Consider the following 72,089-nt stretch of genomic DNA (forward strand, 5'->3'; position numbering starts at 1 on the left):
TGGGAGTGTAAATACAGACTAATGAAATAAAATTTAGCCTTAGAAAGTGTGGTTTCTTTGAATGGATTTTTTTTAATTACCTCAGGCATCAAAAAAGCCAAGAAAATGCAAATGTTAAGACTTTCTTCTTTCTTATTAGGTCTGGAAACCTTCCAGCCTAACTCCCTGCATTCCCTGTTCCACTGGTGTCCCCTCAGTAACAGTCCATCCAGGGAACTTTAGTCCTTTCATTCCAGTTCCATTGATCAAGATACATCCAGAAAACAATAGACAGATGGCAACCCTGGAAGTGGGAGAGCCGGAAGTTGCATTGCTGTCCCTTTTGTATAGAGCGCAGCTGGTTACTGTCTCTGAAGCAAGGTGGAAGTTGGAAGGGTCATCAACGATTCATTCGTGCCTGCTGCCCTCCTCCCCACAATTTATTTTCCTCCTGCAGGGGGTGCTGTAATGTGAGTTATTTGGTGATATAACCCACTCAGTTTGGAGCTTTGTCCCCCTCTAGTGGTGGCTGGGCAACATTTAGAGAGCAGTGTCTCTCAACTTTTCCAGATGGCTGTACCCGTTTCAGGAGTCTGATCTCCCTAAGTTTCACCTCACTTAAAAACTACTTGCTTACAAAATCAGACATAAAAATACAAAAGTGTCACAGCACACTAGTACTGAAACATTGCTGACTCTCATTTTTACCCATATAATTATAAAATAAACCAACTGAAATATGAATATTGTACTTACATTTCAATGTGTAGTATACAGAGCAGTATAACCGTCATTGTCTGTATGAAATTTTAATTTGTACTGACTTCGCTAGTGCTTTTTATGTAGCCTATTATAAAATTAGGCAAATATCTAGATGAATTGATGTACCCCCTGGAAGACCTCGGCGTACCCACAGGGGTATATGCACCCTTGGTTGAGAACTGCTGATTTAGAAGTTTAGAGGCCACAGCCTCAGCTAATGGAGCTGCTCCTTTTAGATGAGGCAACAGAGATTTGTATTTTTAGAACCAGAGATCCTGAGTTCAATCCCTTTTTCCAACAACCCACCCAGAGGTGCAGTATTACGGATGCTAACTCTCTCACCACATGTATACCACCATTCTCTCTGCTTTATTCCCCTCTATTTCCTTTTTCTCTCACTCACTTGTCTCACTCACCCTTTCTCACACTCCCTCTTTCCTCAAGCCCAGAGCCGTTTACTCATTTCAGACAGCAACAGAGCCATGGACACCCTAAAGAAGAGTGCATGCATATCTATGCACTGGGTGTGTGATTTTTTTCACCCTCAACTTAAAAATTGTAATTTCTGATGGCCATTCAGTGATTAATGCTGATGAGCACTGATTCAGCATGCCACAAAGTGAATTCTGCACTCATATTATACTCTTTTGTAACTAAATCTTATGCTGTTATATTAGTATGGCCCCAGGTGGGTATAAATTGGGGGTGGGGGAAAAGGTAAGATAAAGGAATTACAATAAAGCCAAGCTAATGTAAGAACAAGGCAATGTCTTATGTGCCTCAAGGTGTAGAGTTAATCTCTGATAAGTTATTAACTTATTAATGGGCTGAGAAAGGATGAACTACTTTTCATACAAACTCCCATGTGCTCCCCTTGTCTTCAGCATACTCCTCCTGTCAACTAACTCCCCTTCAGTGCTACTTTTCCACTTCCTCATTTCCTCAGTGCATCTTGTTTTGGACATAATGAACTCAGCTTGGTAGGATTTCTGCATGCAGAGCTTGGATTGCGTCGGAAGCATGGGGCGCTGGGACTGCAGGGAGGATTCTGGGGGAGAAATCTGGATGATCAAAGTTTTTAAAAAAACCTGAACTTTAAAAAACTTTCTAATTAATTCCTCCCTCAGTTGTCAACGAATTGCTGATGCGGCAAGGCAAAGAGAGAAGCGAGTGCTAGCAGTCTGAACAAAGGACACGGAGCCAGAAACTCTCACACTCCAGCCCTCACTCACCGCAAGTTATAAAAGCCAGAATTTCCAAACTTGCCTGAAGTTAGGCTCGTAAATTCAGACCTAGGCCTGCTTTTCAGAAATGCTGAGCATCTACAGCTCCTATCCACTTCAGGCTCTCTGAAAAGCAGGGTACTTAGGGTCAGATCTTGCACCCATTGAAGTCAGTGGCAAAACTGACTGAGCTAAAAGGTGCAGGATCCAACCCTTAGGGGCAGATGGAGACTTTAGACTTGCCTTTGTGTTGGGGGGGTGTAGCTGCGTCACCCCAAGAGAAGCCCTGGAAAGGATCTGTGGCTTTAGAGAATCACAATTCTTTCACAGCTCTTCCCTGGCTTTCAGGGGGGAGAAACTTACTGCAGCCCTTACACAGTTCCAGCTTCTCTCTCCCCTCACACCAGTTCAGCTCAGCTGGCCAGTACTCGGGGATCAGACAGCTCCGCCTACACCCTGCCCATCCCCCCGCTACTCACCTACCTGCTCTCCCTCAGCACTGGGAACCAGGGCCACCCAGAGGATTCAGGGGGCCTGGGGCAAAGCGGGGGAGCGGACATAAATAAAGGCGCCGCCCGCTGCAGCGCTTGTGCTCACCGGGTGGTGCTCCGAGTCGGTGGCGGCGCCAGATCCTTCACTCGCTCCGCGTCTTCGGCAGCACTGAAGGACCTGCCACTGAAATGCCACTGAAGACCTGGAGCGACTGAAGGGCCCGCTGCGCCGGGTGAGTAGCCAGGGAAGGGATTCTCGGCCAGGGCTCAAAGGGCCCCTGCGGGGCCTGGGGCAAATTGTCCCACTCCTCCCGCCCCCCGCCCGGGTGGCCCTGCTGGGAACCACAATGAAGGGAGCAATCACATGGCCATGGGGGAGGAGGGCTTACTCCCGGTTACTTCACTGCCCGGCCATATAATGCTGTGCCACAATCCAGCTCTTACTAAGATGCCTAAATATGGACTTAGGCACCCAATTTGTGCCCCCATTTTGCATATTTATCCCTTAGCCCCCCTGCCACCGTTTCTCCATCTGCAAAAAAAACTATTGGCGGCCATCTCAGAGGGTGCCGTGAGGATGGATTTGTTAGGGTCTGTAATGCACTAGGTATTTTTCAGTGGGGTTGGATAATGGACTGGCCCAAATCCTCTGCTGTGCCCTATCCACATGAGAGTGCTCAGCACTCATCTCTTCTAAGGGCTGCGTCCCCTAACAATGGCCTTGAACCCAGGAACCACAACTGAACCAAAAGGGGCTGCCGCAAATTCATTAATTTTGTTTGTGGGGACTTGAGCTGCAGGCTTGGGGCGTCGGAGCAGGTCTTGATGGAGTAATTTCCCTGTGCCCTGCTGCTGCCTCTCCAGTCTCCTCTGTGTTGCTGGGTCCAACAGAAACCTTCTAAGGAGCATTGTAGACAGTCACAGATTTAAAGTCAGAAGGGACCAGCAGATCATCTAATCTGACCTGTTTATCACAGGCCACCACCACCACCTAGCCACCTCCTCACCACACCAGGAGTGACAGAAGGTCCCTAAACGGGCTCGACTCCCACTCTGCCCTAGGCCCCGCCCCCACTCCACCCCTTCCTCCAAGCCCCCACGATGTCCTGCCTCTTCCCCCCTCCCCCCACGCCTCCTGCATGCTGTGGAACCAGGGCCGCACAGAGGATTCAGGGTGTCTGGGGTCATCCCTGGCACTTCGGCGGCAGGTCCCAGGGAGGAAGGACCCCCCGCCGCTGAATCGCCACCGAAGATTTGGAGCGGAAGACGCTCTGGGGGCCCGGGCCCCGCGAGAGTTTTCCGGGGCCCCCGGAGCAAGTGAAGGACCCTGCTCCAGCGGCCCCGAAAAACTCTCTTGGGGGCCCCTGCGGGGCCTGGGGCAAATTGCCCCACTTGCCCCCCCCCCCCCACCAGGCGGCCCTGCGTGGAACAGCTGATTGTGACGGGAGGTGCTGGGAGGGATGGGGAAGAGCTGATTGGCAGGGCCGCCAGCAGGCGGAAGGCACTGCGGGAGAGGGGGATGCACTAACCCTCAGGGCTGCTTGGTGGGTGCTGGGCATCCATTATTTTTTTAGCACACCCACGGAGTCGGTGCCTACGGGGTCATTGGCACCCAAACTGTGGTCCCGCCTCCCAGCACCACCCCTTCTTCCTGAGGCCCCATCCTCACCCCACCGCTTCCCCAGAGGCCCTGTTCCCATGCTGCCTCTTCCCCCCTGAACTCCCCTGTTCTGACGCCCCTGCACCACGCCCAACAACTGAAATGAGATCAAAGTATCAGCCCTCAGGAGACTAAACTAGGCAGACGACAGGAGGGACTGAGGTGCGCCAGCACCCAAGGCCCCTACAATGGCAGGGAATTGATTAAGTGAGACCCTGATGAGCCCAGCAAGTGACCCACACCCCACGCTGCACAGGAGCTGAAACCCCCCCATGCTCACTGCCAATCTGAGCTGGGGGAAAAATGTTTCCTGACCCCCCTAAAAGAGGTTCTAAAAGATCTAGACTGTGACCCCCAGAGGCTAGAATCCCTTGCGGTTCCCCCTCCTCTGAGTTGTGCCGGGGACCCCACTGTGACATGACACTGTTTCTCCACCTTTGAAAGCAGAGCACAGATTTCAATTTTTCATTCCTGGCTCAGGACCCTGGGGCTGAGGTTGCCAGAAAAAGCTAAAAGAATAAAGCCCATTATAAAGTACAGAAGCTGATGAACCCGAGAAATCTTCCACATACAAACCTAGTGACCTTTTAGCAGCCAAAAGGCACGGGCTGCAGGATGTCTCAGCCCAAGGCAGGGTGGGGAGGAAAATAACCAACTGACAACTCTGGAAAAACACCCAAAGGCTCTTCCCTGAATCAGCCGAGGCATCAGCACGGACCTCCCGGTTCCCTCTTAGACAGGTTGGCATCTCTGCAGTGCTGCAGGAGGCAGAAAGCTTGCTGAAGCATGAAAGAGAGTGTGATAAAGATACACTGACTGCCATTCTCCTTCCAGAGAAACAGGCTAAGCTTCTGGATACAGATGACATCTCAGACACCAGGGTTGGGGAGGGGAATTATTTGCTGTCCCTCCTCTACTGTGTTTTTGTTTGTTTGTTTGTTTGTTTGTTTGTTTGTTTGTTTGCCATAAAGACAGCTTTTCACACATACAAGTGGGGGCAGCAAAGCCCAGTTTCCTCAGTACTTCTGCTCCATGATCTCTGCTCACTAATGCACTCACCTCACTATTGCAAAATAGAGAAGGGGTTGAATTGTTCTTGGTATGTACATTTTGTTGCCGATTTCTCTGCTTCCCCGCCTTAGGAGTTATTCTTACACCAACCCTGCTTTCTAGCAAAGTCCGCTACTCAGAAGAATTTTCAGCAGACTCTGCACAAATCATTTTCAGCCAGGTATTCCGGCCAGCCATTCACCGTTTGGTCTTGGTAGGCTGTATTTGGTCACCTAGGACACAGGAGGCCAGATCTTCGGTTAAGACCAACGTGCCCTCGGCACAGCCGTGGGTGAAGCCAAGGAGCTTTTTGTGCTCCCCCAATCATGGGGCTACTCTACTGGTGGCCAGTCTCCAGGCAGGCTGCACCAGCTGCCAGTGGCCCCAAAATGCTGTTTTGGGGATTGCCAGAGCACCCTGGCCATGCCCCTGTCCCAGCAGTTGGGCAGGCAAGTGATGGAGGAGCCACAAAGGTGTTTCTGTACCACCTGCGGAGTGCCCTGTGCAGGGGACATCCTCCAGGAGCTGGATCTTCCAGACATAGGAACAAAGAGGAGGGATGGCTAAGGAGTTAGGGTACTAGTCAAGTCCTTGCTCTGCAACAGACTTCCTGAGTGACCTTGGGCAAAGCACTTAACTTCTCCGTGCCTCGATTCCCCATCTGTAAAGTAGGAATAATAGCACTTCCCTACCTCATAGACATGCTGTGAAGATAAATGCATTAAAGAGTGTGAGAAACTCAGATTATACAGTAATAGGGGCTATATAAGTACCTCAGCTAGACAGACTTTGTACCAGGGCAGCCGCACAAAGCAACCAGAGCTTGGCCCAAGATTGGAGGCATGATATTGTTTCTGCTGGGTGCCTGAGAATAACGAACGCCACATGACAAATAAAATACCCGGTCGGCACCAAGTAGCCAGTTGTGTAAATATTTATGAAGCCTTGGGATTAGTGAACGTTTTTCCAAAGACCAAGTGTTTCAACAAACACTCATGAATCAAGAAGTAATTGTCATAACCTACTGGCCAGACATAAATAAAACAAAGCAACCTTGGCTACAGCCGATAGCTCATTGTCAGGCAAGTGTTGGCAATCTAACAAACTCCCAAGTTGCAAACGCAAGTAATACATGGCAGACGGACACTCTCATGGGCAGGGGAATCCATGAATTTTGTATGTTTTTTACATGAAACCATAAATCACCCAGGGTCACGCCAAAGGCTAGTGAGTGAGACTGAAACTCAGTGAACCTGAGCAGATCTCTGGAGTTCTGCGTGTGTAATGATACCCAAAGCCAGGCCGGTTTTGCATAGTTCTCCGAGTTGCTCATGTCTCTAGCACAAGGCATGAAACTGGAGGCCTTTGCTGTATTCTTCCGCAACTGAAATGAAGGATGTACACGCTCAAGTCAAGGGGCCAAATGAATCTCACTTGTAACTCTGCTGACGTCAGTAGAGTTACCCCAGGGATGACTCTGGCCAGAGGAGGAATTAGAGCAAAGAACTAAGCTTTAGGAGGTCTGGGGCCTGTTCCCAGCTCTGCCAGTCACTCACTGTCTGACCCTTGGAAAGGCATCTCACTTCTCGGTGCTCTCCTTTCATCATGTGGCAAATAGGGATGACAACTCGTTCCCAGCTCACGTGTGGGATGTGATGCTTCATTCATGAATTGTTGCCAATCTTTATGCAAGCTACTAGTGGCAGTCACTAGAGCCTATGGAAGTTAGGTGCCTGAACACCATTTGAGGATCTGGGCCTCTGTTCATAGGCTTGTCTTGTTTTCCCATGTCCCACAGACTGCACTCGCAGAGCCTCTACTGTGCCCAAAACTGCTGCCCCCAATGCAGCATCATCCTAGGACAGTGGTCCCCAAACTGTTTTGCTCATGCCTCCCCCTTACCTGGTTCGTGCCCTTCCCCTGAACTGCAGTCGAGAGCAGGGGCTGGGGGCGGGACCAGATCCATGGTGGGGAGCCGGGGTCGGGAGCTGGGCCGCGGCTGGGAACCGGGAGCCAGGAACCATGGCCAGCATCTGGGAACCACGGCCAGGACCAGAAGCCAGGAACCATGGATGGGAGCGGGGCCAGCGCTGCAGCTGGGCCCACAGTTGGGGCCAGGAGACGGGGCCCCCAGTCAGGGCCAGGAGCTGGGGGCCGGAGCCGGGAGCGGGTCCGTGACTCTAAGCAGGGCCATGGTCAGGGCCGGGGCCAGGAGTGGACCTGGGGGCAGAGCGGGGCTGGGCAGTGATCCCTCCCCCCAGATAGGGACTGGCCCCAGCCCCACTGCACCCCCCAAATGTTCCTCCACACACCCCCTAGGAAGGCACACCCCACACTTTGGGGTCCACTCTCCTAGGATGTGTTGTCATATTCATGATGATTATAAACCCCTGGGAATAAGGTCTCCTAGCAGAAATGCTGTGAGAGACTCTTCATTAGATTGATGCCAACAGATACTGCCTCTGTGCTAAATGGGCATGTTCCTATGAATAAGTATGGGTGTGTATTTTACATGTGTTGTGTATCTATAGTGACATACTATAGATCTGTGCAGGCACGGACATTTAATATGCAATTCCACCATGGAGAAGGAGGAGCCATAGTAACAACTATAATTCTGTTGGTGCTGATACCAACCACAAGGCTGCATGGGGATCCCAGAGAACCAGCTATACGGGATGTTAGCAGTGGTTCCTTCTGTCTGTTGGCATTGGGAAAGACACCCTATTATAGTATTATGCATGGGAGCCTGATCTCCCTCTCTAGCTGGGGCATGAACCAGCTGGAATTCAATAAGAACCCTGCCTCTTTCTGAACATTTGTCTGAAGCCTCAACCAAGCCCTGAAAGTTTGTTGGGGTTTGGAAAAGTTTGGTGAACTTTTTGGTCTAATCCGTATTTATCACTTTCTCTGCTCTCTCATCACTGGCTGCTTACGGACACAAATGGCAGCCGGGGGAATCTCACGAAGAAGACTCTCCGCTGTTCCCAGCATGACCAGGAGCAGAAATTCACAAGAGAGCTTGTTTTCACGAGATTTCCCTGGAGGCTCCACAGACCCGTGGGGTTTTGAGAGCTTGGAGCCGCATCTGAATGGCTGGGTGCTTACGCATACAGCATTCAAAGCTCTTGTGATTCACTCATCACAAAAAGTAGGGGGAAAGGATCAAAGTGGGGTTCCCCCGGTCTGTGCAGTAGCTCTCATTGTCGTGTAAAGATGTGGCTGTAGAGACCAGAGGACATCCTCTAGTCTGGAAGGTTGAGCCCTGAACTGCCGGGGGCCACAGGCCGGAGCACACACCAGGCTCCGGCTGCAGTTGTGCTAGAGTTAGGTAAATCCAAGTGTTAAACACAAGCTCTCAGTGCCCTGAGAGGAAGCACGCCCCAAGCCTCTGCCTTCTGCAGCCTCTGGATTGCAGTAGTTTGTGCTCCTGCTGCATCATCCCACACAAAAGGAATAATGGGTGATCCACCAGCCCCGATATTCCCCCTCCATGTTGGCACAGAAGAAGCCCCTATAGGAGGGCATATTCTTGGCATTCTGCCCCTTTCTCAGGAGAACCATGCCGAAGCCACTGCAGGAAGAAGCCCCCAGAGGCATGGCGGCGGCTTAGTACCTAACTGAACTGCACTTGTTTCTATTCCCTGGAAGTAAAAGGAAGCCAGATGCATTCTGAGTTCCTCCTGACCCAGCCTGAATAGCGCCTTGTTAGGTTTTGTGATCAGTTAGAAGTTGCCGTTGAATACCATAATGGCGAGGTGATGGTTACCAAGGCAACGGGCCAGCAGAAGGTCAGCGTTTGCTGGTTATTCTTTATGCTTTTTCTTGTTTGGCACTTTTTCCAGACCAACACATTTTGGTTTCTTCACCCCAAAAGAACAAAACTGCCGTACGCTTGGGAGAAGATTGACAGGAAGGCAAGAGAGAAGTCCCTCTCTTCAAACTCTCCACAGCCGTGCCCTGCACCAGGACAGCTGAGGCGTTAACCTCGCTACTGCTCTTGATATAACTATCAGAAACAACTACAGTGCCACTATCTGCTGCGTTTTCAATCCTGGGATCTAACTGGGCAGTCACTGGGTCCATAATACCCAGGCATTTCACCTGTGGCGTGGCAGGTACAAATTTAGTTAAGCTCACAAGTATGCTGGGAGAAGAACAGAAATGCATACAAATGCCACAGCACAACAGTAGAGTAATTATGGTCCAGATCCTGAGCTGGTGTCAACCAGCACAGCACCATTGACTTCCATGGAGTTATGCCAATTGACACCATCTGAGTTTCTGACTCGCTGGTAATGATAATACCAAGCACTAGATACTTAGTTGGGTAATGAGACTATCTACAGTTACATTCCAGAGGATTTAAAGAAAAAGTTACAAGGGATATAAACTCTCATGCTTCCAGGGATCAACCATGTGTTAATTGGCAGGAGTTAGGAAGAAGATTCCCATCCAGGGAGGTTATTCTACAGCTGATCGTGATAAGTCATGGCCTCTCCCTCTCAGCATTTGGTGCTGGCTGCTGTTGGAAATCAGGATATTAGCCAAGATGATGCATGGGTCTGATCTAGTGCGGCTTCCTGTATTCCTAATAACAGCTTATGTTTTCATAGTCCCTTTCATTCTAAAGGGTTGCACACAGTATATGATATACAGGAACATAGGAATTGCCATTTTCTGTTAAAAGTGTGTGCTGAGAGGTGGAGCCAGCCCAGCTACATAGTCCTTATCTAGGGTGGCCAGATAGCGAGTGTGAAAAACCAGGATGGGGCGGGGTAAGACAAAGTCCCGAATATCGGGACAGTGCCTATAAGATCGGGACATCTGGTCACCCTGTCCTTAGCCAGCAGTTTGCACCACTCTGTGTTTTCAAAGCTCTTCACAACGAAAAGGGCTAGAGCCCGGCCTGTACTGCCCCCAGCAGCCCCCTGCAGCCAGCCGAGAAGCTGCCCGCCCCATCCCCCCCTGCCCCCCACCCTCGAAGCTGCCGTGCTCTGGCTGCTTGTTCCCCTAGCCAAGCTCTGTCTGCCCTGAATATTAAAAGGACTCACACCTGCCTGCAGTGGGAGGCGGGAGCTTCAGCAGCCGCACACACTGGGAACCAGCTGATAGGCAGCGACTTCGCGCCAAACAGCTAATTGGCCACAGCCAGCCAAAGAGCTGATGGGGGCTGTTGCGCATGTCCAATAGCTGATTGGCAGTTGCCAACAGCTGATCTCCCCGGTGGGTGCTAAGCACCCACTAATTTTTTTCTGTGGGTGCTCCAGCCCCAGAGCACCCACGGAGTCGGCGCTTATGGAAGAGACTTTTTTTTTTATATAAAGCTGAGATTTTCCTTCCCAGGTCTCAAAGGCCCATTCTGTTTCCAAGGGGCTTGTGAGAGAGCCCCCTTTAGCTTAGGAGGGCTCCAGACCCCTAAACGAGTGAACTTCCAATATCAGCTAGTGAGAGAAACAAACCGTCCAGCCTGCCTGGACCGAGCAGGCTGTGCTCGACATTTTAATGCTAAGGCAGGTCAGCCAGGCTATAATCAGCTCTAATTGGCACTTCCACGTAACATGCTTTACCTGCGGCCAAGTGGCCCTCTGAAAGGTGTCACGTTCCTTCCCAGCTTTGACAACAACAAAGAAAATCAAAGAAATTATTTCCAGTTTGATCCTCCCAAGCGACTGCCCCGCTGATCCGTCTGAGCAAGGGGCAAACCCATCAGCACCATTAGGGAATGGCTTTTGGAAGACAAGTTTTGATGCACAGATCTTAATAGGCATGTTCGATTGTACACCGCTGCTTTGTGTGAAAGCAAATGCTTCAATGCTTTTTTTCTTTCTTGAAAACAAAACAAAAAACCAGGAGGCTGGCGCTCATGAGCAACCCTATCATAACATAACCAATTTGCACAGCCCAGCACTCAGGAGCAACTCAGGTGCAGTAGATAATGAAGGTGCTCAGGTCAGTACTTACAGTAACCCTGGAAAGCAATGTGCTGTGCATACTAGATGGCAGGAAAAGCGCTCAGTTAGGCAAACTGTTTTGTCTTCAAGCTTCTTGTGGGATCTCGGTAAACAAAAAGAGGAAGCAAATTATTTTTTTAAAGCATGGAAAATATATTGACATTGTCCCTTTAAGATGCAAGTTGGGGGCCATATTTTAAAAAGTGAACTGCTATACCTGATCTGTGCATGCCCAATCCCCGAAGGGGGTAGGTGTGTGCGTGCGGGCAAAGGGAGGGATTTGCAGATGCACACAGCTATGAGCACCCAAGCCTGACTGGCATGTATTGCACATGTATACTTTGGGCTGATTTATTTATATTAAATATTTAAAGACAAGCTGATTATTCAGCAGCTGTTTGTTTACACTCAGCAACCACAGAGCTGATCTATATCCCTCAGGCAACACAGCTCCCTTCCTCATTCCACCTCAAGTCCAAACTCCTCTTCTTCACTTTCCAGGCTCTACATGGTGCCACACCCACTTATAGCTCAGCTGCTACCCGCTTTTGTATTCCGCCCACCCCTACACTATGCTCTGCTAACTCCAGACAGGAGTTACTCAGAACACTTTCTCCCACCCAGGACTCTGCATCTGTGGTCAGGCCTGGAACAGCTCCCCTCTTCCTGTGTCCCCTGCAGCCTCACTCTCCTCCTGTTGGCTCCTTCCATCATGACCCATTCATTTAAATCAGTCACTGAAACCCACCATGCCAAGCGTAACTGCACAGTCCTTTCTCTGGGATAGATAATGGCATTTAGCCACAGCCCTGTGCTAGGGACGGCAGGGTCTGCACTACCTCAGCGGGTGTGCTGGGAGGCCTTCTGCTGAAAAGAGACAGAACCTTGGAGAGGCTCCTCAATTGCACTGGGCAAAAGTAATTTGTGACGCCCCTTCAAAGGATGCAGCAGAGCCCCACTCCTTCGCAGGGCCAGCCAGCTCCTCTACCAGACATGCTGAGTAAGTGTAGACATGGCTTTACCTACCCCCAGGCATTTATTGCCCAGCTTTGCTCCCCAGAGCTCAGATTCTGTGATTCTGTGCCCCCATTTATATGAGTCTGGGACCCAGAGCCCCACTGGTGGTTCACTGCTCTGTGTCAGCAACTCTAGTCAGGCCTGACATGCTCATTACACCTAACGCACTGTTGTCATGATATTTACCCAAAGGTGGCATGTAATATACCACTGCAACACTAATAACTCACTGATGATCAATGTCCGTGCATGATATATGTACAGTAAACCTGCAAAGGAATTTATAGATAGGAGCTAGAAATTAGGTCCTAAAATCTTTTTGGCAAGCAGTGCCTAAGTGCCTGTTCCAGCCAAAGTCCACCTGATTGAATGGGTCTCTGATGTAAATTAGGCAAGGAGTGACCAAAGACATAGAAAAGGACATTTATATGCAAGGTAAACAAAGCCATCAGGAGAGCAAGTGAGGAAAGATGACCCCTTAACAATCTTAACATGGGATGGAGACTGCACCCCCCAGGGAGCCTTCCTGCCCCTTGAAGCAGGGTCAATGAATTTTGGTAAGATACAAGAAGAGAAAAAAAGCCGTTTTGGCATCCTTCAGCAGAGGAGACAAAGGAACCGAGCACTTTGAGCTCTGGGAAGGGTCCTGCCCAATGAGTCTGGTCAGTTATGCTGGAAAAAAGACTTGTCAAGAAATACTTCTTTGAACAAGAGGCTCTAATTTGTTAAATCAGATTTTAGTCTCAGTATTTTCCCCATGGTTTGCTTGGAACCCTTTCTATCTTTATTCCTTAAACTTGGTATCACTTAAACCTATGTCTTATTGTTTAATAAACTTGTTTTTATTAGCAGCAAAGAGTCTTGTGGCACCTTATAGACTAACAGACGTTTTGGAGCATGAGCTTTCATGGGTGAACGACATGCATCCGACGAAGTGGGTATTCACCAGGGACCTTCCTTAGATACCTAGCAAGCAACATGCCCCCGATTGGTGCGATTGCAATAATAAATCATCATCATGGTGTGTTTGGAACAATATGGAACTTATTGAAGGGGACCGTGTCAACTTGAAATCACATACATTTCAATGCATATGATTCCAGGAGCACCTTTGATCATGAAAAAGGAAAGAATTTTAAAAATGCCATTTGCTTATCAGTCTTTCTGCCTTGTGTTTGTGTTTTCCACTTCTCTCTGCTCGGACGATGAAAATCAATGCTTCCCTTGCGTTTATCGTCCCTTTGGCTCTCGGGTTGTCACTGCCACAGCCTGGGTTGCAGACACGGCAGGCGAATGTTTGTTTCGTTAAAAGCAACTGGTTCCACTGGAAGGTTTTGTCTGAAAAGAACAGAAACATTTTTGTTGGCGTCAGGCTTTGCAATAGCTCATTCATATCAATCCCAAATTTGGGATTGATTTGAGTTGGCAGTGTCTGTTTAACGTACAATACCTGTCTTCTTACACCTCCATCTAATGCATATTTGGGAGCCGTCCCTGAAAGCTCTGTATAAAGGAGTATTACGACGTCAGGAACCCTAAAAGTACCTGAACTGCAGATGTGATAAATTCAGCAGGGCAATACGTGCCTTGAATTCTTGCTCACCTTTCCATTGGCAAACAGCCGCCTGGGCTGTATCCCCCGGGATAGCAGAAGAGTACAGCCAGTTTGATGAGCTTAACCAGCCATTGGATGTCACTTTGGCTCCACACTAATTCATGGGAAACAGCATTTATCTGGCAGCCAGGCAGCCAGCTCTCCAGCAGCTGAGAGTTTAATTATCGAAGGTTCAGGCAGATTCTGCTCTCTTTATCTTCGACCGGCTGCTGGGTAAAAAAGACCTTCCTGCCCTGCCCAGAACTTTGTGCAGCTCTTGCAAGTTCTCTTGCTCACTTAAAATGAGTCCAATCCAGTTTGCCCTTTTCCTGCAGCAGCTACCAGCTTGTTGCAAACAGAAAGGGAGAAGATGAAACGACAGCAAAGAAGAAGCCAGCCTAGAAAAGGAGAGGCAGCCCCAGGGGAAGGGACTTTCTCAGAGAAAGCATCAGCCAGGAATGTCACTATTGGGCAGATCTTAGCTGATGCTTCAGTACTACAGTGATGCACATATTAGAAATGCAGTGTGTGTGTGTGTATGTGTGTGCGTGCATGCGTGTGTGTGTGTGTGAGAGAGAGAGAGAGAGAGAGAGAGAGATTCCTGAGATTGCTATATCTATATACAGCATCACTGGCTTGAATCCAGTCCAGACTGGTTGTTCCTGAAAGTTGTCGCTGTCTGATTGGTGGCCAATGTGAGATGAATTGGTGGCTCTTAGCCCGGTTCTCAGTGGAAAGGTGTCTGTAGCACACAAAACATCACCACAAGTGCCACCGCTTGGCCTTCCCACTGGGAGTCTCTTCAGACTGGCTCTGGATTGAATGGGCCATGGAAACAGAGCTTCCCCTGCGTGCAAGGCTGAGGCCCCTTGTCAGGACCAAGAGGAGAAGCCTGCACTTGGAGCCACGTGTCCTGTATCTGTATTGCAGATAAATGCCAGTGTTCAGCAAGTAGCCAACGGCTACTCCAGAGAAATCAAGGGGAAAATGGTGGTACTCTTCCAGTATCCACCCATAAACCAAGCAACACTCACTTGAAATGTGAGAAACAGATGCCAATCACAGCAGAATGTGCAGATGTTGAAAATATTAGCCCATGCCCTGTTGGGTTTCCCAGACTTACTTCCCCCTATGTCTCAGATACCCCTCTGAGTTCCACGGGGCTGCTTCTGATGGGTGTCCCCCTTTGTGGGGTGCAGATGCTCACCTGGACTCCTCTCTTCTGGCTTGTTGGCACTCTGGGTTAGACTGAAAACAAATTGCTGGGGTTCTCTCAAACTCTGCTCACAACCCAAGCTCCGCTCACTCATGAGACCAACATGAGATATCCCTCGCTATAGATTTTTTTCATGTCTCTGTCACATGACCCTTCCTCTTCTTTCTAGATTGTTTTGATTGGCACTGAAATAGTTAATAATGTTGACACTTAAGCTATCATCACTGGACTTCAGAGTCAACATGCCAGTAATGCGAACAGGGATGTTCACACTGCTCTCAGAGCTACTGTTTCGGGCTCTCTGCAGACTCAGGCACACATCATTCCTTTGGTTACACTCATGTCACATTTCTCTCTTCAGCTATAAAGGCTAGAGGCTTTTTTTTTTCCAAAGGAAAACTTAGATTCTGGAGCACAAGATGGCTGCCTCCTAGAAAGGACCAGCTTGCTGAATCACCGTGAACAAGCCCACTTCAACCTTTACTTGTTTCCCAGGAATGCCTGTTACGCAGCTGAGTGATCAGTGAGGAGAACTGTTACTATGTGGGAGGAGATTGTTTTTTCCCCAACCTCTACCCCAGAGAAGGCTCTGTGAAGTTTAAGGAATCCCTGTTATTTCTCCTTATCCCCCAAGCCTTCACCCCTCGGGAGGACTGGACATTCCTTCCCCGCAGAAACTGTCTATGCTACTGTCAGTCGAAGGCCAAAGAAGGTTACTACAGTGACAAGAAGTCCCTTCAAGGAACTGGATCAAGCATACTGCCAATGATTCCCGGGCACTTGCTCATGGCCCCTTCAAGAGCAAATCTTCCCCATGCTCCTGTGCGCAGGAAATGGTTCTGGGAACGAGCAGTGTCCAGTTACGCAGACTGCAGGAGTGCCAGAGCCACAGTAGCAGAGACCTGGCAGCTCAGTGCATGTCTGAGCCTGAGAATCAAGAAGGAGGAGCAGACAGGCCATGACTAAGAAAGGAACTAGATAAAAGAGGCAAATCATGTGATCTACAGCACCTGGAGCAGAAAAGCATCTTCCTGGGGAAGGCCCCTGAAGTGCCCCAGGACCCTTCTTGGACCCAACACTGTCTAACGAGGAAAATTATTAGAGTACATGCCCCATTATCAACTTGGCAGCCTTTGCACCCTTTGCAGGTTCCAGTCCCAGTTAGCCCGAGAAGTGTAAGGTGTCTAGACTGGCTCCTGAAGCTGCATTATCCAGTGCAATTGGATGGAAACAAAAGCAGTCTTCTGGGTGATGCAGCATCCATAGAGCTGGGTGCAAATATGGGATATTTCACCCCTTGGCATCACCACCACCAGCAGCGAACTCAGAATAAGTCCTGCCAGCTGTTTCAGATGGATGTGGAACAGATGCTGGAAAATCAGGGAAGATGGCCTGGAGGAGGTCACCTTGGAACCTTGATCTCGAGTCCCCCAGCAGCAGCGTATCGGGACTGTCAGCAGACAGCTGGGCCAGGCTGGCTGGTTTTATTTTTTGTCAAAGGAAGGAACAAAAGTGCTTATTTAACGCTGTCTCTCTGGGGTTCCCCCAGCTCCCTCATCTCCAGACCTGTCAGTTTAGTTACAGCATTTCCAACAGCATCCTGATTAGGCCAGTTTCCCCTCTCCTCTCCCCATGGCTATCACTTTCATTAACAGCGAGGGGGTGATAATGGGGAAGGACGATCAAAGCTGATGGTATTAACACAGGGGATTAACGGGATTTATATTCCTGATCAGTGCACTGTGTGTGAAGAGGGGCCTGCTTCAAATCAGCCATCTCCGGCTGAGAGGTACTGTAGTGCTGCTGCCACCTAAATAGCTTCATGCTAATCAGCCGTGGCTCCGAGTCGGGGAGAAATGCGCAGCCAGTTGGATAGCCCAGTTGCTCACTGGCCAAGACTGAGGTTATGCCAGCTAGGTACAGTCTAGCAACTGAAAAATCCTTGCTTCTACCTCTGACCCTAGGTTACAGGCCTGGGTCAATGGAAAGCAAGTTATCTGTAGGCAGCAGAAGGAACAGCCACTCTACATTCTGGACTGGGATTTTGCAACATTCAAAGCCGGGGACAGCCCTGGAAAAAAATCCATCCCAGGTTTTACACATAGGACAGAAGGCTTCAGTTCTGTGCAGACGTCCGAAGAGAATAGATGTGTTTAATAAAGCCATGAGGCGCAGCGTATTGATTCAGCCTGGTACCCATCATCAGGCTGAGCTTGGGAGGGGCAGGTGGGGAAAAGGGAGCAGTTTAACTTGGTCACTTATGATCCCCCCCCACACACACACCTATCAAACACACAGCTGATTGAGGAGCAGAGGTGTCACATTTCAGAGGCTGAAGACCACTAAAATGGGGAGCTGGAGAGGGCAATGACTTCTAGCACAGGATTTATTCGTGGAGGGGCAGGCTAGTGTGGCGCAGTTTTCTGTGACACTGATGTGCAAGGGGGAGGGGGAGAAAAATCCCCCCAGAGGTGACTTTAAGAGGGCACAGGTGTATCTGTGGTGATTCACCATGGGGCAGGTCACAAAACAGCACCTTAGCAAAAGGCGCAGCGGCGCTTGCAGAAGCTGTGGAGAAACTTCACAAGCCTTTCCACCCATCTATCAGAGCGCTCGCAGTCCCCTTTGAAAGCGGGTGACACAACAATCAATGTGGAGCCCAGGAAGTTAATCCGTATCCAGAACATTTTAATAAATAAAAACTTTACAAAACAAAAAAATCAATGTGTCCCCATTGGCGCTAGGCGTCTCTTACAGTCTTAACACCATTTGACTAGTAATAAAAGTTTCTGATGGGTTTAGTTTGCAGCACTGAGCTTTGTACCGCATGGACCACAAAGAGCTCACAGCAGGGGAATTTCTGAGACTTGCCATGAACTCCTCTTATTAATTATTATTATTATAAAATAAGGCATCTTAAACAAAGTCCTGTTTATTTGCATGTAATTTAAGGTCATTGCTTCCTTTGTGGAGAGTTAGAATTATCTGCGATCGGCTGCATTTTAACAATTGCTTTTCCCCTTGTGGTGCATCTCTTGCTCCTTCTCCTCTGTGCAATATGATGTCGTAAGGGCTTATTTATATCATCATAATCGGTTGCCATGGAGATGATCATAATGTCACAAGTACCGGACTGGGAGCTGTGGATGGAGAGAGAGTAGCAAAGGGCTGCAAAGGTGCGGACTGCTGCTGAAATGCACATTTGCACAGCCACATAGACATGCAGTAAATTATGTACGTACACACCCGGGCACAACAGGCACACCTATTCACCCACACACACACACAATCATATGTGCACACACACCCACAGGCATACACATTTATATTCACGCACAGACACGTTCCTGCATGCACACAATGCATAAATTCTGTACATGTTTAGAGCAGGCAGGCAGTGACCTGCCTCTGCTGCAGGCCTTCAGGGGGTACCAGAAGCCCTCAGGCTCACAGCTCCCCACTTCCTCTGAATGCACAAGATGTCACATCTGTGCCAATGAGCATGTGCTACTTGTCCACCAGCTCCTCGCCCCAGCAGCTGGGAGCATGCATACCGACAGGCTTCCACTCACCAGCTCTGCTTTTCTGAAGGCCACATTTTGCACTGCTGGTTCCTCCTCAGGGCATGACGCACATCAGCCACAGTAAAGCAGGCACAGGCCCCGTCCTGCAGGGCGATGGGACCTTCTCACTGGCCAATTTCCCAGCATGCCTTTGTCACAAGTGGATCATCGATCTGGCTGATTAGGGCCTGTTTGTGTCCTGGGGCAACAGGCAGAAATGGCAGGCATTTCTGCTGGGTTCCCACATGTGTCTGGCAAGTTGTCATCTCTCTTCAGATACTACTGACAAAGACGTAGGAGAAGTGACTGGTTCAGGGGCTCGGTAATGGGCTATGGAGCCTTTCACCTCTGGGTCACTCATTTACACAGATGCCGGGTCAGTATCAATTGCCCGTTGTTACCCTCTGGCGGTTGTTTAGTAACCTACGTGAGATGAGAACCTGGTTTCAGTCCAGTGGGGGAGTTTCACTGAAACCGCTATCCCAAGTGGCACTGTTGCTGGCAGTCTCAGCAGGGGTTTGGCCATGGAGACAGAACTCAGCCTGACAGGTCATCCAGGACACAGCGGGGAGGCAACATGGGGGAAGCTGCCTGTGCTGGAGTTGGCACCAGACCTGTTCCAACAACGAATAGAGAGGAGTTTGGTCTCCAGGCCTGTCTGGGCAGGGAGGAAGGGCAGACTGAGAACAGACGTGTTCAGCTTGTACTCTTGAGCAGCTGGGAGTGCTGTCAAAGCTGCCATGTGGCCCAAATAAATGTGTTACCTGTCTATGTATACGATTCAGAGGTAGGTATGCTTCAGAGAGATCACAGAAGGCACCAAAATTAATTAATGTAATTAACTAAGCATCTTTCACCCTCATGAAATTCACTTATTGTTGCATATAATAATCATAATCATAATATAAACAAAGCCATGGATTAAAGAGGCCAACAGAATTTTTTAAAATGTGAACTCAGTGCAGGAAGAAAAACAATTGTATTTAAGGTAAAGATTGCCCGTATTGTTAATAAATATTATTGGAGGGACTCCCAGCTTTTCACATTGCCACAGTGTGATATGACAACATATAATGGATTTCTCAACTGCCCGAAGCCATTGTAGGAATAAATCCCTTTTAATATTCATGTGCGGTCTTTGAGAAAATAGATGTAAGCAGTTAATACTTTTCTATAGACAAAACAATGCAGTTTATCAACCCAAAATATGTGCGTGAAACAAAAAATCCCAAAGCTCCTGGGCTTGCTCTTTTCACAAATCAGAGAAGAGTACGAATTCCCACAAAACAAACAGAGGTCTGAAGTGGCTGAGGAGCTGGAGATGGGCAGGGTAGGGGCAGGGGCCAAGATACTTGCTGGCCTGTTCCTTAGTGCTGATAAAGAGGACACTGAAACAGTGAGAAGTGGTGTGCCTGTTGCAAATGGAACTCTGGGTTGCTGTCACCAGGGCACGAGGGGATATATGGGCTATGCAGCAAAAATAGATGCCGCTCATTAAAGAGCTTTAGTGCTCTTCAAGCTGGAAGGAAATTTGCCCCATGGCTTTTAACAGGAGAGAGAAGGGCCCCCAGACCCTACTGCAGCAACATGGATTTCTGCATTTCAGTCAGGGTGACCAGATGTCCTGATTTTATAGGGACAGCCCTGATATGTGGGGCTTTTTCTTATACAAGCGCCTATTACCCCCTGCCCCCGTCCTTATTTTTCACATTTGTTATCTGGTCACCCTAATTTCAGTACGGAAGGGCAGCCTGCCGAGACTGCAATATTATTATTGCTTAATATTTACATTGCAGTGGTACCCAGTGATGTCAGTCAGCATCAGGGCCCTGTGGAGTTGGATGCCGTACAAATACATGCAAAAGCAAGACCCTGCTTCCCAAGGCGCTTACATTCTAAGAAGACACGTGCCATATGGTGGGGAGTCCCAGCCCCGGAGTGCCCCATCCATATCACTCGAGTAAAGATGGAACACTGCCTCCTGAGAGCAGTAGTGTCTGCAGGCTGACTGGCCATATTAAAAGATACGGCCCTGCCACATTCTTATGCTATACAGGTGCTGCTACCACTGGGCCTGTGCCATGCAACCCCTTGGGTTGGGTAAAAATTGGGCAGCCCCGCTGCACAGCATGTACAAGGAAAGCAAGCCTGACATCTCATAGCCTACATCAGCTGCAAAAGAAAGGACATCAGGGGGCCAACAGCAGTCACTGAAGGGCACTGAATGCCAAGAAATTCGTGAGTAGGGAGCAGTCTGTGCAGCCAGCTGATGGCTATTCTGTTTCCCACGATCAGCTCTATGTTCCTGCTTCCTCTTTTATAGCTGCTCTATTAAACCTGCAGGGGGTTTATCACTCTTTCTTTACACAGCGGAGCAAGGGAAAGCAGCAGCATGGACAATCCCTTGTTCCTTTGTGGGAGGTGTTTAAATGTAATACACAGTTGAAAAAAAGCAAAGGGACACAGGGAACACAGTTTAACCCTCAAAACCCTGGGACCCTTCCACCCACCCGGCCAAAAGAATCGTCATGGTGAGGTATGAATGTAGATAGATAGATAGATTCAACTCTGTCTAAGTGGATATGGGCAAAACGGGGTGGTACATTTGATTTTGCAAAAGCAAAGGCAGTTCAGAGATGGAACACCTTTTATCTAAACCTCCATACCTTGTGCGGGACGGGATTGCACACTTGTTTCCAGTTTGGGTGCATCTCCAAGTGCAAGAGAGGGCATATAGAATTTCCGTAATGCCTTCATCACCACAAGCTCTAGGTACCATGTACAAGCTTAAATGCAAGCACCAGAAATCCAGAAGGCTCATGTTCCTGTGATGTCTGTGGTTGTGGGGCTGGCCAAGTGATTTGCTTGGTGCATACATTGCCTCTGAAAGGGAACAGGCAAAAGCCATAAATGATGCCACTTACGGGCCTTTTATGCCAGCACGGGGCAACAACATTGTACCTGACTCAGATCAGGATAGTCAAGGTCTATCCTCAAGAGACTCTACTGACTTTGACCCAAACCAAAATATAGGCAAGAGTTTGACACCACTCTGAATTTCACAGTTCACCCAAAGCCCCAAGCCTGCAATGAGTTTCAGAGGTGCTTAACTTTACTCTTGTGAGTAGTGCAATTGGTTTCTGTGGGACTACTCACATGAATACGGATTAGTGCATGCGTAAGTTTCTATCAGATTAGGGCCTTAGTTTGAACTATCCGTAGTACACCTGACATGCTCTGATTTTGACAGTTCAGGAACCTAAGACCCCTATAGCTTAAAGATGCTAAGGTAAAATCCTAGGCATTCCCTGTTTTGCTATCAACTCTTGTGACTAGCTAAGTGGAGAAAAAAAATAATTTACTTGCAGGTTGTTTGCATTTGTCACCAATCAACTTAGCTTATTATGATATTATTATTTATGTTGTGGGAGCATCTAGGATCCCCAGTCATGGACCATGCCCCCATCATGCTAGGTTCTGTACAAAGACAGAACAAAAACCTGGTCCCAGCCCCGAAAAGCTTAGACAATGAAAACAAACTGGGTTGGGAGAGGAAGGCTGGTTAGGGGTTAGGGGCTTGGAAGACGTGAGTTCTGTTCTCTGCTCTGCTACAGAATTATCTTGTGAGCTGGGGCAAGTCACTTAGTCTACCTGCCTCAGTTTCCTATCTGTAAAATGGGGGCGATGACACTTTGCTTTCTTGTGAGGATAAATACACTAAAGCACGGGAAGCACTTTGAGATCTACTGATGAAAAGTGCGGTCTAAGAGTTGGGTGTTATTACTGTCACTTTCTCTGTCTGCATTAACGCAAAGAAGTTGGGTCAGCCAGGCTAATTCAGCATAGCTGAATAATGCTAGCCAGATTCATCCCAGCTGAGGACAAACCAATTATGTTTAGGTTTCGAACACTGCAGGAAAGATTTCAGTTTTTCTTAAAACATTTATGGACCCATTTCCATAAACACTACGTTTTTTAAATCCCAATTTTATTTTCCTACCCAAAACCTTGTAGCCAAAGTGCTGTATGTATCTTTTTAAATTCATGGTCGTTTTATACCATGTTCTTGGCAGTATGAAAGTGGGTCAGTTATATAGGTCACATCCTTTCTGAAAATTGAATAGATTAGGAGAAGATTGGGTGCAGGTACGAGGAGAGAGATTTTCCCGCAGCAAAGCAGAGGTGTCTTTTTTAAAAGGAAAAGAAAAAGTTTCACCTTTTAATTGTTGTATCGAGTGGCTCATCGACAGAGCTTTTTGTTCAATATCTTTTTTACCACTAAGATTTTCTAATCAAAGTCTTTTCCTTCCTCATCCCAGCTCACCAGACTCTGTCATTGATCTGAAATTGGCAAGGAAAGAGGAAAACTGGCCCCTGGAAAAGAGAACACAATTAACACCCAAGTGGCTCCAATTCATGGGTGTCTTTCAACATCTCACACCTCTCTGGGTCTATGCTCTCTTTCTTTTATTTTCCCTTTTGTGCTCCTGAGTTTTCTTTAAGAAAAGCCTTTGTCAGCAGCCCAGAAAGAAGATTAAAGCACCCGTCAGAGGGAAACAGGTTGCTTTTGTGGCCGAGTCCTTAATCCACTTTATTAAAATGTTCCAAATCTTCTTCGAGAGAAAAGATCACAGGAAATTTCCCCCATCACCCCTGGCATACAATTCTTTGGATACCTGCATGTCATTAGAGGCTGCAAAAAAAAAGCAAACAAAAAAAAAAGCAAGGAAAGAAAACGAAAAGGGGACTGGATGGGTTGGTAAAAATGGGCTACAGGGCCTTTCACGTTAACGTCCCTGGTTCCAATCTGGCCCCAAGCTAGAAGCGATTGGAGCTGTTACTATCTCAGGGCTGTTTGTGTCAATTGAGTTGGTGGGTCCCTGGGTATGTCTCCACTAGAAAGGCTACAGCAGCACAGCTGCAGTGCTGGAGTGGAGACACTTACTGCAGCGAGGGGAGGGGTTGTTCCATCATTGTAGTAAATCCACCTCCCTGAGCAGCTTCTCCCATCGACCTAGCGCTGCCTACGCTGGGGCTTAGATTGGCTTCACTATGTCACTCAGAGGGGTGGATTTTTCAAGCCACGTAGCTCAGTCACTTAAGTCTCAGGTGTAAACCAGCCCTCAGTCTATTTTGCCATTGATACTGAACGTACAGAACTCTTTCCTCCACGGAGCAGGCCCCTCCTGAGCAGGTCTGTGGCTAAAGAGGCTCTCATCTCCTGAGGCTGTCGGGCTGGTGCCTGTCATTTACTTATGGAATGTGATTGAAAAAAGGGTGCAGGCTGCCTGTGATGAAGAGCAGCAGACACCTCCTGGGAAGCAAATCCAGATCTGGATCCAGACTGCAGTTGGGTCTATCACTATTTCATACATTGGCATGCAAACCCGATCCTTGCCCAAGGACAGTTCATCTGATCCTGCCCTTCCCTCCTGGAGTCATAAGGCTCTGTCTGACTGCTGACATCACAAATGGTTACCATGGAGGTGATGTGATGTCACACAGAGTCTTTTGGCCATAGGTGGGCTAACGACTGGGAGGAGCAGATGGATTTTTGGATGATTTCTTCTTTATGCTAATGTCTTCATGGAGAAAAAGTGAGGGGAGAGAAATACCAAAGACTGGAGTATGAGATGAGTCTGAACCAAACCACTGCCAGACTCTGGGGAGTTTCTCAGCTCAGGCCTCTCTGGCCCTAATTTTCAGGTCTGGCTGAGCTGTGTTTGCTGCGGGACACTAGTGCGTAGGACAAAGGTGATTTTCTGCCACTTTTGCAATCTCCCATCCCATTACCTGAGGCTGGAAACAGCCCCAAGTGGATGGTAGCGAAGTCTAAGATAGCTGGAACCAAGCAGCCACCTCCACCCCTCCTCTTGCCTCCTCCAAACCACTTGCCCAGCACCCCCTGTGCGCTGGGGTCTGCAGGAGGGATCCCCTACAACCAGTGAGATAGCTGCATTGGCCCCTTTGCTCACTGGAGTAGCACAGGACAGTGCCAACCACCTGATCCAACGAGTTCTCCTGTCGTGAGGAAGTATATTTGGTATTAATTGCAGATAGTTTGATATTATATCCACCTCTATCTGAGATACCGAATCTCTCCATGCCCATTGTGGGTACGTCCACACTATGATCAAGCACCCACAGCTGGTCCATGTCCACTGACAGGCTCACAGAGCTTGGGCTACCGGCCTATAAAATTGCAGTGTAAATGTCTGAGCACCCAGAGGGGTCCCAGACCTCAGGCTCCAGCCTGTGCCCAAACATCTACGCTGCCATTTTATAGCCCCACAGCCCCAGCCCAAGTCAGCAGCATGGGCCAGAGGCAGGTGTTCTATTGCAGTGCAGACATACCTGATGTGATCTTGTGTGAAAGTAGCTATGTAACTTCCATAACTTCATTTTTCTCTTTACATTTCTAAAACAGCCACCTGTCTGCATGGGCAGAGAGGATGTATGCTACTACAGACATACACACTTGGCATGCTCTCTTGGGGAACCTTTACTTTTGTTCTTTCTTGCATTGCTGTTTCCCTTAGTCTAAAATAAGTCATCCAGTCTGAGAGCATATGGCTGAGCTTTGAATATGGAAAACATAACAAGAAACCTGATGACAAGGATGGGAGAAGAAGCACTGAAGAGGCCTCTGAGCTAAGAGAGAAGAAAAGTAAATGAGAGAACACAGTAACAGCTCAGCATCAGCTCTGCCTCATAAAAGGGTAGACTCGTTAAAAATTTAAAGGTGCAGTACAGAGAAAACAAAATCATTACAGTTACATACACCACAACGTACACAACAGATTGACTTTCCACTGGCTTTTAGCTCTCCTGGAGTAAGAGTACCAAAGTAATTTGCTTTTAACGTGGGTAGCTGTGGTCATAAAAATGCAGTTGTAAAGATGGCACTTATTGTTACTATTTGTATTGCGGTAGCACGTAAAGGTCTCAGCCAGGATGGGGGCCCCATTGTGCCAGTCCCTGCACGAAAGAGCTAGCAATCAAAGGGGCAGATTTTTAAATGGGACAAATGCTCCTAAACTCCGCAGACACACTTTAAAAAAATCTCCCCTTAAATAGACAAGACAGGCAGAGGTTGGGAGAAAGACAGCATTAGTGTTCTCATTGACAGAGATACTGAGAGATTAAGTGACTTGCCCAAGGTCACACAGGAAGTCTGTGGCAGAGCCAGGATTTGAACCCAGGTCTCAGTGCAGTCCCTTAATCACAAAATCATCTTTCCTCTGTGTTTACAGCAGATAGGTTACTGTGTTTTGAATTAGCTAAAGCTCTAGTTCCAGGCAGAGTGCCATGTAGTAGTCTAACCTTGGTGTCTCATGTTCATTTATTCTCTCACAATGGCCTCCATAGATATTTGCTCTATTTTAGTGTCTATTTGAAAGCCTTTTAAAGTTGCTTTTGTGCTTGGAGATCCACCTCACGCTTCTTTCCGCTCCATCCATCTTCCCAACAAACTCTAAAGCGAGGGCATCGCTGGCAGTTCTGTCAGTGATACGTGAAGCAGAACAGAATCCAGTTCACTCTGCTGTAGCTAGACTCACTCAGTAGCACTGACAAAAGAAGCAACTTGATTTTATCAGTGAACTGAGCAGATACAACTGGGCAGACAGATGCAGGGAGCAAATAGAAGCAGTACCAGAGGGCCGGTTTGCTTGGGTGAGGGGTTTGGTTGGTTTTTGAACAGATGCACCTTTCTGACCACAGCCACCTCCTTGTTAATGGGGAAGATAAGAAAACGCGATGGATCAGTAGATGGAGGAATACAGTGATGGAAGGTCTCAGTGGGGCACGTTGGTCCCAATGATCCGCCACCTACTCTGCAATTTATTTCTTGTTCTGAATGCATTTGCTGGTTTGAATGACAACTGGGTGGCATTTCTGCAATTAAGCCTATCAAAGGGAGATGATTTGACATGGAGTCGGCCTCATATTTATTACCCCATGTTTTTGTTTATGCGTAGAGGTGCTGCCAACCATCTCCCTCGCGAGGCCATACAAGTTCGCAACAGCAGACACTGGGTTATTAACCAAGGATCTTCTTTTGACATTTGAAGCCAGCACAGCTAAAATATATAACCTCAGACTGTCCTAACAAGCAATCTCTAAATAATAAATATGCAACAGCAAGAGAAAGTATTTCTTTCCCAGTGACGCACTTCAATGAGTGGATGGCTCAACAAGTCTTTTCCATGGCTGTTTTCCCCTCTTTGCAAATATTGAGATTTATGGCAGGAGGGGAAGGGGGAAAATAAGGCAGATGTGCTCAGGGAGAAACTGGAGGAATAACAGATTCCACCCCATCTCTTGCCGCACTGTTTCCCAGATGCACCCATAAATTGTGAACTAACTGAACAGCTTTGGCACCTGGATGGAATTAGCCCTGGTGGCTGAAATGATAGGTGGAATCATCCATTCTTCCAGTCTGCTAATGTAAGGGCCACTTGCCCAGAGCTTTTGAGTTCTGGTAGCAATTGCCCACCACTCATGATGACGAGGCAGGGGAAGAGAGTCTGTGGTAGGGTTTTTTTTTGCAAGGAAGCACTAGCACTGGTGAAGGGCCCTTCCATTCCCATTTTTCAAATGATGGGTCAGATCCCAAGGTCTTTATGTAACACTGACAGACCCTGGGCATCGGCAGGCGAGGTTGGACCTGGGACCTCTAGAGCTAAATGCGTGAGCCTCTACCGCATGAGCTAAAAGCCATATGGCTGCAGAGCAGACTCATTAATCTCTCTCTCTCTAAGTGGTCTCGGTGCCATTAGATGGGACACATTACCTCCCAGGTTATTGAATATTCCAGATCTTACCCAAATACACGCTACAGCCAATTCTTGTTAACTAAACTAAAATTTATTAAAAAAACAAAAGAGAGAGAGTATGGGTTAAAAGATCAGTATACATACAGACACGAGTTCAATTCACTGAGATGTAGATTCATAGCAGAGATCGTAAGCTTTGTAGTTGCAAAGAGTTCTTTCAAAAACAGTTCATAGGTTATAGTCCAATGTCAAAATATCATATTCAGGGTGTACCAGCATAACTAGGACCTAAGTCTTGTGACTCAAACTTCCCCTGATGAAGCCTAAGCAGATCTGAGATGACGGAATCTGGACCCAAGGATCTCTTATACAATTTCATGTCCTCTTTGACAAGTTGGGATTTCCTCCGGGGGACAAAAGGTAATTAGGATGACTTTGAAGGAGGTCCATCACCAGTACTTAGCTATACAAATTAACATAAGGCCATTTGCTTGTTCCTCCACCATTCACAGTACATTTCAAAGAGAGCTGAATACCGAGATATCCCGTATTTACAATTCATTTAAATGCTAGGATGTGCTTTTGATCTCTGAACTAACAGAATACAGCATAGACAGGGACTGTTGATTACATTGTCGACCCTACTCATACATATATAAATACGCAAAAACACAAACATTATCTCTCCACATGTCTTTTGAGGGTTATTTATTTTGCAGGATGTTTAACCCTTTCAAGCCATGTGTCACACCTCTACAGGGTCACTCTCCTGACTCACTGCTGCACTTTGAAGTCTTTGAACAAGGAACATCTGGCCTCGGGGACCCTGAAGAATATGCTACGGGAAGGTCTTGCCACCGAGGTCACACAGATGCAAACATCAGCAGAATACATACGATGCTTATCCAAAAAGCTATTTTTGTTCATTAAAACCTAGTTACTAGCTGTATCTCCCCAATAACCTGGAGTGCTTGCTTGGTTAATTTAAGCAAGCAGAGCTTTGACGAAGTAATTTTACTGTCCTCGGGGATCTGCCAGCTTATGCCGGTCTTCACTATTTCAGATGAAATTGAGTTAATTTTCGCTGAAATTGCTTCTTAGCAGACAAACACATTCCCCATCATTGTGAGCTTATGCCACTGCAGCTCTATTATTCTTTAATTTACACACCCCAGCAGCGAGGGATTAATGCCTGAGACATACAAAAGGCTACAGAGTGGAGAGGGGAAGGAGAGGAGAGAGGGAGAGTGGAGCTCTGTGGGGAATAGGTAATGGTGTTTTAGTTTTATAGTCAAAACATTTAAAGTTTGGCATTAACATGAAGTCAACTCCTGTTGTCCTTTCACTCTGGAAATTCAACACCCAAGTTCTCAGGGCAGCAAAATCTGAGCGACTCAGCCACATTGGAGATTGCATAAAGCCCTTCTTGGATTGATGGGCTACGAAGGCAATAAACTGCTCCGAATCCAGGAACCGATTGACAGAGAGCCAGGGGGCATCAAGCAGAACTGCATGAAGTGGCTATATCTTTTGACAGCATCTTCCTTGCAAGTCCTGGCTTCAGACAGAAGTCCCTTGTGAAGAGGCTGCTGGTGAAGCCCCTGGGGTATGTCTCCAGTGCTCTGATACTAGAGCGATGGGGCCATATCTCATCCCAGAGAGATCCTCAATGACTCCTAAAGCAACTCCACATGGACTCAAAGGGTGACTGCAATCGGATATGCGGGTATACGTGCCAATGTCCCACTTGGTTCTCTGGTCAGTATCTCTGTTAAGCTACCAGAGATATCTTAGGTTATTATTAATAATAAGTATTACTATTTGTATTACAGTAACACCAAGCAGCCCTAGTTATAAGCAAGGGACCCTTTGCTCTAGTCGCGGTACAAACACAGAACAAAAAGCCAGCCCTGGCCCCAGATTGCATACCATCTAAGTGCAGAACAAGAGACCATCAATGGACAAGACAGGGAAGCACAACGAAGCAATGAGATGATATTGTCTAAACAGACAAGACAGACACAGAGTGGGGGAAGGGTTGTTACACACCCGCAGAGTGAACAATGTGATGGTGGCAAATGTCATGTTAGTTCCACGTATCTTTTTTTTTTAATGTCCTAACCTGGGCACTGCTGATGACTGGTAAGAACAGTAACTAATGAATACAGAGCAACTACCCTGTTCTTATTTAATTTAAAAAAATGTACAATATATATCTAAACTGTGAAGGCTGTGATCATATCCATCCCCCCAACCTTCAGATGGCTCTGGTCTTCTGAGATCCGTGTATCTCAAGCTTTGTAAGTTGGCAAACCCTTATGTGAATTCAAAAATGTTCATGACTCTTTTTTACATTTACTATAAAAGTAAGAGTTTAAAACCGTATTAATGGTAACTACGATAAGCCTTGATCATTCATTTGTGTGCACATTTCAAGGCTGACAAGTTGAGGGGAGTGGAGGAGCTTCAGATTGTAATAAAATCTCCAGTGCCTCATGACTGCCCCCTACCCCCGATTGCCTTTCACAATCCCCTTAGGGTCACAACCCACCAACTGGGAAACACTGTCTGAGACTATAAGCACTCCAGGGCAGGGACTTTCCCTTTCTTCCTGTGTCTATGGATAGCACCTATCCCAGTGTGACTATTACCAGAGCACCAAGACTAATGTAACTACAATGCTAGTATGCAAGATGACATCATTTGGAAGGCAAACCGTGTGTATGGGTGGGGAGAGGTTGAGGTGAAGGAACTGGCATCAACTGTGTTTTGTCAGGACTACCCCTAGATGGCTGGGAATGAGTTGGCAATGGGAAGGCACCCAATCAGATTCATGGGGAGGCAGGGTCAAGGAACACAACATGCTACAGTAAAAGCCCCCCACAGCCCCTCTTACAGTAATGTCACTGCGGCTGTGGGGGTTACCATGATCTTGCAGAATTCTTTCTTTGAATGCGGGAGAGCAGAATGTGCCAGGGAAAGGAGGGCAGCCGCACTTGGCCTCTCTCACCACTTGCACTGAGGGGGAGACTCAGCAGTGAAAACATGTGTGCAGAGAGAAGGAAGATAAAATTGGAAAGACAGAGAGAGAGAGAGGAGGGGAGGAGAGGAAGCAGAAGAAAAACCTTAATAGAAACACAGTTCCGTTGAGATGAACAGTAAATATTGAAAAGCACGGGGTGCATTCAGCTGCCTGGAAAAGGAATCTGACTTACAATGCTGGCTGGTATAAATTTATTCCAGCGTTCCACCTGCAAGTCTCAAAAACAACTGAGATTCAGCCTAAAAATGTGTATTAAACAAGTGGCCTATTAGTGCCCGGCAGCACAGGGTAATAAGCCAACTGAATGGGAGAGAAGGGATGGGGGCTCAGATGGAGCTTCTGAGAAGAAACCCTTGAAGATACCGGAACCCCAGCCCCATTGCTTGTAATTCTGCTCCTTGGAAGAAGAGTGTGTAAATCTATTCAGCCTCTGGTTTTAGCAGGACACGGTGTATTATGGGCTTGGGGATGGGGGTGAGAAGCCAAAGAACCCACTCTCAGAGCTACCCTGCTGCGGGTTTGTTTGAAGAATGATCCAGGCTCAATATTTTCACACCCATTAGACATCTCACTCTGGACACAAAGACACTTGTGCTGTGTTTAAATGAGGCATTTTCAGAGACTACAATTTATTCAAGTCAACATGGTGCTGAGGAAAGGTGCCAGACTGACAATCCTGGAGGCTGGAGTCCTCTCTTTTTTCCACAGCACCAGGAGCTGTTCAGGCAAGGAGAGAGCCGGCTTCCCAGACAGAGCCCCATCAAACCTGCCCGGCAGAGGCCATCCCTGTGGGGGAGAGCAGGGAGCACAGTCTCCATGACTCAGTCAGAGTTTGGCCTTCGAGCCTGCCAATGAATGGGACAATCACCGATGCTTGTGAGGTGGATACCCATCTACTAGTCATGGGGCTAACCCAGGGGTCGGCAACCTTTCAGAAGTGCTGTGCTGAGTCTTCATTTATTCACTCTGATTTAAGGTGTCATGAGCCAGTCATACATTTTAACGTTTTTAGAAGGTTTCTTTCTATAAGTCTATAATATAGAACTAAACTATTGTTGTATGTAAAGTAAATAAGGTTTTTAAAATGTTTAAGAAGTTTCATTTAAAATTAAATTAAAATGCAGAGCCCCCCAGACTGGTGGCCAGGACCTGGGCAGTGTGAGTGCCACTGAAAATCAGCTCGCGTGCTGCCTTCAGCGCACATGCCATAGGTTGCCTACCCCTGGGCTAACCCATCAGCTCATTTCACCAAATAGGCCATCAAGGGTCATTGGGGCAACAGCTAACTATCTCCGTTTCAATGGCTCGAACAAGGGAGACTCCAAGTATTGCACTTAGGTTGCCTCATTCAAAGCCTAGTTCCTAACTAGATGACTGGGCTGCTTTGGAAACAGGTCACAAAGGTGGGCAAGGCAGTTCCTTCCGCGTCGTGGGGATCATCTCCAGGAGCAGCGCCAGAGTTTCTGGCACCCTAGGCAGAATTCAGGGGGGTGGCGCTGCCCCAACCAGCCTCTTTCCCTCCCCATGGGGCACGCAGGAGCTTCCGGTTCCACTCCCATCGCACCGCCAAAGAAGAACCCTCCGCCGAAATGCCGCAGGCGACAGCAGCAGTCATTGAGCTGCACATCAGCAGAAGGTCCTTCTTCGGTGGCACGATGGGAGCGGAACCGGAAGCTCCTGTGCACCCCATGGGAAGCGCACAAAATGCCGCCCCCCGAATCCTGGCACCCTAGGCGACAGCCTAGGGTCGCCTAATGGAAACACTGGCCCTGATCATCTCATCCCTCCAATGTCCTGGTGCAATTCCCATCAGTTTCCTGGGAAGGCTGTTTCTAAGACTGACTCTCTCAAGCTCCTGGCTTTTAGCCTGATGCATTTTTTTAGAAGTGCTGCCAGTGTGAATAGGGTCTTTACATTTTTTAATCAGTCTGAAAGTAATTGGGGATTTATAATAGGTTTGGTTCGTTTTTTTGTCCAGTTGAATTCCAATAGCTTGTCTTATTCCTAGCAAGTGCCACGATCTCTATGGTGATGAAGGAACCTCTACGGGAGGCCCCTGAACCAAAGGGGGAAGCATTGGCTTGTTTTGTTTGTTTTTTCCTTTGAACCTTCTGTTTATTTTGAAATGAAAAGGGCCTAAAGAAATTTAAACCAAGAGCAAAATCCCTATGGAAACAACCCAGCCTGTGCTGATAACTTAGTAACCTATAAAGACCAAGCTTGCTACACTGATTCCTCTGGTAGCCTCTAAGGATCAGGACCAGGAATCATTGTCAGGTCTCCCTCCTGGGCACTTTCATCAGGGCATAGATTTTATCTTGTTTTACTTTGTAACTGCTGCAGAATGGACATACCCCTGAACTTCTTGGTTTCATGGGAGTCAGAGCCTTAACATGAGAGATGGAATTAAGTTGCACAACTCAGGTCCTGATTTCAAACTCAGTCTCCCAAGTACTGGAGGCATATAGATATGGGGGTTTGGTTCAACCCATTATAAAGAGAGGAGCCAAACACACACGCAGCTGGGGTGAAAGGTCCCTTCCAGCGGAGAAGAGGAAGAGCTCAGTTGTAATAAATATAAAATGGATTCTCCACTGAGGCTGCTAATCAAAGATGGGAACCCAGGTTTCTCGTTGGCTATCCAGCTACCAACCTGTCCTGCCTAGTGTCACCGTGCAGGATTATCTGCTGTCCTACAGTGGGTCTATTGGGCAGGGGATGGATTGCTAACTCTACTGAAGGGGATGTATTCTGAGTAGGCTGTCAATTAATCACAGTTAACTCACGCGATTAACTCAAAAAAATTAATTGTGATTAAAAAAAATAATCATGATTAATTGCACTACTAACAATAGAATACTCGTTGAAATTTATTAAATATTTTGGGATGTTTACTACATTTTCAAATATATTAATTTGAGTTACAACACAGAATACAAAGTGCACAGTGCTCACTTTATATTATTATTTTTATTACAAATATATGACATATAAAAATGATAAACAAAAGAAATAGTATTTTTCAATTCACCTAATACAAGTACTGTAGTGCAATCTCTTTATCGTGAAAGTGTAACTTACAAATGCAGATTTTATTTTGGTTACATAACTGCAAGCAAAAACAAAACAGTGTAAAACTGAAGAGCCTACAAGTCCACTCAGTCCAACTTCTTATTCTGCCAATTGCTAAACAAACAAGTTTGTTTACATTTGCAGGAGTTAATGCTGTCTGCTTCTTATTTACAATGTCACCTGAAAGTGAGAACAGGGTTCACATGGCACTGTTGTAGCTGGCATTGCAAGGTATTTACGTGCCAGATGTGCTAAACATTCGTAGGCCCCTTCATGCTTTGGCCACCATCCAAGAGGACATGCTTCCATGCTCATGATGCTCGTTAAAAAAATAATGTGTCAATTACATTTGTGACTGTACTCCTTTGGGAGAGAATTGTGTCTCTTGCTCTATTTTACCCGCATTCTGCGTATATTTCATGTTATAGCAGTCTCGGATAATGACCCAGCACATGTTAATTTTAAGAACACTTTCACAGCAGATTTGACAAAATGCAAAGAAGGTACCAATGTGAGATTTCTAAAAATAGCTACAGCACTTGACCCACGGTTTAAGAATCTGAAGTGCCTTCCAAAATATGAGAGGGACGAGGTGTGGAGCAGGCTTTCAGAAGTCTTAAACGAGAAACACTCTGATGCAGAAACTACAGAACCCAAACCACCAAAAAAGAAAATCAACCTTCTGCTGGTGGCATCTGACTCAGATGATGAAACTGAACATGCGTCAGTCCACACTGCTTTGGATCGTTATCAAGCAGAACCCATCATCAGCATGGACGCATGTCCTCTGGAATGATGATAAACATCCAAAAAAATTAAAATAAATGGTATTCTATTGTTGTTTAACAGTGCGATTAATCACAATTAATTTTTTTAATCGCTTGACAGCCCGAATTCTGAGCTAGAGTTTTTGGTTCCATCCCATTTCTACTTCTTACCATTTGAATGGAATTGTTGCAAGGGATGAAAGGATCCAGGATGTCTGCAGGCCAGCATGGTGACTGGGTAGAGTGAGCCATTGGCAAGATTTATACAGAAGCAAAACTTCATATACAAAGTTCAGCTTTAACCACAACCACTCTCTACCCTTCATGCTGGCCTCCCTGTAATACATAAATCTCACCAGCTCCTGTTTGCATCACACAGTGATGTAACCAACAGCCCCACCTCTGACGGCTTTGTCGAGCCCAGGACCTACCCCTGCATGATGACAGTAGATAGCACAGGCTGGGTTAGTCAGAGAGGGAGCTAGAGACTCCAGGGAAACCAAAGGATCTGTGTACAGCAGCCTTAATAAAGAGTCTTCTTTATAATAATTACAGCTGAGGCCTGCCTGTTTGTGGGCATGAGAGACATTCCCCAAAGAAACCCCATCTTTCCCGCAGGGAGAGATCCAGAGCCTCTGTACAACACACTATGGGACATTAAAGGAAAGTCTAGCATGGTTCAAGCATGTCTCCTGCTGTGTGCTGCTCCTGTGTAAAGCCTGAGGCTTCCTCAGTCCCAAGACATCTGTAATAGACAAGAGCCCCACCAAAACGTGATTGGACCTGATTTCCCTGTGTGCCTGTGCCGACGGAGACCGTACACAAGCCCTGGTGAACGGTGGATCTGCAAAGTCATTGGTGTTTGTCCACTCACTAGGTCCTGAAGGCGATCTGACTAAATGTTCTGTCTTTGTCTCCATCATTGGCGAGCTTATCGTACCACTGAAGCTTCTGGCGACTGCGTGATCACAGACTGTGCAGCAGCCTTACTTTGTAAACACTCTTGTAATTTGTTGCTCTTGCATCCTAATATATCTCTGCCAAGAAAGCTGGCGAGACCAAACCAGGGGCAGAGGTGGACTAGGAGTTTGTGGGGCCCTGGGCCAGAGCAAGTGGGGGCCCTCCCCACGCCTGTCACCTGCAGTCCCCCCCAGCCCCTCCCCCAGAGCTCCTGCCAGGGAAATGGGGTCAGGGTGCAGGGTCTTTCCCCACTCCCTGGCAGGAGTGCCAGGCAGAGCGGGTCAGGGCACAGAGGCACCCATTTTTCTGGGGAGCCCCCATTGGCCAAGGCCCCTTTGGCCCAGTGGCTAATCTGTCACTGGAGCTGATGGAGGGTTTGGCTACAAATGTCCTCACTGCTGATCCCTAGGCCCTGGAGTAATAGAAATAATAATAGGAAACACTGTCCCAAAGGGGAGAATGCTCCTCCCCTTAAGGCTGAGAAGGGGTCACTCCCTATGGCCCATTCACTTGTTGGCCTCTCTGCTGGCAATACCACAAGGGCTCCATCAGTGCTGGATGTGATGGTTTTAATGTAGAACTCTTGTCCATTGGGAACTAATGTGAGGGGACGATCTTCAGGGCACAAATGGCAGCTCCGTGTCTATCTGCCACCGAAAGTCAATGGGAGTTCAGTGTCCTCCTGCCGTTTGTTTCTTCGAAGGAGTCTCCAGGCATGCAGATCTTTGTGCAGAGGACAACAAGCAGCTAGTGATAACTTGGTGACACTATGAACTTAACTTGAACTGCACCTGCAACCTAGTCTTGAAAGGTTTGGGTTGTGCACACCTGCAACATGGAGCATGCACTCTTTTCTATTTGGATGGAGAGGAAGGATGGTTCAATGCTTAGGGCACTAGCCAACCTGGGTTCAATTCCTTGCTCTGCCACAGACTCCCTGTGTGACCTTGGGCAAATCTGTGCCTCTGTGCCTCATCTGTGAAATGGGGATAATAGCACAGCTTTATAGCCCAGGGGCGTTGTGAGGAGAAATACATTAAAGATTGTGAGGTCTTCAGATACTACAGTCATGGAGGCCGTAGAAGTACTTAAGACAGATAGATTTGGAAAGTGCTTACCAGTCCTAGCTCTCCTGGGAATTAACAATAATCATAATAACCAACAGGCATAAAACTGGCCATGTGTAATAGAATCCCTGATTTGAGTACACACACAGAGAGCAGCGTTTGGGTGAACAAATTAAGCATGCACAAATGTATATAGACAATTGCCTGTGCCTGACATGGACCACGGCAGCTCCTCTTGGTCTGTGTCACTGCTTCCATGGTAGTCAGGCCTCCTAGCAATGCAGGACTTGCCTGCAAATTAATTCACACACAGGCCCCACGTTAGCATTCCCATCTCGGAGCAGCTAAGTCTGCAGACGAAACGAGCTTCACAAGGAAAATGAAAAGCAGTGGAGGCTTTAATCCTGTCAGCACGCAGGAGTTTATCATTGCCTCGCCTGCCCCTGAATTATGCATTGTGGGTTTAAGGCCACTGGTGATATAAAAGGCAGAGGGTGGATGGGCCCCACCTTCCCCTGGGTCTCAAGTCCAGCAATAGGAAAAAACATGGGTGCTGTTCCCCTCCTTCTTGGAGTTCAGATAATCACAGGGAGGAGGGCAGCCGTGCCCTTTCCCAGCACCTCTGTCTAGGAGCCATTTAAAGGCACCTGTGACATGACATAAATTAAATGCCCTCCACAGGAGCAGGATGCTGGGAAGAGTCCACCAGTGCCAGTGTGGAGGTTCTTCTATAGCTCCCTCCAGAGGCAGTGAGCTAGGAGCATCTCCAGCCAAGCAGTGGGGAGGAATTCCTCAACTTGGTGCCAAATCGGCTGCTTGGGACCCCTCTCCCTAACCGCTCAGTGGTACGGGCACCGATTGCATCTCACGCTGGTACAGCTCTTTGTACCCGTGCACGCTCGGTGAGGGAGGTTTGTGACTCACCCAGAGGCCTGGGAGCGTCATGTTTCAGGGCACAAGCTGATCATCTGCAGAGATCTACCCTCGCTATACAAGGGGAGGCACATTATGGGGGTGAGACTACCTCCTTGGAAGCCACAGGCCCTGCTGGCCATTGCCAGAGCCTGGTTGACTATCTGGCTTGCTGCCCAGTCCAGCAGCACAAAGGTGCTGTGAGCCCAGTGCCACGTCGACTCAGGTGTTGTTTGAAAACAAAATTGAAGCTTTCAAGTGAACTAGACTGAAAATCGTTGACGGGGGAGGGGAGAAGGGAGGCAGAGCTGGAGAAGAGAGCGGGGCAAGGCGGAGAGCAGGAACTCTAAAGGTGGAAGAGGAGAAAGCGAAGGAGCATCAGAAGAGAAAGATGAAACAAGGATGGGGAGACAGAAAAAAAGAGAGGGGGTGGGGAAATAAGAGAGAGGCAGCAGGGGGTAAAAGGGAAAGTGGGAAATTAATTTAAATGAGTTAGAAAATTCCAGCCAGACGACTTCAGAAAGTCAGCAGCTGAAATGTGGGGCTTCATTAGCACAGCCCGACGGAAGATAGAGACATTAAGGAAGGAAATGTGTGACTCACAGGGGAAAATGGGAAAAACAACACAACGTAGCAGCTGCTCCGTTTACTTCAATTAAAGAACAGCTCAAAGGGTATGTTAGGGATGGGGGGGTGGGCAAAAAACAGATGAAGCAATTGTTACCCTAAAGCTCCTAAATGATCTGACTCAGGAGTCTGAGCACAGAGCCAGCGTTCTTTGTCCTTCACTTCAGAACGTATCTCGCATTGCAGAGCCCGGCTCGGTGAGGAGAGGCTGGAGTACCAGCAAAGGGCCTCGGCGCTGCTTGAGAGGCGTGGAGCAGAGTGGGCAGCCACCGACAGCACGGCTCCTTGGCTTTAAAGAGGTCTGCTGCCCCCTGTTATTCCCCAGCATGGCCCTTTAAGGCACTGTTACGCAGCGAAGAACGCATCCCGCTGCATCTAAATCACCAGCTGCATCCAACGCCAAATGGTTGCGCTGTAAAAGGGGAAGTGCAGGGCCTCTGGCTGGCAGCAGCTGGTGCATTAATGAAGGGCATCAGTAGCAACAGAGCTATGTGGGCCAGCTGTGCCCGTTTCACCTGGATAGGGGTGCACAAAACAGCAGCGACCCCGTGCACACATTAATCGCACCACAGCGGTGGGGCAGCTAATGATTGAAAACACCCTGAACCTGTCGCCTGGATTCAGCCTGGTTGCTGACTCAGGGCTGCAGGATCAGACCCTACAGCTGCAGTTCGGATAATGCAAACTGTCACCGAACGTCTGACTGTTTCCCCCTTTCGCCTTGTTACCACAAGGACTGCCAGCTTTCCCCTGAGGCAGGAGTGGAACACGCTCACCCCCTTGGCAGGGTGTGTGGATAGCCAGTGAACTCGCTGAGATCTGCTCTGGCCTCAATGCTTCTCTCCAGGAAAAGCAGCTGACGTTAATTTGAGCCAAAGTCCTTTATTATTGCAGCTGCACAGCTAGAGTGGACGCAGCGTTGAAGAATGTGCTGTAGGGCACATTTCTAGGCTGGACAAGTAATACACGGGAAAATGAACCAGATGTCTTGATTGAGCATTTCCATCTTTAATTTCTCTGAGTGTGGCAACTCGGGCTGAATGAATTATTCACACCTGTGGCTCTGAAGACCCGCTCGAGCTGTTCCCTAGTCTAGCAGAGTACAATTGCAACAACTGCAGTCCAAACAGCATTTCTTTGACAGCAAATGAAAGTGAATCAATCTTTAATCGGGTTGTTGATGTCCTCGCTGGATCACTGGCAAAGCTGAAAAGGTGCTGACACTCTCCGATTGAGATGTCGGTGGACAGAAATCAGGATGACAGTCAGTTTCTCATCATAGTCAGGAAGTTTTGACATAGGACTGGGCATAATCACACCTGTCTAGAATTGCCTTGTAGAAGAAGTGGAGGTCTCAGAGGGACATGATGATGGGCTATGGAGCGGTCTGCCTGCAGGTTGCCAATTTGGATCTGGCACAGTTTAATCAGTGGTGGCCATGTGTTCTTACCCTCTGCTGCGTGCTCACTGATCTGTGGGAGTTTTGTGGCCTAAACAAGCGCTATTTAACAACAAACGGGGGGGCGGGGGTTTGGTGAAAATGTTCATGAACATTTTGTCCTCTTTTTCATTAGAATTTGGAATTTTGATAAAAAAGGCATCAAATTTTTCACCTAGCCCTAGTCTCAGCCTAGTTCCCAGGGGTTGAGGGTCAACAGCCTAGGAAGTTACCACTGCCGCAGTTCTCAACCCTATTAGGATCCGGAAAGAGACACGAAGGGTTGAATGGCCCCTGAAGGCTTCCTCTTCTCCCTAAAGACGGTCCTTGCAGAACAGAGTTGAGGCCAATAGAGAGGAGCAACAGGTGGAAGTTTGCACTGCAAACCCCCATGTTGCGCTTGACTTTTGGACAGAGAGAAGACTTTGGTCTCCAGGCCTTTCAGTCTGGCACCTTTCACCAGGACTAAATGCAGTAAAGGTTGGTGTGGGGAATAGAGATACCCATATGTAACCTACACAAACCCATGGTGGGTCCTTGGCTCCTTGTCCTAGCTACACCATATAAGAAGTCTACCAGTTTGCTTCTACTGCCTGGGTAAGAGGCTTAGTACCTTAGCTACATCAACAGAGGCTCAGCCTTTCAAATGTGGAGGTCCCAAATTCAATGCCTGCTGATGCCCCATTTAGGGGACCCTCACACATACGTTTAAAATATCAGAAAAGTTTGGGTTGGGAGACTCTTCATTCTAATTTTATCTGAGCCAGTTCTTCCATCCCCTTTCCTAGGAGATTCTGTCTAGGCCATGGATACCGTGAATCTCCGACCTTTCTGCTAACCAGTTTCATACACAATCACAGTACTGGAGTTCATCACCAAGTCTCATGGGCCTCAGGATAATTACCTGCCCAAAGCCTCAGATGGAGCACCCAGATACAAGCAAACTCCCAAACTTCTGCCATTTATCACTCTAAAGAGCAGCCAGTGGAAAGGCAGCCCCTATCTGATAAGAGGTGTCAGTCAAGATTTCAACGCTGCCTGCTGCAGCATGAAAAGGACACATCACCATATATCTGCAGAACTAACTGTGGAGAATGTTAAATCTAAACAGCCTGGGAATCAACACAATGGACGCAATCTCCATAATTGATAATGGGAACGCATGAGTCTCTCATGTGAACTTTAGTGACACATATACCAGAGACAACCACCAGGGAAAGAGGGGCTTTTCTTCCAGGCTTCTGAGATTGGCTGCATTTAAAGCATTCAGCTCTAGCTAGCTGAATATTCAGCTTGAGACCATATCTTCATCTCTACACAATCAAACATCGCCTCAGTCTGAGACCTAGTTGTTAAATTTGGGATACATTAAAGGGCATGTGAATGTGTTTATTAGGAAAACAATGTTTATGTAGCACTGACATGGGCTAGGTTCAAACTTCAGCTCTTCCTCTGACATTCTTCACATTGCTCTGAGTCTCCACTTTGTTTTGCAGGGAGGTAGGTATGTTTTTGGCAAAAGACTCCACTTTTCCCAGATCTGAATTTGGATCATCACTTGGGCTCAGATCATGGAAGATTTTTAGTGACTATGCTGCAGGACTTCATGGAGCATTGGGGATCCCTAAACGCCACATGGAGCACAAGAGACCTCAGCTACATTTTGGACAGTGGAAGAGGGGGAATTGAGAGGCCATCAGAACAGCCTTTCTGTGGCAGTGTACAAATACTGGCTCTTTAATCTGGATGCTAGAATTCAGACGGGATGCCTGCTAATGCTGCCTAAAAAAAAGGGGGTTGACCAGTTCAGGCACTCACTGATTGGGACATGGGAGGACAGGGATCAGGCTGACAGCGGGTTTCCTAAAGCTGTAAAGTTTTGACAGAGCATTAGGTATAATCACGCCTGTCAAGAATGACGTTCTGTAGGAAGCCCTCTGTTGGAGAGCTAATGGTGGATGGCCCTCGTAAACCCTCCGTGTCACCTCTGGATTCCCAGAGTCTGCAGGAGACAACTTGACAAGCAGGCAATACCTAACTTATTTAGCCAGAGCTGTCCTTGAAGGCAGAAAAGTTGTAAGTCCCCTTGCTTCTCTTAATCAATAGGAGCCAATAATGCGCTTCTCGAGATCACCAGCACTTAGGGGCATAAGAATTGCTGTGCTGGAGCAGCCCAACCAGCCATCTAGTCCCCTGTCCTGTGACCTCCAGTAAAGGGTAACATTGCTGAAGTTTTCTGGGTGTTTACGAAATCCAAGTGGGTAAACAAAGACCCTGAGATGTCTGACAACATAGGGTTAAAGTCTGACTGCCCCCTATGTAAGTGAGTTATGGGAGAGTTATGGCTTTTCCCTTCCCAAGCATCCCTGTGTGGGACTTAAGCAGACTGCTGACATTAGCACTAAAGGGGTAGGCAGCTGCTAGCTTGCCTGGGGGCACTTCATGGGCCAGATCCTTGACCAGCAGCACACAGAGGACTTGAAACAGCCTTAGAGTAGCAGCTGAGGATTCCCCTGCCATAAGGTATCCCCAGCAGGCGAAAAACTGGGTGTGATGTTTTGGGGTTCAACCCAGACCAGCAAGGGGTTGTGTCACCACGTGCCCTGCAACTCTGGGTGACTTCAATGCTTCGCTGCTGTGGCTCACAGCCTTGACACCAGCAGCCAGCCTACAAGCATCCAGGTCTTGCCCTGGCTTCCACTGCCCAGTTTCTTTTTTCAGAGTGACGCCAACACTATCCCAGTCCTGAATTTCCCCCAAATCATCCGGCAATATGCTGAAGTCCCCAGAACCGAGTTACTATATTACCCCTCTCAGCCTCAGCAAGTCACTGTGACAACTCCTTGACACACCAGCTTGTCTGCCTTGCTAGAAACTCTTCAGGACTCTGCCAGCCCAAACCATGCCTTGCAGGTAACCCACGGTGAACCCCAACTCCCATGTTCCCCAGAGATGTCTCCCTGCAATGTCAGCCCTCTCCTGGAACACTCACAGAAGTTACTACGTATGTCCGTTGCTCCTTTAAAGAGACACTACACTGCAGCTCATTAGTTTAACTGGGGTAAACATACCCTTCTCTTCAAACACAGCACTGAATTGGTTTATAGTAAAAGTAAAACAAGCTTATTAAATAAGATGTCATAGGTTTAAGTGCTACCAAGTACAAGGAGTACAGATAGAAATGGTTAAAAACAAAAGTAAGACTAAAATTTAACTTCAGCAAATTCCAATCTTTGCCTAAGTAGGTTTCTCACCTATATTCAGTTCCCACCGACTTCAACCCCCTGGGTTGAAGGATCCACTTTTATCAGATATACCAGTGATGGATAACTATGGGTTCTCTCATCTTTCTTTTTATAGTTCAGTAAACCTTTGAAATGTATTCTTTGAAAAGTAAGGCCAGACAAAGCTTCTTTTCCCTGCTGGGTCTGGATGCCATACTGTCTTCTCCCCGACTGGTGATTTTTACAATGCAAGCGATCACTTCCTGTAACTTCCCGTACCAATGAATAGCCCACTGAATTTAGCCACACCTGGTTTGAGGTTTTGCCCTCCTTTCTTTGGAGAAAACCTGTTTGTCAACTCCCCCACATGCCTGGTTTAAACACATTTTAGTGACATATTTCCAGCATACGTGTATATGTCTTTTGTGGGTTAACCATCCATACATGGTGCAATAATATTAACGAGCAGTAAGTTGTTAGTTTATCAGTGATATGTTGCATGCCACCTTTGGGTACATATCATGAGAACAGTGTGTTAGGTGTAGTCAGTATGTCAGACCTGACAGCAGTTCCTGACCCTGAGTAGTGAACCACCAACAGGCCTCTGAGTCACAGGTACAAGGTGCAGGGAGCACTCCATGTTGGGCTGGAGATGTGGCAAAGTCAGGGCCTGCTCTAACTTGGGCTTGGGGGAAGGGTCAGTTTATGCCCTGGTAGCCCCTAGTGCCCACCCTGCAGAGATGCACCCAGAGTCTGGCCCTGAGTATCCAAGGGGTCTTAAAGAGGCACCCGTTCTCCTGTGTACTTGCTAGCAGGTGCTAGAGGTAATACACAAGCAGGTGTAAGGAGCACTATACAATATGGTCCCCATATCGCTCCCTTGAGGCAGTCTGCCTGTGTCAGCCCTGCACAGACAGAATAGCTCCGGGCACCTTACTTGGTTGCCACAGCTGTATATGCCTCCTGCTCCACCATTAAACACTCTAGAGAGGAGAAAGGTCAAAACATGGCCCATAGAGTCTAGTCCAGATGTTCTTATCCAGGTAAGGCTTGAATAAGAACCAGGAAACAACTAAATTCAATATAATGGACTAAATCCTACTATCCTTGTTCAGGCAAATCCTCACTGACTTCAGTGGGAGAAGTGACCGAGTAAGAACTGAGGACTTCAGGATTTGGCAGAATCCATTTAAAATATTGCAGAATTGACTACTGTGTGCATTTAGCTAGTTTCCATGCATACGTGTGGGTATATATATCTGTCTATCTCACATCCTTGCATCCTACCATATGTTTTAAACGTCAGGCGAACGGGCCAGTTTGGAAGCATTTCAAATGGATTTCCCATTGTGTTGCACCTATTTTAAACAGATGCAGTTGCCCCCGCAAACAAGTAATAATTATAAAGAAAATGTGTGTTCTTCCGTAAAAGAAATATTATTTTAATGCGAGGGAGTCTGTCCAAGAAGATTCCCCTGCACTCTGAAATGTGTTTTTTTAAATGTAAACAAAACTCTTCTGCAAAAAAAATTATTATACATATATAAAGAAAAGGAAACCAATAAGAACTGGCGTCTTAGTCAAGTGAAGGGATTTTCCAGTGCCACCAATTCTAAAGCATATAGCAAACTGACCATGAACATCCAGAACAGAAGATCGGCAGAACTGTGCCGGAGAGGACAATCTTGCGTTGGCTGAGAACTGGGCTGGATGCTCTAGCCTCTATAAAGATTGTGGTTTGATCTTGTATTAATTCATCACCACAGTGCCGCTCATGAGGTTGTCATCATTATAATACCCCATGTTTTGTTTCTGAACCGATTTTCTGATTGGCATCTTTGCTGCTCTGCCATTTTGTTCTTGTCATTATTTGTATTACAAAAGCATCTCTGGGCCCCAGCCAAGATTGAGCTAGGCGCTGTCTATCTACATAGTAATAGAGAGTGCCTGCTTTGAGCAGGCTACAGTCTATAGACAAAAGAGAGATTATTACCCCCATTTCACAGATGTGGAATTGAGGCACAGAGAGGTTAAGTGACATGCCCAAAGTTGCACAGTGTAAAGTGCTTCACTTAGGAAGGAAAAATCAAATGCAACTACAAAATGAGGAAAAACAAGGTGGCAGTACTGCTGGAAAGGATCTGGGAGGTTATAGTGGATCACAAATTGAGTGTGAGTCAACAATATGATGCAATTGCAAAAAAGGCTAATCTCATTCTGGGGTGTTTTAAAAGAAGTCTCGTTGTATGTAAGACACAGGAGGTAATTGTCCCACTGTACTCAGCACTGGTGAGGCCTCAGCTGGAGTACTGTGACCAATTCTGGGCACCACACTAGGAAAGATGTGGACAAATTAGAGAGAAACAAAAATGATAAAAGATTTCAAAAGCTTGACCTCTGAGGAAAGGTTAAAAAACTGGGCATGTTTAGTCTTGAGGAAAGAAGACTGGGGGGGAACCTGACACCAGTCTTCCAGTATGTTCAGGGTAGTTATAAAGAGGAGTGTGATCAATTGTTCTCCATGTCCACTGAAGGCAGGCCAAGAAGTAATGGGCTTAATCTGTGGCAAGGGAGATTTAGATTAGATATTAGGAAATACTATAAGGCCAATTGAGTACTGGAATAGGCAGAAGGGAAGTTGTGGAATCCTGATCCTTGGAGGTTTTTAAGAGCGGGTTAGCCAAACAGAATTGTGACAAATTGAAGCAGCAGCCTGGAAAGGGTTAAGGGATCCCTGCCTAGCACATGGCTGGGCGGGGCATATAAGAAAGAGAGGGGTGGGCCCAAAGGGCCGAGATGAAGGATATCTTCCCACCTGGGTAGTGGAGCCAAGGGAAAAGCCTACAGAGACTGTAACCAGATCAGTTATGTTATGGCAAACAATACCCTGTGCCCTGAAGCAGGGGCCTTTAAAAGACTAGGGTGAGGTGTTTGCTTCCCTTCCTGGGGTGGTGAAACAGCCCACCAGCTTACAAGAATCCTCTAAAGTTTCCAAAGCTCCTTAGCTAAAGCAAGGAGGGATGCAGAGGACTCCAGTCATCCCTGTACTTGTCACACATTCTAATTGCAAGGGCATTACTACAGCGATGGAGTTCCCACTCTCCTGTGACATTAGCACAGACATTAGCCACTCTGGCTGTTCGGCTATCACTCTCCCATGGGAACCCTATGCTCTGGGAATAGTTCTACCTCACCCTTGTGTGCTAAAGCAGCAGTGTCAGTAACACAGAGCAGCAGAGACATGCTTTCAGCCAATTGTACTTGGAGTTTTTAAGGCCATGTTTTATTTCCTAATTAAACTGAAAGGATAGGAATTGGATAACAGTCTAGAAGATTTGCAAGCTACATATATTTCAGAAAATGAGTCGTGTTCCCACCAGTGTAGCTCGTCAGCCCCAGCCCATGCTGCAGAGTGTGAGACTAATAGATTTGTAACAGTGATAGCTAACATAAGGCTGTTCCGGTTACATACTTACTGTGCTTCCTTGACGGCTTTTCCACAACACGACTGTATTCAAGTGCTTTATATTTAATCATTTCTGCCCACAAATCCTTTGGCACATTGGCCCCCAAAATAATTCATCGAGGCAAGGCCACATGTCTCTCACATTTATTTATGTCCTTGGAAAACTCAATGAGACGGGAAGATTTCCACACAAAACAGGAAGCCAGATCTTCGGCGGGCATGAAACAGTGTAGCTCCACTTCAGCTGAGGAGCCAGCCTTGTATCTATAACACAGCAAGAGCCAACTAAAATATAGATTTCTTTATAGTCTCAGTGCCTGTTAATGATGATCCATATGGTACCGTATTACATGAGAAGGGAGGGAAGAACACAGACGACAAATGGCAGTTGGATACAGAAGGTTGGCTCTAAAGCCCATTGAAATCAGTGGAAACAATCCCATTGAGTTCCATGTGCTTTGGATCAGGGCACAGGGCAATGCACAGATCCAAGACATCCTTTATCGGGTATAACACTGACAGTGAGTTGATTGAAGTCACAGCAAAGCTTTTTTTTGCCACCTTTAGCTACTGGTAACATGGTTGATGTCACGACATCACCACAGAGGCATCTGAACAGCCCAAAATACAGCAGCACCTACCACCCAAAGCAGAGCAGCCCTGGACTCTGGCATTGCCTTAACTGACCCAACATTGGAGTTGGTTGGTCTTGAGATGCGACCATCCAGTGGGGCCGCATCACAGTCCTCAGTACCTGTGCTTGTCTGCGGCAGAAAGCCTCAAAACATGAAGCCCCTGCTGCAATGCCAGCTTATTGAGTGTTAATGCCCTTCCAGTGACCTGGCAGAGTGCAATGCTCAGGCAATCACACATGCACGGAGGTGGCAGGAAGCAGTATGAGGACAGGACAAGAAGGGGATGATCAGGGCTATGGCAGCTGTTGCAATGAAGTAAAAGAAAGCAGGTCACGTTTGGTGGCATTATTCTATGTGGGGATGATGTTTTAGTCGTGTGCTTTCCTGTTACAATCTTATTCACCAGTGGGGATGGGGAGATTCATGTCTGTAAAATAAAAATATATATCCTAAGTAGTCTACAATAGCAATGCCCTGCTCACCCCTAGTTGTACCACCAGGGCCTGGATCCTGAAATGAGATGTGCTAGCTCAGAACCCTTTACCATATGGAGGCCCAGTGATCATTCCTCTCCCATCTTCATGTTTACACCCTTCAAATATTTTTAGACTGTTGTCATGTTCCTCTCCCCCCACACACACACATACTTTGTCATCTCTGAGCTACACTTCGCTGATTGAGTCTTTCTACATAAATCACTTTCTCCAGCCACATGAGCATTCGGTTGCTCTGCCCTCAACTTTCTCCCATTTGTCGTTAGCTACTGGTAACATGGTTGATGTCACGACATCACCACAGAGGCATCTGAATAGCCCAAAATACAGCAGCAGCTGCTGCTATATGAGTGTCTGTATCTTTCATGCCATTCTCCAGTACTGTTTATAAGGCTGTCCAGTTATTTGATAGTTGTCACCTGGTTTATGTCCCATCTGGCCTGGTTAATACTGACCTGATTGTAATTTGGAGCTGGGGGATTCTTCATGATAATGGCTAGGAACTTAGTTTTATCAGATTAATAACCAGAACAATCCACACTGCTTCTTGACCAACCAGCTAAGCAATTCACCAAACTGAGGGATATCATAACATCAAGCTTGCCATGAAGCTGCAAATCTATAGGACCATGATGATACCAACATCACTACACAGAAATAAAACATGGGCACTGAGGAGTGCTGAAGAACTCAGGATTTACTTTTTCAATTCTCATTGTCTTCATCAGCTGCTCCATAGCAAGTGGCCGGACAAGTTCAGAAAACAAAACCAGTCAACCTCACCTCAGTCCCCAGAAAAATCATGGAGCAGGTCCTCAAGGAATCCATTTTGAAGCACTTGGAGGAGAGGAAGGTGATCAGGAACAATCAACATAGATTCACCAATGGCAAGTCATGCCTGACCAACCTGATTGCCTTCTATGATGAGATAACCTGCTCTGTGGATATGGGGAAAGTAGTGGACGTGATATATCTTGACTTTAGCAAAGCTTTTGATACAGCCTCCCACAGTATTCTTGCTAGCAAAAGTAAGTATGGATTGGATGAATGGACGAGCTGGCTAGATCGTCGGGCTCAATGGGTAGTGATCAATGGCTCGATGTCTAGTTGGCAGCAATATCAAGCAGAGTGCCCCAAGGGTCGTTCCTGGGACGGTTTTTTTTAACATCTTCATTAATGATCTGGATGATGGGATGGACTGCACCCTCAGCAAGTTTGCAGATGACAATAAACAGGGGGGAGAGGTAGATATGCTGGAGGGTAGGGATAGGGTCCAGAGTGACCTAGACAAATTGGATGATTGGGCCAAAAGAAATCTGATGAGATTCAACAAGGACAAGTGCAGAGTCCTGCACTTAGGACGAAATAATCCCATGCACTGCTACAGGCTGGGGACCGACTGGCTAAGCGGCAGTTCTGCAGGAAAATATCTGGGGATTACAGTGGACAAGAAGCTGGATATGAGTCAACAATATGCCCTTGTTTCCAAGAAGGTATTATCTCATCCACCTTGTCTCTCTAATCTCCTGGGACCAACATAGCAACAACCGCACTGCATATATTATTAGAATGGAAGACCAATGAATTCCAGAGTGTGTTTACCAAGGAATGCTTCTACATGACCAGTGATCATGTAGGCACCAAAAGCTTTGGGGGCACAATAAGATTCCAGTGATGGACATAAATTGAATGTCCAGCCAGACTACCTTAAGGATCTATCCAGAGATGGATGTGGGTGGCACTCCATACTGCAAGGAATCCATGTCCCTTGGGGTTTGCCAGGATGAAGGCAAAGACTTGTAATGTTGTGTCTGGAACTGAATGCAATATTCCAGTTGTAGATGTATCAGAACCTTGGAGACAGGGACTGTTACCTCCCTACTTCATGATGTGATGCCTGTATAGATGTTGCCTAAAATTGCACTGTTGGGTTTTTGTTGGTGGTGGTAGGATTTGTTTGTGGCTTGGTTTGGTTTTAGAGTCATACCACACTGCAAACAGATATCTATTGTGTTGTCCACTATCACCAGTAGGACTCTTTCAATTTCACCAGATAAGGTAGTTGAAATTTTCCATCTAAACTGCTTTTTGGTGGAAAATTGGGTTGCTGACTAAATGAGAATTTTGTGGAAACATCTGCTTTCTGCAGAAAATGTTGACTTTTAATTGAAAACCCCCAGATGGAAATGTTTTCAGACAGACAAAAATCTGTTTTCTGCCAAAACAAATTTAGTTTGGGGGTTTTCAGTTTTTTGACCAAAAGTTGAAAATTTCTGCACGTTTTCCAGCTCTAACCCTAGACTCCCAAATTTCTCCTCCTCATGGAGTAGGTCGTGTACCCTGGATACTGATAAATACGCAAGTGCACATAGAAGGCAGAGTTTACAGCTGGCAGACATCAAACGGCAGTATCTGGTTTGTGGGCATAGTTGGTAGGTAGGTAGGCAGCTAAGTATCATGAATACGATGTCAACCACTCACACCTATAAACTCTCAGACACCAAACGGATCCTTAATCTTTCCGTATCAGTCAGTCACTTCAGCACAAGGTCCCCTTTCTTTGTAAAAGCTCCATTATTAAAACGGAGACAAAAAAGTCAAATATCAATGTGATCAATCCATGGATCTGGAAAGAAAAAGATATTTTGGTCCAAATCCTTTGGTATAAATCAGCATAGCTCCACTGAGATCAATGGATTTATGCTGATTTGCCCTAGCCGAGGACCTGGCCCATCCTTTTAAAGTCTTCGTCCAGAAACGTTTGGCTAACTTGCTATATCAACTGCCAGCATATCAGAGGGACCATCCTTTGGCGGCACAAACTGATTATTCCTCCCTTTTTCTTTTGCTTCAACTTCTCCTCTTCCCACCTCTGCAATGTCCCTGTTATTAGATTCAGTAGTTGACAGTTATGAGTTTGTTACTGGTGAACAAGGTGAGATGCTGGCTTGTTGAAGATGCACAACACCATCCTAAGGCCCAGCAATATCTCACACTTCTCTCCACCTCTGACCTCCTGTGCTTCGCACCACCAAGAGCCATACACAGGGCAGCTCCCTCACAACCGGGCTTAACCATGGGTTAGTGCTTTACTCTTCATCAGTTATTAAAACAGTCTCCGTACATGACAGCTCTTGCCTCTGTGAAATGCAATCCCGTATCTTTGTGGCCTCCGTGGGTTACAGAGGGTGGTGTGTAACCATAGAAACCATGTTGTAAAACAGCATGGGAGTTGACGTATAATAAAGTGCTACCGCCGTGCAACACCTGAGCAGAGCCCTTCAGGAGGAATAATTATGGTTATGCTTGTAACGAGTTTAAACAGCGCTGTCCTGCATGGAAAGCAAATCTCCTTCTGGAATATGGTGTTTGGTGGGATATGCCACATACTGGTCAATTTTCCAACATTTTTCTCAAGAGGGAAAATGACAGAGAGACAGACAGACAGACTAGGGATGGCTCCACATTCCGAGCCACCACTAAGTTCAGGAATGTTTAGTTTGGATTTATCAATTTGGTTCAATCTATTTGACAAAATGCAAAATTTAGATTTGCGCTCGGTCTGGATTCTGATTCTCCCTCCCCAAAGAGCGGGGCAGGTTGCTTCAGTTCCACCTCTAAGAGACACAGGCAGACGTGTGTAAATATGAGCACTGAGCATTTTCTAATATATCATTATGAACTGTTCAAAACAGCAACATTTCATCATCTGAGAAGCAGATCTTCCCATAATGCCTTGTGCCCCTGCCCGTTGGGGCTGGGATGGGGCTGGGAACAATGTACCTTTTAGATCTCGAGGTGCAGGATCCTAAACTGCCTTTCTCGTTGTTTACTTTTCAGCTTCTTTGATCCCCTTCATCGCTTCTTCCCAATTCTCCTTCAAACCTAGCCGTACGAGGAGGAATTCCCATTTCACACTACAGCTAGTCCCAGATCTGCATTCTGACTAGGCAGGGGGAGGCCTGCCAGATGGCAGTGAGCAGGCAGGGAGATGTTGCCATCCACACGCAGGGACTAGGATTTAGCACCTCAGTAAAAGTAAGGAACAGCCCAAAAGCCATAGTCAGGCAAGGCTGGGCCCTCCCATAGCAAAAGGGGGAGACTAGCTGGCTAAACCAAAATGAATGAAAGCAGAATGTTGTTGTTATTATTTATCCTAAGGCAGTGCCTACAGGCCCGGTCAGGATCGGGGCCCCATTATTCTAGGTGCTGTACATACATACAGCAAGAAGATCCCTGCCCCACAGAGCTTACAGTCTTACTGAGAAATCCACAGACTCTATTAGTCTAGTTGCAGCAAACAATGTAAAGCTCAGGATGATATCTGAGCTGACTGGGAACTCCTCAAGGCAAGGCATGCAGCTCAACTATAAGCTCTGCTTATCACATCTGCACTCCATTGGCAACCACAGAGCACAGACTAAATTCCCCAAGCCCCATCTCAGCATGCTCTGAGCCAGTGGTTCTCAAAGCCGGTCCACCGCTTGTTCAGGGAAAGCTTCTGGTGGGCCGGGCCGGTTTGTTTACCTGCCATGTCGGCAGGTTTGGCCGATCACAGCTCCCACTGGCCACGGTTCACCATCCCAGGCCAATGGGGGCTGCGGGAAGTGGCGCGGGCCAAGGAATGTGCTGGCCACCGCTTCCCGGCACCCCCATTGGCCTGGAGTGGCAAACTGCGGCCAGTGGGAGCCGCGATCAGCCAAACCTGCAGATGCAGCAGATAAACAAACCGGCCTGGCCCGCCAGGGGCTTTCCCTGAACAAGCGGCGGACCGGCTTTAAGAACCACTGCTCTGAGCTCAGTGTAAATCCTGGCATAGGTTCTCTAGGGGTCATTCTCTGGTTATTCCAAAATCCTGGTCGGGGGTGTGAAGGTGGCTCCTTCATGACTGGTTGTATTTATGTACCAAGATAAGTGCCTTATAAATACATACGGTAAGGGGCAGATAGATATCCTCACAAGATTCCCTCTTCTTCTTCCGTTAGCAACACCTGAGAACTGTCCAGCAATAGGTACTGCAACAATTAGATGGTAAATGGAAAAACTTGTAGCACCATTTTAAGGGCTAAATACCGAACTCCCTATTTCTTTTCTGCTGAGACCCTCCTGTCGATCTCAGCAGGGACCTGGCGGGGGCAAAGGGCTGTAACTGTGGTAGCCCTTGACCAGAAGATGGAAGGTTCTCCCACCTTTGTTGTACAGCACAATCTTGGCCTAAGACCTTTAAAATCAGATTTACCTGCATTATTCATGCCCTTGCTGCACCTGATGCCTTTGAAAGAGGAAGCGGTGAGGTTAATGCAACATGGTCCAGCTCTGGTTTCCGTCGATCTCTTCTGTCGCATGTAAGGCACCATAATCCCTTGTGGCTAAGCGGAATGATAGTCTCCAGGGCTGTCAATCCAGCACTAACACAAAGCTTCTTTAAACACTAGCCTCTCCAGCAACAAGTGATGTCTCCTCCATTCCAGATGTGTGCTTCAGCCCCTCACGCAAATAGTAAATGTGCACTGTTGCAGCTGTCCACAACATGCAAATGCAGTGACTGTGCCCTCCAAACCAAGGTTCTCAAATGGAACTCTCCAGCAGCTCCACATTCTTCCTGTAATCAGACTCGTTATTAACGGAAGGAGAGTGCTCTGAGGCAACTATCATCTGATAATTAATACACGAGGAAAATTAGAGTGAGGGGAGGGAAAGAACTGAAATGCTACTGAAGTCCTGTAAATTGTAAGAGGTAGGATTGCCGTTACGTTTTCCTTCCAAGCCTACGAAGTCGGTAGCACGCAATCGTCGTTCATCGACAGCTCACCCAGGAAACGCAACCTGTTCCATTCGCACTTCAGAGATGAGGCACACCATGATGGAAATGTTCACGCATTGCCACAATTCTCAGTGGCATCACACACGCATATACACAGACCCCCATGCACACAGAAAATTTAATACCGGTTGACTATGGATTTCCAGAGGCTTTTGTGGATTTATTATTTGTAATAACTACAAAACGCCATTCCTTTCCTACTCAAGAGTTAAACTGATTTCCTGCTTGGATGGAATTGTTCCATTAAAACCTTAGGAGCTTGTACATTCTTTATAAAAAGATAAGTGAAAAATGCAATCACTTTAGTATCCACAAAATACCTCCCCACCCACTACAATAAAATTCTCCTCCACTTCACAACCCAGTCAGACTCCATTCATGCCGCTGCACCTCCGGGCAGACTGGGAGGCCAGATAAACCTTGCAGAAAACCCTTCAGGTTGAAATCCAAGCTCTGTTGGACCAAGAGGTTAAAACCCTTCATTAGCAATGCCCTGTTTAAACCTGTTTAAACTTGTCAGACCAAGTGCCTAGGCTAATCATACCTGTTGTGGCCTCACAGAAGGAAACAGGCTGAAGGATAGGCTTGTGTTTAAGGCACTGGAGAGGGACTGAGGAGATGTGAGTTTAATTCCTTGCTCTGCTACAGAGTTCTTGTGTGACCTTAGGCAAGTCAATTAGTGACTCTGTCTCCCATCAGTAAAATAAAGCTAACAGCAGTCTTATGAGGGTAAATTCATTAATGTTTGAAAGACATTCATATCCTATGGCAATAAGGGCCATAAAATCACTGAGATACGAGGTCTGAAAATAGACAGGACTTCATGCCCCTTAGGAATTTTATAGATTTTTACTTATAAAACCCCTTATTTTTTCACCTTTTCTTTGGCACCTATCTAGATGCTTTCTTCCAAGGACTGAACTATCTATCTATGGCACTTATACCATGCCTCTCACCAGGATATCTAAGCTCCGGGGATTTGCAAAGGGCTTTACACTAAGTCAATGTCCCATCTTCACTGGGAGCTAGGTCAGTATCACCACTTCCATGTAGAGATGGGGAAACTGAGACAGAGGGAGGCAAAGTACCTGGCCCGAGTTCTTGCAACGAGGAAGTGGCAGCGCCTGACTCTTCTGCTCCAGCCACTAGAAACATGCTCCTTCCACAATCTTGCAGCTGCTTTCCCGGTTTATCCAGCAGGTCACGCGAAGGATTCACAGGCCCTGTAATGGTGTGCTGTCTTTCTGATGCCTCCCCACGCCCCAGCCAGAGGAAGTGGTGAGGAAAACACAATGCAGTCCTGTGCTGGTGTCGCTCCATCTCTCTTGCCACACATGGGGCCTGGTAATCCCTTTCAAGCCCTTACAGCCTGGCCAATGTGCTTGGGTAACAAAGAGACATAAATCACCAATATGTATTTCTTTTTAAAGGGTAGCAAAGGAGAGGAGTATTCTGGTGCTTACACTGGGAAGGCTTTATTTCCCCCTGAAAGCTACACATGGCAAGTTAAAGCATCTAATCCCAACCTCGCCTGAGCCTGGCTGACCTCTTTTTGCAAGACGGAGGAGGAGGATTTCTTTAGTTTTTTGGTATTAAAATCCCACAGTGTTATTAAAAGGAATTGTTCAATCCCTTTAATTGGCTCAGAAGATAAATTCTTCCCTCAGCCCAGGGGTCATGGCCATCAGCAGCTATTTATTAGCTGCATTGATTGAGAAGAACAGCCTTTAAATGGAAATAAATTGAATTCTATGGCAAAGAGGATTCCATACCGGCTATTAATGTAAGACAGGGAGGCTTAGCAATTGCCTGGGTTTTTTTCATTTTTTTTTCTTTGCAGCTTCCAGATATCCCCAGCTATTCAGCTCCCCACCACCCACCTGCCCCCCATCCGCTATCCCTCAGTAATCAGGGGCAACAACAGGACACCATTTCATTGCCTTTTATAGCCAGGCAAGAGTGGGTGGGAAATCGGGGGTGGGGAAGAATTAGACGAGCAAGAAGTCTCGAAATATCTTGGATCAGGATACTGAGGGAGTTGGGGGGCAGGGGAAAAAGGGGGAAGAGAAACGCAACACTCCTCCTTCCAGAATCTGCACCAGAAAGAGAGGGGGAATCTCTCATTCTCTCCCTTTCTGGGGCATTTGCATTTTATTTTTGTCTTCACTACTGCTCAGGGATTGTCTTTGCCACCCCCCCACCACTGCAGAATACATTTCATGGTGCTCGCCTTCATTCCGGAGTTTAATTGCTTGAGATTGTTACTTGTAGGCTGTTAATTTATTAAAACCAGATCTCCCATATTACTCCCGAGCCTGGAAGAATCATTGCATTCCATTAAAGGCAGTGGCGCGTGCCGGCTTTTCTTTTTCTCTGGCCACCTCTGTAATTGCAGCCTTCCGCTAAGCTGGAAAACTCCCCCACACAAGCTAAGCAACCAGCTCCTCCTTGGGGCGGAGTCGGCTTCGGAGTAAGCACAGGGGCCAAATTCACTCGTGGTGTAAGCAGAAGTAACTCCACTGAGGTCAATGGAGTTGCATCTGCTTGGCCCATGAGTTAGCCTTGTGGGTACTTCTTAGGGGGCCGAGGGGCACAGTACCCCATAGTGGGGCTCACTCTAATGGATCCAGGTACTGCAGGCAATAGACTCGGTTACTAGATGCACCACATACCTAAAGAGCTGGGACTAGAGCCCTGCAGTGAAATCCTGGCCTTGCTGAAGGGACTGAAAAAAACATTCACTTCTGGTCTTCAAGCTGCAAAAGCACAGATCTCTTTCCGTTGACGTAAATAAGATCTCCCTTAGTCAGCAGTAGTAGTAAGTCCCTTGTCCTCTTGGTGGGTCCAGCCACTAGAGAGCAACCTTACTTGTGTAACCCACACACCTACTGGGTTTGGTGTTTTGTCCCATCTAGCGGCACCGAGAGGGGGATAGATATATATTAATGAGTCTACTGTATAGAATTAGCTAACAGGCTTTTGGCTCATGCACTAAGCTCCAGAGGTCTCAAGTTCAATCCCGCTCACCACCGACCGGGGTCTGTCGATGTTACACTTGCACACACAAAGCCAGTATATGATGCCATCCAAGAGCACCACTGTCCGCAGGGAAATATCTCACAGGACTGCATCACCTCTGGCTAACCTGACACGTGGTCCCATGGTAAGTGTGCCGCAGGATGATCCTGGGTAACCCCCTTACCGTCCCTGCTCTGTGCAAGAGCTGGATGTCCTTGGGCTATTGTATAATGCACCCGGCTTTTCCTGTGCTATCATTCCCACCAGGAACTAGTACGGAGTCTGACCAGGAGCTAACGAATCACTGAGCTGTCAGCCACCATGTCGGATTGACTCTGGACTGACGCAGTTACAGGCAAGACAGCCCTGAGTCAGTCTGCCCTGGGCTAGGGCAGGTAACACGCACGCCCTTCTGATGACTTCCTCGCAGCGAGGAGCTGCCCCAAATGTCCCCTCACAGTGGCTTTGACATCTGTATCGCTGCACAGACCTAGCATTGGGGATGCTGAACGGCCAGGCCAGGGATCAGAAATACTATTTGCCTTCACTCAGCCAGGGTACATCAGGGAAAGCAAATTAGCTACTGTTGGGGACTCCACAGCAGCCTCAAGAGTGGAGGCTAGTGAGGAGATGCGCTGCCTTGACCACACACTTGGGGACCCCAGCAGAGGATGCATCCACCTTCCAGCGCCGGAGAAGCCATGTGTACAAGAGGTGAATCTAAACCAATAAATGGGATGGGGAAGTAACAGGAAATGGCTACTTCAGTGAGGCTTCTGTTGCCCCTAGTGCAGGGAAGTGCTTTCTGTCAGGGAATAAGGCTCTTGTGTGAGTATAATTGTGCTAATGGGTAACACCATCTCTTCCCAGCGGGGCTGCCAGCCCTCCTTAGAGGAGCCTTGCTCTCCTCGTCTAAGCTCCCAAAATGGCCTGTCTTAAAAGGATTCTAGAATCTGGCCCTGGCCTCAAATGCCCTCCTGATTCTAGAGACACTACTGCCCCCTTGCTACGAAATCTAAAAACCCCACAAGCAATATACATGCACACCACAGATTACATCATGAGACCATGGGAGAATTCCCCCTTGTGGCTCCTAAGAGACACGTCTCCCACAGTTAGGTGCATTCCTACTGACACCATAGCTGCAGCCTGGCTAGTGAAAGGCACCACATGCTATCTGACTAGATAAAGGCCAGACTGTTTGTCTTTGCCGCATTGTGGCTTTACTGTTATGAATATCTCATCTTCCTTCAGGAAGTGCCTGTTTGCATGGTTATAGTCCTATACTAGGGTGACCAGATGTCCCGATTTTATAGGGACAGCCCCGATTTTTGGGTCTTTTTCTTATATAGGCACCTATTACCTACTCCCCCACCCCCCCGTCCTGATTTTTCACACTTGCTGTCTGGTCACCCTGTCCTATCCAGGTAAGGAAGGGAGTAGCCCAGGCAGTCAGGAGACAGTGAATTAAAATAAAAAGAAAACCCCAATGTATTGCAGTGAGCGGATTAGACAGCCATGACAGAATCAGTGCAATATGATGCATTCTCTTTGCCTGCCTCAGATAGTTATCTGGGGCCATGTTAGACTCTGCTATCTCTGAGATAAATTACACAGATTTAAAGAAAGCCACACAAGTTGCATACAGTATGGCCGCTGAGATCGCAAACCCATGCAGCCACCAGCAGCGCTAATGCAAAAACCGTGTTCCGGGCAGAGAGGAGCCTGACCTGGAACCTCACACCTGGCCACCTCCAGACTCTGGGGAGGTTTGTATCCTCAGCTGGATCTGGCACTGAACTTCATTGCTAGAATGGCTCCAAACACCACTGAACTTTGGAAGCACATCAGATAACCAGGCTCTGAAATTCTGAGTTTCAGCCCCATTTCTAATTCCCTGTCTGCAGATGGACTGGAGGTCGACTTGGGTTCTCCGGTATCTTCAGTCACCTTGTAAACAGGATTCAGGAGTCTTCCCCTCTAGAAGGCCATTCCTGGGAGTTGAGTGGTAGAGGGATGAAAGCCAAGGGCATAGAATAGGGATCACACACACACACACACACACACGGGGATGGGAGCTTGCGGAGAAACGGGGAGTCAGTGTGTAGGAGCCCTACTTCACAGGCAAGCTTTCTAAACAAAGGTGGCCCTGATTACAGGTAGCAATTGCAGCAGAAATGGGCCAAACTGGAGCAGCCTGCCCAAAACACACTCCACACCCGCCCATGGGAACTCTGAAAGATCGCCAGCTATCTCCAACACGCAGCTCTTCAGGGGTTGCTGTATCTAACACCGCAATATCAGCACTCAACCACAAGAGGAAGGGGCCAGCAAATGAACTCCACTCACATTTCCAAACTCCCCTGGGCCTTGTAGAAAGTTCCTTATAAGTGAGCTGTTCGGCATGGTTGTTAGAGTAGGATTTCAGACTAAAAGGCACCCATCTCTGGACCTGTGTGGGTAGGAGGGACCCTTCACACCTGAAGAGTAATTAGTATCCTGCTTAATACCTGTGGTGCAGGTAAACTTATGTTCCTATTTTCCAGGAGTGACCTCATAGTTGGGGCTGGATGACTGTTTATTGCTTTCTGTATTTATTGCTTTGCGGTGTATATTTTGCTTGACAAAAGGTGCTGCATGGTCAGCTCTTGAGCCCAAAGCCCTCTGTCCACAGAACAAGTATAGCACAGGCAGCAGCAAGGCAAGTTTCAATTACACACTGCCCCCACTCTGCACTTCCCCTCCAACATGCCTCAATCGTGCCCTGATGGGGCCACCCTTACATGTGAAAATGGAGTCAAGTTCTCATGGCCTATTCATTCCTTGGCTGTTCATTGAGATGCCAACAACAGCATCGCTCAGTGCCGGTTGGGATGGCAGTTTTGGTGATATGGGCACTTGTCCACTGGGAACTGAGCTGAGAACCACCAAATTCATTTCATGCAGGCCACACAACCGTGTGGGGGATGACCGCTTTCAACCCAAACCGTATTCAAGCCTATCAACTAGATGGGAAAGGCCCTGTACCCCATCACCAGTCCCTTTAGTCATCCATTCTCCTTCATGTCACCATCCAGATTTGGGAAGTTTCCTGGTGAGGAATTCTGCATGAAAATATTCACTAATGTGGGACCACCCAAAATTCTACTTTCTACTCAGTTGCAGTTCCACATCAGCCACAGCAAAAGCCCAGTTAAAATGACTGACCTCTGATGAATCAACCACAGGGGTAGGGAGAAGGCGGTGAAAAGAGATGGCATTGTTCTGAAGTGATAGCCATCCACTGTAGGGAATCTTAGCACTTTTCTCCTAAGCATCTGCTTCTGACCACTATTAGAGACAGAACATAAGAACAATCATATTGGGTCAGACCAAGGGTCCATCTAGCCCAGAATCCTGTCTTCCGACAGTGGCCAAGGCCAGGTGCCCCAGAGGGATCCATCCCCTGTCACCCATTCCCAACTTCTGGCAAACAGAGGCTAGGGACACCATCCCTGCCCATCCTGGCTAATAGTCATTGATGGACCTATCCTCCATGAACTTATCTAGTTCTTTTTTAAACCCTGTTACAGTCTTGGCCTTCACAACATCCTCTGGCAGAGTTCCACAGGTTGACTGTGCATTGTATGAAGAAATACTTCCTTTTGTTTGTTTTAAAGCTGCCTATTAATTTGGTAAATAACACTTCCTTTTTACTTTCTCCACACCAGTCATGATTTGGACAGGATAGTGGACATAATGGATCTGATCTGGTATGGGACTCATGGGATACATAATTGTTGTGAAGTGGAATAGCTCCACTGAAATCAATGGAGTTATGCTCATTTATGCCGTCTGAGAATCTGTGCCTATGTCCCTAAATCAGCCAGCCTTATGCTTGAAGTTGGGCTGCATCCTCCTATGATTTGATTTATTTTAGGCACCACATCCCCAGATCTAATGAGAGATCTGCAAGAAGCAGGAAAACACGCAGAAAAAGCCAACACTTGTAACAACCCATTTAATTTAGATTAAACAAGGCAGTTATTGTGTTTTAATAAAAGAATTGATTATTATCAGTATGTTTATTGAGCTTTAGCATCTAAGATTTGTATCTATTTCATAGTTGTTAATCTTCAATAAATATGTTTTTAATAATCTCTAGGTATTTATTGAACATAAAACTGTCTTGTGAAATTGAAAGTGAGATTGCTAAAGATACTTATTCTACCTTACTTCAATACAGATTCATTATTAAAACCTTTTACTGAGGTTCACTTTTAACCACTAGATAACAGATGCACCTACTGCATAGTTAATCTGCAATAAATGCATTTTTAATAAACTATTGATATTTAACCCACAATAACCAGCTTAATAAGTGCAATATATTAAATGGCTGTGGGAAAGCCTCTCCCTTTCTTTTTTCTGTCAAACATTTGGTGACTGGTGAAAACAAAGTCTAGAACTAGCACTGTGTGACCAGGTAGAGCACAAATTTCACCCACACAACTCCACCAATGCACCTCAGTCCTGACCTGCAGCTCCCTCCCCCCATGCTATTTCAATCCCCAAATTCCCCATTATTCCAACCCTGTGTTCCCACATGATCCTGCCAATATATCTCAGTCCTGAGCTGAACATCTTCCACTAGTCTCATCCTAGACCACAGCATGCTCGGTCCATGCATGTGAATCCTGCCACGCTTGTTATTCCAGTTCTGGATATCTCCTTAGAAGATGCTGCCACATATTCCATAGTACGTGATCGTTTTGCAAACTGTATTAATGTCCTTTAGGGACCAGAGATGGGTCACAATCCAAAAACCCAAACTTTGGGGAAATGTGGATCTGTATGAAGCTCAAACTAGGTGGGCTTGGTCCCTAAACCACTGGAAGTAGATTGATGCCATCAAATTCATTTGACTCATGATCCAGGAGAGAGATCGAATCCCAGCCACCAGAGGCGAAAGGCTTTACCCCCAAGGTTATTTAGACCCTGCTTAGGCTGAGGATTTGTTCATTCTTTCTGTATCTCTTAACCACTCACATCAGTTATTCCCATGATCAGACTTCAGTGGTTATGCATAAAACTTCATTCACTTTATTAATCAAATGGGGGAGAGGTGGAAGAACTCCTTCTTGGTCCATTCAGCCAGGGCCTACCCAGTCACAGTTACAAGTCCTGGAATCCTTCCCCTCACCTAGGGGTGTCAAACCTATTTCATATGGCAGGCATGATCCAGTACCCTGGTTACTGGCATGGGCCACATTAAGCAAACGTTACTAAATTAAAATCGATAAACCATGTTGGAAATTATTTACATTTATTTTATGCCTCTCCAATGCCTCTTAAACATGACCCAGTGGTTGTACCTGCACACGAGGCTTCTCTGGATTACTGTACCAGAGTCCGGACAACAGAGGTGTGATTCATAGAAAGCACCAATGTAGTGTGCTCTCACTCCCCCATGTAGACCCAGCTGGCATGCACTAAATGTTCCTCTTTGGCACAGGACTACATCAGTGCACACTAGCAGGATCTACACGGGAGAGTTAGAATGCAACAACCCTGGTGGGCTCTACAAATCACATCCCCACAATGTGGACAAGTCCAAAGATTCATTGGCAGTCCATGCGCAAGGTCAGGGGCCATATGTACTCTAAGCCATGGCTGATTCCCGTACATCGTGGAGAACCAGTATCTTAATATAGCAACTTTTAATTGAGCTGTATCATCAGCTGCAAACATGAAATTAATGGTTCTACATCATAATCATAAAGTCATACATAACCCCATGCATCAGCAAATGACTCTTTGCAGTGATACTACAATGCTAAGCTGATTTGCAAGTAGCACACACTACCGAGGAATCCTAATTAACCAAATTAACACCATCACTTCAAATCATGTCCCAGCAGTAGGACATTTCCGACTGGCCTCAGGCTGGAGCAAATCAGCCAGATGAAAAACTGATTCCATCTCCAGGGGTCCACGAGGCTAATCCTTCAATGAAGGAAACAGTTGGTGCCCACACTGGATAAGCTGTGTGTATGGGTGCATATGTGCACTTCTGTGTGTAGGCATGGGCAGGGTGCATGCACAAGTGAGTGCGTACGCAGCCACAAAATGCTATGAAGGCACAGGAAAAACTCAGTACCACAGAGCAGTGGTTCCCAACCTTTTCAGGCAACTTTAACAGTTAAATGACAAGATCTAAGTTGTGCTGGCCAGTGCCAACTTCCTCCCATTGAACTGGGAGCTCCCTTGCCCACCACAGAGCTTGGGATGCTCACAAAGCCATTTGCAAGACTGGGGTGGGTTCCAAAGCCATGACTACAAGATGGAGGCTTGGATCAGTCCAAATTCCATGGTGCATCAGAGCCCTCACAGCTGAATGAGAGGCGGTCAGCAGCACACCTGGATCTGGCAGCATGACAGTGCCATGGGTAGCTCAGATACTGATTCTACTGATCACTGAGGCTTGTCTGTATGGTTGTGGGGGAAGATTGCATAAAAGGCTCCATTTTGATCCCTCGGTAGTTAAATAGATTATAATGCACTCACTGCATTCTTCATCCAAGGACCTGAACTTGCTTTCCAAACAGGAACTAATTAAGCTGTACAACATCTCTGTGGCGGGGTAAGGGATATCAAAATACCATCAGGGCTACTTTACTGAAATGCAGCCACTTCTGGGGTGAAATCAAACAGCCCTTTAACATCTTACAGGAATGCCACACAAATTAAAGAATACTGTGTCCAATTTAAAACTGCAGGGGACATTTTGGATACCAGAATGTAATTATCTCAGTTGACATTTGGTCAGGACCCACGCCACTGTTCCCTTATGAAAAGGATTGTGTCATTATTAATGATCAAAAATGATTGTGACCTGTTTTTGTATCACCCCCAAAAGTCATCACCTCCAGCAACACAGCACCCGCTACCACCACGCCAGAGCATTAGCTAGAATACTCCACCAGCACCAGTTCTTACAACACCTAGATGGCCCAAGGAATTCCATCATCATAGCATTGTCGCGACTCAATCCTGTTTAGCTTGCAGGATCATAGCGCAGCCTGCAGTGGTCCCAGTACCCTAAAAATAGCATGCATGTCAGAGACAGGGAACCATTGTACTAGAATAAGGGTGACAGGTCCTTTGGGGCATTAAGGAATGGAAGATGGGAAGGAATGTTAATGATTTATTCAGATCCAGGGATTGGATCCACTCCTGCAGTGCTACTGCCACCATGTAGAATAAATCCAGCCATGTGCAAGTTTCACCTTTCTGGAATTTCTCTCTCTCTCTCTCTCTCTCTCTGCATGTAGGGGAAACATTTCCCCAAGTTTTCCTCCTTCCCTTCCCCATCCCACTCCCGAGTGTTTAGCAATTCTCTGTGTAGTTGGTCCATTTGCAGAGCACTGTCCCGGTCAAGCCCGCCTGTGGGAGCCTCTAACTGCAGCACCCACATTAATGCCAAGCAAAGTCATTATAACATCGGATGTGTTGCACTAGTCAGCTCCAGAGGAATCTGCTCCTAATGAGAGACTTCAAAGCATTAATGAGCTTGCAACGCTCTCCTCTTCGTTTACAGAACTGCACCCATGTGCTCAGCACTTAGACAGGGGTCATGCATCAGGCAAAGAGAATGCCTGTGTAGGTGCACAGATATAATATATTTGTCATCCTCTAAAAAGCGAAGATTAATAATGCCCGCTCCGAAACAAAGCTTTTCCGCTGTGCACAGCACGGGCAGCTCAGACGCCAGGGACATGCAGAGTTCAGATCCCAATGTGCAGATGATGCACCAAGCGCTGAAGTAAACATCTCTAATTAACCGTTTCATTCCATGCTGTGGAACTTGGCAATAACTGGCAGCAGGAGCTGAGAGCCCGAGGACTGAACGAGCCGTTTCCTCTCGGGGTGATCCCTGCGGGGCAGGTTGAAGGCACTTTGGCAGAGAGTAACGGGCGTGCGTGGAGCTTACACGGCTCGTCCCTGCCTGTTGTGTGTTCTGGAAGCAAACACAGGTCTTCAGTCTCCATTTGCTGTCGGTCTGACTCCCTTTCTGCAGGATGCTGTGCTCCCCACCCGTCCCACTAAAACCATCTAGGCAGGAGTGTTGCAGGCTGGGCCCCAGAACAGCTTTGGTTCCCCCAGCGCTAGCATTGTGGCCACTCTGTCCGGCTGCCCTGTGCGCTTTGCAAGGGTCACTCACTCCATCATTCCAACTAAGAACGTTCCCAACCTGTCCTTCGGTCTCTGCTGTGAAGCTGGCTCACCCAGCTCACTGGAGTCTCCCACTGTCCAATTGCTCTCACCATTAGGAGCTTGGATTTGGAGCCCTTCCCAACGCAACCAAAGGGCGTAAAAACCCCTGCGAGGCAAACAGGCCAGGCTGGGCAGGCAGTTGATAGTTCCTCATTCTGTTGCATGGGGAGCCATGCTTTCACAGCGCTTCTCTCTGCGCCCTTTACCTCCTCGGACTTTCCACTCCGATTTTACCCCCGTTCCTGCTCTCCTCACCCCTCTACATGCAGACTTGCCTATCAGCATTCACACTGCTGTGGTGCTGTGCGGGGGAAGCACTGCACACTGGTTTGCTGTCTCATCATCCATGTTGCTGAACAATTGCCTTGTCCAGCACGCAATCACACTGGTGGAGGGACGAGTCAGCTTCTATTGGCTAATTTGACATGTTCCAGGAACCCACTGCCTCAATAGGGACTGAGTCCAAGGCTTGCTCAGAAGAGACTGGTGGGGAAAGGAGAAGAGAAGAGGGAGACAATCAAATAGTGGTGTAGAAGGCGCACAGAGTGGGCAGAGAGGAACTCAAATGCAGGAATACTGAAGAAAGAAAGTAGGTGGAGGGACGAGAAGGCACACTGGGCACCCAGTGGGCCCCACAAGAGGTTAGTAGTGGGTATAGGACACAGTGCAGGGAGGTTTTAATTTTGCATGTTGTCAATAGGCTTTAGCAGCCAGCCAGAGTCAGTGATATGAGGCATAATTCAGAAGGCTCTAATGCAGATCAAAGAAACACCTAAACCTTTGGGGCTGATCAGAACCTCCTTAGAGTCTAATTACAAGATGCAATCAGCTTGTAATCTAAAGGTAATGCGTAACAGCATGTGATGCCTGAGTAATCCTAATAGCTAATGTATTGTAGCACTGCTTCTCCCAAAGGGTCCCCGAAGTCCTTCATAAACTATAGCTATGTAGGAATCACTTCTCTCACTTCTCAAGGGCAGTCTTCTCTGGGGTGGCGCACAGTCCCTGTTTAACAGTGCAATAGAACACTTTAGGATGGGGATGGGGAATTCTGTATCCAATTGAAAATGCAGGGGAAATTTAATAAGATAGCCAGTAGTCACCAAATACAATTTGGCTCAAACATTAGGGTTAACACCCTGACTCTTTCAGGGCTGCATGTTATCAGTACCTTGGTTTTTCATTGCTTCTGAAAGACTGTACCCACAACAGTGTGTCACTTACTGCATCATCTGGAGCACCTTGCTTTCTCCTGACTGTCTCCCATCCAAGTAGTGGACCAGCCTGACCCTATTTAATTTGTGTAGCCTGATGAGATGACAGCCTAAGGTGACATAGCCGCAGGCTGTTGAAATACACACTGTGTAAAGGAAAGACACTAATAATGTCCCAAAGCCAGTCGGGTGCTACACTTGCTGAGCTTCAGACACACATTGGCACCATTAATTGGAAAGCAGGCAGTCCCCTGATATAGGACAGATCTCCTGGCACTGTACCGCTATTCAGTAGATCTGTGTTTAATTTAAACAGCCACTGGAGGCTATTAGTGCAGCTGGAAAGCATCTGATGGGTAGTTAAAAAAAAATCTTAAGTCCTAAAACCATAAGGAAGGCAGAATAGAAACAACACTTTGGGAAACTTCAGTTAAGAACTCTTCTGCATTACTTCTATGTGATGCAAAAAATGTATCCCTATATCATAGCCCCAGAAATGGCCAGCCAGGGAGAGTGACAGAGAAACAGTGTGAGCAGCACAGGGTTGTGTCCCCTGTTTATTCCTTTTATATCCTTCCCTTCTCTAAGTTGGTCCCAGGCATCCAAGCAATTCAGTGTATGGGTAACAGCAGCCAGGAGCATATAGCAGCCATTGCTATTTGGATGGGGACAACCAAATAGAGGAGGTGCTATTGGAATTACAGGCAAATGATCAATCATCTGTTGCTTATATTTGGTGAGGAGAGAGTGCCTGATTCGATCTTGCGTAAGGAACCTTTGACCAAAGGCCAGTCCTGAACATTGCAAAGATGCTGTTGTGTTGAGTTTATATTAAACTTAATAAGGAAATTCCTTGAACAGGGTCGGATTTTAAAAATAAAGCCCCACCTATAATCCCTAACTCCTCCCACAATCCCAGAGTAGCTGGATGTTTCTGCTCAAATGAAGAACTAACCAGGGCTGACATTATTATTTAAATTGCATTCAGTAGGTTTCATACTGAAACTGTTGGAAAGAACAGGGGAAGTTCACACCTCCCAGAGCTATTGTTCCTCTCTGTCTAAAGGCAAGCTCAGGAAGACAGCCCAGCATCATCTGATGTTCAGAAGGTTTTCATCACAATCATAAAGGCTAGAAACTTTCAATTGTATTTCTTTAGAGGAGAGCTTAAATTCTGCAGAATCTGATATGGTGTCCCACCGATTATTGGCTCAACTCAGCCCCTGGGGAACTAGAAACTTTGTGGTGCTATGTAGCTCTAGGGGAAACGGTTTCCTTGAAGTTTGCAAATGCTGATACTTGGCCACAAAACCAGAGCCCCCTTGCTGAGGGCACACGGATTGTATTAAAAACCAGTGGAATTTTGGGTTATTTATCCCAGAGAGAAAATATGTTTTCTGTGTACATTCCAAAAAAAAACAAAAAAGCAGTGCAATTATTGGAGCTGTGCAAATAAGTCACAGCAAATAATGTATTTGTCCAGATTTTTCTGCTCATGAATTATCTGCCAGCTGTTTACAATTTTCTCCCAGCTATTGTGATCCTAAGTTATTCGCCAGATAGTTTCTGCAAATTGCTGTTGGTCTATAGCTTGTTCCTCAAGCAATTCCTTATGAATATTCAAAATGTGCAATTCAAGTGACATGGCATTACTGCTGTTCCGTGACTGGATGGACACAGAAGCAGGTTTCTATAGTGAATATTTGTGGTTCTGAGTTCCAAAGTTATTTGCTACAGGGATAGTCATGAACACCTTCCTTCCCATTTGCAATCCCATGCACTGGCTTCCCACCCATTCACTATCCCATAACATCGCCGTGGAAATGACAGCAATAGCTTATACAGGAAAGTACTCTCAGAAAAATATTGAACTAGTGACTAGGTGATGTTGGTGCCTCCCATTCTGAGTGCCCCTTGACACACCTTAAAGGGACCTGATTTTCCGAAAGTGCTCAGCACTGCTAGCACATGAAGACCTAAAGCCTAAGCATTTATCATGGCTATTCTAAGAAAAACCATAAAGCTTTGCAAAAAGTATTGCTAAAAGAGATAATATAGAATTATTAGCAAATAAGAACCAAACTGCTTGTTAAATGGAAATACGTTTCAGAGCATGACCTTTTGTTATAGCTGTATAAGGGTTTTAATCACGTATGTGCTTGCTAGGTAAAATACGATGGGCTAAGCAACTTGAATAACAAGTTATAAATTGTAATGGAAACCACCAGGAAGGGACAAATAGCTAAAAACATAAAAAGGGAATGAACAATGAAAAGGCAGATGTGACGGAATGCAACAATTAATAATGACTGAAGACTTGTTTTGAATCCATGTTAAAATAGGTTAAAGTTGTTATGCTTCTTTATGGCTGGAAACGTGGAGCAAAGTAGAATTTGTAAGACATTTGACAAGGAGTTGACATTTGTTACTGATGGGATGACACCAGCTATGCAGCTAAACCACAAACACTGTACGATGGGGTAAACAAGGGAGAAGGGCAGGCAGGCCTGGTACCGTAGAACTGGTAAGTTAGCCTTTTCTGTTGGTGCAGTTTATTTTTAGAAACCTAGATCTATGATTAATAAAACAAAACTGAGCTTGACCTGTTGATATCTCAGTTAATAAATAATCCAAGGAACCCATTACTTACGGCACCCGCCCACTCAAAATCAGGCCTGTTTGAAGTGTTTCAAGTTGGGCATCCAAAATCACTAGCTGCTTTTGAAAATCTTGGCCTATGTATCTTTTAAGCTGACTTTTAATGCAATTTAGGAGCTGGCAGTAAAAAGGAGATCTCCACCCAGTGCTCCCTTTACCAATAATGGTCCAAGGACCACCGACTGGGAACCGCTGTACTACAATACTTGAAGAAAGCAAACAGAGAAGAGATCAAAACAGACACAGCATGTACGATTAGTGAGGGTGCCTATTAACAGAAAACATCTGCACACATTAGTCCAGCTATGACAATTATTTACATGCCACATGCAAATTTGTTAATTCAAAGCAAGTGGAAGAAACTTGTTCCATGCCACCTATTGCATCTGCAGTGCCCACTATTGTTTGCCAGCCTAACAGAGAAGTGTACAAGTGACACAATAAACCCAAGATGTCAAGGTATGTGTTGCATGAATTCCTAAAGTGACATGTGTTCTTTAGCCCAGAGCCTGGCTCCAGGCTAAGAGCTAAATTTGATGTTCTCTGAGGATAAAACGTCTTCAAAAACAATTCTGGATTAATTAGAGAAGGGAAGTTTTGGATGCACTATCTGAAATAGAAGCAGCTTGGGGAATGCTGTGAAAGTCGTTATTTTGGGGAGACCAAAGAGAAAGAAAAAGCTAATTTCTGAAGAGCTGTTCCTGAGAACTTCAGAAAAGTGCAGAACTTAAAAAAAAAAAAAAAAAAAAGACGTTTCTGAAAAGCAGAACGTATCCTTTGGCTAAGCTCATCCTCTCCCAGAGGCGCCACATCATTCCTGCTGCTCGCAAAACAGCTTCTGTCTCATTTTAATAGTTTTATTTTTAGATTTGTCTCATATTTAATTCTCTCTCTTTCCTTATGTAAGGATGTTGGAAAGGCTGCAGTGTCAAACAATAATTACATCAGAGGAAATTTAAAATTCACAGTGTTAAAAGAGGCCTTTGCTCTTGACAGATAATGAATGTATGAAATGATTTGATGTAATCATGGGAAACATACATCTGCACTGCATTAGCACACCTGTATTAGCACACACCCACATGCAGCTGGTTTTGCATATACCTGCGCTAGCATACACCTGCCCACACCTACACTTGCATTAGCTCACACCTATCCATATAAGAAAAACTGCACTTGAATAAATATATAATTGCATTTGCATTAATACACCTGCCCTGTTGTACAAGGCATTAACACGCCTGCATTAACATATCGGCACCACCACTATAGAACAAGCATGTATTCGCCTTAGTATGTGCCATCATCTATATTAACAGCACACCTATAGCACATGCCTCCATTACTACACAGCTGCACCTGTATTAAAACATCTGTAACATACACTGCCCCTCTGTTACTGCACACCCATGCTGGTATAATCACAGGGATTGAGGCAATCAAGGTGAGGTTAAAAAAACACTCATAAAGTCCCTATTGAATATAATGAGGAGAAGGAAGCACCCAACCTGGGCAGAGTGGTACCACTGCTCTGCAACAATCGTGAGCATAATGGAATTCCTCGGGAAGCAGGTGGGGAGATGCTGAACCTGCCTCTGTTCTCACCCCAGCATCTGGCTCCTTGTCCTGCATAGCAATGCTGGAAGACAGGGAGAAGCAGGATCTGGTCAAGTCAGAAGGATGACAATAGGTGCAAAAGCAGCTGAGCGACAAGAGAAATGGAGGCCAAGGAGGACGAAGAGAGCTTGTGAATCAATGCAGGGATGAGAACATGCCTCTCACAGAGGGGAATGGTCTTACACCAGATTTATAAACAGAAGCCATGTCAGCATCAGGACAGAGAACCGCAGGGCTGAGGGCCCTCTAAACTCCAAAGGCTTCTGTGGACAACCAAGAGTCACCAATGACCCAGCCTCACTGAGCCTCAAGGCACGATTCAGTATACAAGGCACAGTACTGGGAGAGAGAGCGAACCAGGCTGAATGGCACGGGGTCTTAGAGAGATATCTACTTGAGTCATTCATATCAGCCTGTCTCAGCCAACTGTACCCTACCCTCTTCACTATTACCCCTTTCAATCCAGTCACCCCACTGCCAGGCCCGGGCCTACTCTGCTCCACTCCTCTACATTGTAACCCCTATGTTATTGGGGTTTATCCAGGACTACACTGGCATGGGGTGACAAGGCACCTTACATTGTTAGCCAACTAATGTGAAGTTTGTGAGCTCTCTGGGGGACAGTGACTTATCTGTACAGCGCCTAGCACACTGAGGCCCTGATCCTTGACTAGAATTCCTAGAACATATAATAGAAATAAGCAAGTCTCCCTGCTGACTTCACATCAATCTGAACACTCCTGGATTCTCCATCACCACTCACCTTCTTGTCAAGGGAGTCCTTCTCAGACTTGCTACCCCAAAGACTCCAAGGGAAAATCTCTGACCCTGTATCACCCTGAGCTGTGGGAAAATGGAGAGAGCAAGAAGATAGTCCATAGAGAATCCCCGGGAGTGAGAGAAGAAAAGGGCCTACTAGATGCTCCAGTCCCTATCTCCGAGTCCAGTGCAGGAGTTTCTCTGGAAATACACTGCTCTTCGGGGCATACAGTGCTTGGAATAATGGAGCCCTGAGCCTGATCGGGGTCTCTGAGCGCTACTGTATCACTGATCGTAAATACTGTGACTAGCGATGATGATGACAATAACAGTGCTCTGCCCAGTGCAGTTAAGAGACGATGAAGGGGCTAGCAATCCCCTGCCAGTGTCCCCTGTCCCACAGCAGGTGAACCTGAATGAAGAAGGCAACCCAGACGGAAGACTACTAGGCAGTATGTCAGCACTGCCTGGCTACAATAATGTAGTGGCCCAAGGCCAGGATTCTTGGGATCTAACGAGCTGGCTGAAGACACCTCCAGGCGATTCAGGGAAGAAGAGCTTGAAAGCAAATGAGGACAAGGTTCCTGAAGCGGGTCCTGCTGCTTAGCTTTGTGCAGGCAGCGGCCAAGTGTGGAGAGCAGCAGGTAGAAGTCCCTTTTGCGAATAGTCACTCAGATGCAGTCTGCTGGGGCTGGATGGTGGGAAGTGTGATACCAGGGGTAGTACTGAGCCAATACAATAAGGCAGCCAGTGGTGGCCTGATCACCAAAACTGGGGCAATATGCAGTCTTTCCAAGCTATATGGAGCACTCCAGGTCCAGCGATCCAGCGGTGAGAGCCTCCAGCTAACCAGATTGCTTGCTCACCAAGGCCAAGGAGCAGTCACAGGATGTCAGAGGTTCGGAGGAAATCCAAGCAGATAGAGCTGAGGAGGGAAGAGTGCAGGCATCTGAAATCACAAGTGAAAGGAAGGCTGGCTTGGAGTTTGCATTATTTAATGCCAAAGAGGTATGGGTCAAAACAAGGAGATTGGGCTGCTGTAGCATGGCCATTATGTCACTCACCCCAAACACTTAGCCCAGTGTTTCAAATGAGCTAAGGGGAATTAGGCACCCAATTCCACTGAAATCCAGTGGGAGCTGAGTGCCTAACTCCCTGAGACTTCTTGGAAATTCCCAACCTTAAATGACAAAGAAACAAACAAACAACTCCTTCACATACTGGGGTCATTGACTCATAATTTTAAAAAATAAGTTATGTTTCTTCTGGGATTTACGGCCCGATTTTAGAATAATTAGACAAAATAAACCATGTGTTAATTCTTTTTTTAACGATCTGCTGTAAATGTGGAGTTTTGGAAAGTAGACAATGAAATTATTATTATTTTGTCTCACAGCTGTGCTAAAGCACAGGGGAGATGGTGGAGAGGCACAACTATTTGTTTATTTGGCTTTCTATTGCTATGACAAAGCAAATAACAGCTTTGGTCTTGGTCTATAATTGAGCTAATTGGTAACACCTCAAATTGCATGTCCTAAAAACTTCTAATTAGCAGCTGAATGCAGCATAAAGTAGGTGCTGTTAGCTCCCTCAGGCTCCAAAATGACCAGTTTATTAGCGTTTAGTGCATTCATAACAGCCAAGTAGAATTATGATCCAAAAGACTCTGTGTGTGTGTGTGTGTGTGTGTGTGTAATTCTGTATATGTGTGCGCATGCATATCATCTTTTGTTCTACATTTGTACAATTCCT

Source organism: Mauremys mutica, chromosome 7 (assembly GCF_020497125.1).
Source record: "Mauremys mutica isolate MM-2020 ecotype Southern chromosome 7, ASM2049712v1, whole genome shotgun sequence".
NCBI classification, from domain to species: Eukaryota; Metazoa; Chordata; order Testudines; family Geoemydidae; genus Mauremys; species Mauremys mutica.